The 59,313-nt window shown below is 29.4% G+C and overlaps 5 protein-coding genes across 13 annotated transcripts; 2 read left to right on the top strand and 3 right to left on the bottom strand.

Annotated features, from left to right (window-relative positions):
• Window positions 1–15,573: 15,573 nt before the first annotated feature.
• On the bottom strand, window positions 15,574–23,618 carry LOC111318145 (histidine kinase CRE1-like). Of its 4 annotated transcripts, none has more exons than XM_022920817.2 (12): window positions 23,349–23,618; window positions 22,161–22,685; window positions 21,598–21,831; window positions 21,328–21,497; window positions 20,254–20,472; window positions 19,978–20,164; window positions 19,828–19,879; window positions 19,496–19,725; window positions 19,161–19,259; window positions 18,199–18,911; window positions 17,273–17,779; window positions 15,574–16,130 (listed from the first exon to the last, which is right to left on the bottom strand). In XM_022920817.2, exons 2-12 carry the CDS (start codon window positions 22,500–22,502, stop codon window positions 15,872–15,874), a joined length of 3,012 nt encoding a protein of 1,003 aa, XP_022776552.1. In that variant the 5' UTR covers window positions 22,503–22,685; window positions 23,349–23,618; the 3' UTR covers window positions 15,574–15,871. The 4 variants fall into 4 exon arrangements, with proteins under 4 accessions (XP_022776552.1, XP_022776553.1, XP_089611001.1 ...); XM_022920818.2 differs by having other exon boundaries at window positions 22,161–22,589; XM_089754875.1 differs by having other exon boundaries at window positions 23,286–23,554.
• A 6,148-nt stretch (window positions 23,619–29,766) lies between these two features.
• Window positions 29,767–39,982, top strand: LOC111318144 (zinc finger protein 4-like). Of its 6 annotated transcripts, none has more exons than XM_089754910.1 (3): window positions 30,426–30,905; window positions 31,028–31,273; window positions 38,863–39,982. In XM_089754910.1, the coding sequence occupies exon 3, from the start codon at window positions 38,952–38,954 to the stop codon at window positions 39,702–39,704; it is 753 nt and encodes a 250-aa protein (XP_089611036.1). In that variant the 5' UTR covers window positions 30,426–30,905; window positions 31,028–31,273; window positions 38,863–38,951; the 3' UTR covers window positions 39,705–39,982. The 6 variants fall into 6 exon arrangements, 5 of the variants coding, with proteins under 5 accessions (XP_089611036.1, XP_089611030.1, XP_089611021.1 ...); XM_089754904.1 differs by having other exon boundaries at window positions 30,426–30,958; XR_016333919.1 differs by lacking the exon at window positions 38,863–39,982 and adding an exon at window positions 31,350–34,077 and having other exon boundaries at window positions 29,767–31,273.
• A 7,772-nt stretch (window positions 39,983–47,754) lies between these two features.
• Window positions 47,755–51,990, top strand: LOC111318143 (protein OBERON 3-like). Its single transcript, XM_022920812.2, has 2 exons — window positions 47,755–49,726; window positions 51,262–51,990. Exons 1-2 carry the CDS (start codon window positions 47,812–47,814, stop codon window positions 51,849–51,851), a joined length of 2,505 nt encoding a protein of 834 aa, XP_022776547.2. The 5' UTR covers window positions 47,755–47,811; the 3' UTR covers window positions 51,852–51,990.
• Window positions 51,991–53,269: 1,279 nt separating this feature from the next.
• On the bottom strand, window positions 53,270–54,613 carry LOC111317546 (putative ascorbate-specific transmembrane electron transporter 1). The gene is made up of 4 exons (XM_022919981.2): window positions 54,440–54,613; window positions 54,094–54,142; window positions 53,631–53,830; window positions 53,270–53,530 (listed from the first exon to the last, which is right to left on the bottom strand). Exons 1-4 carry the CDS (start codon window positions 54,596–54,598, stop codon window positions 53,270–53,272), a joined length of 669 nt encoding a protein of 222 aa, XP_022775716.2. The 5' UTR covers window positions 54,599–54,613.
• Window positions 54,614–55,413: 800 nt separating this feature from the next.
• LOC111317545 (putative transmembrane ascorbate ferrireductase 3) lies at window positions 55,414–56,665 on the bottom strand. The gene is made up of 4 exons (XM_022919978.2): window positions 56,314–56,665; window positions 56,158–56,206; window positions 55,883–56,082; window positions 55,414–55,699 (listed from the first exon to the last, which is right to left on the bottom strand). Exons 1-4 carry the CDS (start codon window positions 56,485–56,487, stop codon window positions 55,442–55,444), a joined length of 681 nt encoding a protein of 226 aa, XP_022775713.1. The 5' UTR covers window positions 56,488–56,665; the 3' UTR covers window positions 55,414–55,441.
• Between the last annotated feature and the right edge of the window lie 2,648 nt (window positions 56,666–59,313).

The raw sequence follows: 59,313 nt of genomic DNA, 5'->3' as shown, positions 1-59,313 counted from the left end.
ATGCAATAGTAGACTAGAGGAGGTTAAAGGTACCTAACCTATTTCTTTTCTCTTCTCTATATTTTCTTGTCTCCTTGTTTTTCTATTTGTTAAATTATACATGGAATGTGGATCTAAATTTTAATGCATGTATATGTTTGTCTTGTTGATTACAGTAAAGTGTTCAAGGTGAGGTTTTTTAATGTCAAGTTTGTAACCTTTTTTTATTCAACTCAATAAAATAAAAACTGAATTTAAAATTTAAAATTGATAGATTGATAAATTTTAATGAAAACATTAATAATTTATAGAAAATTAAAAATATGTAGTATTTATATGCAAAATTTAACCGATATTTATTAGATGGTGAAAATTTTGCATATACTTTATTTGATAAAATCTCAAAATATAATCAAATTATTTGAAATTTTATCGTATAATTTATTTAAGTAACAAAAATTTTTAATTTACCGATTAAATTTTTAAATTTAAATTTTATTTGCTCGTTTTTTAATAAATAACCTTGCAAACTTGATTTAATAGACATTACTTAAATCTTGCATTGATTTATTATATAGTATTTATATCCCTTATATGATCAAATGGTTTGGAATTGCAGAAGATGATAATGGACAAAGCAAAGCGGGAGTAACAAAAAGTCATGCAAATACAGCACCATCTTGGGTTAGCAACGATTCTCCTCCAACCTCAAATAGGGTTGCTAAAGGGCCATATGACAACCTGATCGATTGGTCAGCATTACGTAAAGGTAAACGAGATTGCCGCAGCGTGTATAATCGTCGTTGTCGTCGTTGATATTAAAGCCACCCAACAAAAGCTCAATAAAGAATCTGTAGCGGTTTTGGAAAAAAATTTCGATCCGCCACGGTATTATTATAAATCTACTTTGTTAATTACTGATGTTAATATTTGCTTGGCGAACCGGCCAAATTGTTGCCCAAAGTTTTTTAGCTGTGTGAAAATTTTTGGTATATGTCCTTTTCTTAATTTCTGAATTGTGTAGAAGAAGTGTTTCTCTTTCCATAATCAACGTGATTTGAAACATTTGAAAGTTTTGACTTTCTTTTTCTCCTAAAAATGATTGAATATTTAATTTGTATTTTGTAAGCATCGATTTTGTCCGAGGCTACTATTAAAGTTAATAATAATAATAATAATACTAATAAATATATATTATTAATTATTAAAAAAAAATAAAAAATAAAAAATAGAGTGGTTGGTGTATGGCGTTGCTATCGCCCCCGACCAGCCACCTTATAGCCCACCTCCTACCACTCCCTATAACCATTCCTACAACCACCCAAATCCCTCTATTTGAAGCTCTTAAAAACCTCATAGATTCTTCCCCTTCAAGACCTCTCTCTCGGACGGCTAGGAGCCCATTTCATTTCACCCCTTTGGCACTAAACACCAAAAATTTACTCTTCATCACTACCCAACCCCCTTCCAACAAGTTCAATACCCATACCAACACCCAAATCCGAACCTCAAACCCATACCCAAATACCCAAACGAAAACACACAAACATAAACAAAAAAGAACAAAAACAAACAGTCCTCCTCGTAGGAAAAAATCTCAACACCAAAAAGCCTTGTAAACAAGCAAAGAAATCATCAATGTCTTTAAAAAAAAAAAAAAAGAAAAAGAGAAAGGAGACTGAAAGCTTTGAGCCTCGATCTACGTTGATCGAGACTGTTTCTAGTAAAATAAACGTCAGATAAAAAAAAACGAGTTGAAGAGCGCTTCTGGGAGTATTATTGAAATTTTTCGACCACCGGCAACCCCGCCGACAATGACCCAGGCAACGACCGGACGGCGAGAGCCCGGAGCTCTCCCCAGAGCTCTCTCTCTCTTTTTTTTTTTTTGAAACAGAAAAGAATGAACAAAAAAAAAATCTTTAGCCATATATAAGAAAACAAAACTCAAAATGACATCGTTTAGGGAAAGACCCAAAACGATGGCGTTTTAGCCAAGGAGAATCCGCACGTGACCTAGATCCGACCCGAGATCCGTACAAGCCGACCCGTCAACCCACTTCAGCCAACCTTGAATCGGTCCAGACAAACCGTCAGTGAACCGATCAAACCGAACTGAACCACTGGACTGCCCGAACCGTTGATTAAACCATCAAACCGGTTAGACCGGTCCAGACCAACGTTGATCGGGCCATTGACCGGTTCGGTTCAGGTAAAAAAAATTTTTTTTTTGAATTTTTGAAATTTTTATATATTATTATTTTTGTTATTTTAAGTATTTTTTTTATATTGATGATGCATGATAAATTCTTAAATTTTTTAGAATAAAATATTTAATTATTTTAATAATAATAAAATTAAAAACAAGTAATAATTAAAAATATATATTAAAAATGCTCAAAAAATTATTATTATTATTTTTTTTTCTACCTAGATGTTGGAGGGAATAAAAAATATTTTTTAAAAAAAATAATTCCACCTAGATGTTGAAGAATTATTATTAATAAATTTTTCATACAAAGAAATATAAGAAATTTTTAATTAATTTTTAAAAATCATTAAAATCGAACTTGCTTCAAAATTTTACCTAGATGTTGGAGATTTTTAGAGATGTTCGTATTTTTTTAAAAACGAAACCTTAAACACTAATTCTTAATTTTCAAAATCCTAGGTTTCTAAAACTTCTTAAATCCAAACCCCTAAAATCCAAAATCCTAAAATCTGAAACCCTAAAATTCAAAATCTTATAAATCCAAACCCCCTAAAATCTGAAACCCCTAAAATTCAAAATGTCATAAAATCCGAAATCCCAAACCTTTAAACTCTTTAAATCCAAACTCCTAAAATCAAAACCCTTAAATCAAAACCCTAAGCCTCAAATTTTAAAATCGAAACCCTAAAATCTTCAAACTCTAAAATCAAAACCCCAAACCTTCTATACCTTAAAACCAAACCCTAAAACCCTCAAAACTTAAATCCAAACCCTTAAAATCTGAATCTTCAAAATCTTGAAACCTTCATTTTGAAAACCTCTACTCAAGCCCTTACTCAAAACATCTCAAAAATCTTAAGGACACGTGTGAAAATTTCATTTGAAACAATTTGTTTGTGAATGCTGTCTAGATGATAGGGTATTTAGGAAATTTTACTTTGTTAAATATTTTCACATGATTTCTTAATTCGCATTAATAATAAGATTAATAAATAAAAAGTATAACAGTAAATTGAGATCTTAAATATAAACAGTCACACCTAAGCTCTGCCTAGATGTTGAAAAGTCGAGGTGACCTCATTGTATCTAAGAATCCAACTTTTAAATTGCATCTCATCCTACATAACATTCATTGGCATACATACATTAGCATATTATTTTCAGTAATTATTTGCACTATTCTGTCTTTAATTTTTATTTACTACTTGGTAATAAAATATTTTATATAAAAAAAAGAATAATACTTTAAAAAAATTGTGATATTACAAAATAAAATAAAAATAACATTTCGAAAGAAATAATTCTTGGTACTCTGCCTAGATGTTGAAAAGTCACCAACAATTTTTTATAAAGCGTGTTATTTTATTTTAAGGATTGTTGTCTTAAATATTAAGCGAAAAGAATTATTTTAAATTCTATCAAATGTTAAAGAATTTTAAGATAATTTTTTAACTTAAAGATTTTCTCAATATTTTTAAATAAAAATTTTAAAAAATATATTTGTTTAAAAACGAAGGGAATTAGTATTAAATTTCAAGTCAAAACTATTTTTATCCAACACTGAAAATAACGCATAATTAAATGGTACCAATTTATGGGCGTTGTAGGAGTGCTAATCCTTCCCAACACGTAACCGACTCCCGAACTAAATTTGATTTTTTGTAGACTAAAATTTATTTTTTTTATAAACTTTAAACCCGTTTTTATAGTTTTATTAAAAAGATAAATTTTTGGGTGGCCAATCATACCCTAACAAAGATTGGTGGCGATTCCCTTTTATTTTTCTCGATTTTAAAACTTTTTTACATCTAACAGTCTCAAAATCGTTACAACACATTCAAAGGTTGTTTTTTTCAAATTATTAATTTATCATTAAATTCTCTATTCTTATATTTATTTATCTAAAAAAATGTATTACACATGTAAATTTTTATGAATTTGTAATTTTTAAGTATCAATTTTAATATCACGTCAATTTATTCAAAAATTAGTTGACTCAAACTAAATTTAATAATTTGTGTCTTTATGTCATGTTTTAGATTAGATACGATTTTAAACATGACATGAATAATCTTGACACAAACATAATATAAATATTTAAATGATACGAATAATTTAACTATACATACAACATGTTTATTATATAATACGAATAATCTTGATACGAATATAACATAAATATTTAAATGATACAAATAATTTAAATATAAATATAACATATTTATTATACGTGTTATATATAACACAACTAATATATTTAAAATTAATTTGTTTAATACAACTCAAGTAACACGACATAACACAATACGAATAAGACGATTAGACATGATTAATCTATTTATTTAAACAAAAAAAATCATTTAAAATTAGCATTTAAACAAAAAATTGTTTAAAATTTTAAAATTTAAAATTTATTGATAAACCAAAATATATGATAAATATGATTAATAATTTATTTAATAAATTAATTAAAATATTTTTTATAGTTTATATGTTATATATGCTTATATAAATATTATTATGTTTTAAGTGTGTTATTATTATTTGATATGATCATGACACAAATAATATCATATTTTAATACTGTAGGCATAATTAAGATACAAAATATAATTATATTAAACTTATATATAATTTTTTATATTATTTTTATATCATATTTAAATTTATTAGATCTAGTCCTAGCTTAAACTTTTGATTTGAGATTGGCTTAGCCTCTGAAATAGACTTTTGATTATAGAGTAAGAAGTCGAATTATTATAAATAATAAATAAAATAAATCTAACCTTACATCCTCAAATGGCGCCTACCTCGACAATAAAGGAGCATGGACAATACATAAAAACTAAGGTGATGGTGAATATTGGTCAATGAAATTATAAAAATGTAATATTTTATTAATAAATTACATGGTAATTAATTTTATTGTGAACGTTTTCGTAATGGAAAATCAATCTATATGTAAGAGAGGTATTATTTTTATGAAAATTAAGAGGTTTTTTATAATGAAAATTAAGAGTAATTTAAAGGAAAAAAATTTAGCAGATTCAGGGTCTCTTTGGTCGCATTAGTGTTATTTGAGTAGAATTGTTTTAAAAATATTGTGTGGAAGTTTTAAAAAAAACGTATTTATGAAAAAGTTAAAATAATATTTGATAAACTTTATGCAAAAGTAGTGAAAAACCTTCCTCCTTCCATCATCAACGTGATCTGGAACATTTAGAGGTTTTGACTTTCTTTTTCTCCTCAAAAGGATTGTATATTAGATTTTATAAACATCTATGGAGTATTAGAAGGAAATTTTTGTTAATTTGTTTCAATTTATTGAAATTAGGCCCTTCACAATTAACCATTGTCTGGATTTCACTAATAAAATAATGTTACCTTCTTGGTTTTTATACAAGTGTTAATTTTTTAAATCTACATAATTTGTGAGTTAATGTTATGATTTATGAATTGTCTTTGTATTATAATAAAATATTTAATATAATATTTAAATTATAAATTTATTAATTAATATAATACTTAAATAATTATTTATTTATCATGTGTTATTATTTAAAATTAATCGTGTTAAGTGTGAGTGTTATATATATTTATATTTTATGTATTAAATTAAAATTTTTTAAAATTTAATTATTATATAAAATATTTTATTATAATTTAAAGATTATTTGTCGTATTAACCCTTTAAATTACTCAATAACAAATCAAGAAAAAGATAAGCTCATAATTAAGAGAATCCATGGAGTGTAATGCTATGAAAAAAAAATTAAGGCTTTACATCAAAATTTCAAAAAAAAAATGCAATCATTTCTTCGCCAAACACTTGTTATTAAAATACTAAAGGCAACAAGTCAAAGCAACTATAAAGATGGAATTAACAACGAAAGGAAAGGCTAATCGGAAAAAGTTATTCAAGGAGCGAGAGGTCGAGGAGGTGAGTTAAAAGCTGGGCAATCGTTCAGGCATTCTTCGTGAGTGTCCCAACAATCACCCTAGCCGTCAGTCATGCAATACTAACACCGTTTTGGGTTTGATCAATTGTTATTAATTTCCTTCTAAGACCAACAATTTCTCTGCTTCCTTCGCTGCTCATTTGTAGTAAAAGAAAACAGAACAAAAGGTAACAAATTAATATGATAATAATACTCTCTAGGTCCCATAAAAATGTTTTGTTTGTATACATTTATTTGTCTCAACAAAATATATTTCGTTTGAAAATTGAAAGAAAAATTATTTTTATTTTTTTGAATTACCCTTCAACTATTGCTATATATCTAATTTTTCTCATTTTTCAAAATAAAGATAATTTGAGAAAAAAATTACTAATAAAAAAAAAACTATATATGTGACAGAGGAGTAACTGTTGGGAAAAAAACACCCACACGCAGTAACCACACATAAAATAACAAACTCAAATAAAAAATAAGAACATATAAATATATTTAGTTCGGCCCAACTCAAAATGGGCTACTCCAAACACAATCTACTAACAAATAAATCTTTACAACTGTGAGACTTTTAGAATGAAAAAAGTCTCTTAAAACTACTTACTCAAAACTTAACCCAAAACCTAATTACACCATTTAATAGCCTATTCACTTAACTATTCTCTTGGTGTCTAACTCTTTAGGATTAGACAACTAAAATCAAAACATCTTATTTATAAGGGTGAAACTCCTTATACCTTTACTAAACTCCCGATGTGGGATACAAGACAAACTCAAACTTACTTAACTTTCGATGTGAGATTCTAAAATTCAAGGTAAATCCCAACAAATCCTCCATTGACTTGAATCTCTAAACACTTTAAAGTATCTGCAAAGCTAACACGCTTACCTGTCTTCTTTTCTTTCATCATAGGCATCTCAACAACTGAGCTTCCATCAAACATGTACAAATGATTATTGATCATATTCCCTTATAAAATCACACTACTATTCTTGTACACTTTCAACCAATCATTACTACCATAATATGTGTACCCCCGAGAAGATAACTCACCCAAAGCAATCAAATTGTAGTGACAACTTGGTACATACCTTACATGATGAAGCATCCTAATAAAACCATCGTGAGATCTAAAGCGAACATTTCCAATGCATTGAATCTGCACCTTTTCTTTGTTAGCAACCACAATATCCCCATACTTTTCATTTTCATCCAACTTCACAAAGCAACTCCTATCATTGCAAATATGAACTGTAGCAGCTGAATCTAAAACACAACCTTTATCACTTTTCAAAGTCTGAGTCTCATCCACACAAGTTGTCAAAACAACATCATCATCATCAGACACGACAGCAGTAGTATCACTCTTTTCTTCATTTGATTTATTCTCATCATTCAACCTTTTGAAAGCAGCCATATACCTTCTCAGCTTCCTGCAGCGCACTTGGATGTGTCATTTCTCACCACAATAATAACATTTTACATCACTGTAATCTCTGTCTCTTGACTTAGATCTCCATCTTGATCCATCAATCCTCTTTTAAGTCCTCCCTCGATCAAAACCCTCTACAGCTAGTGTACTCCCCCAGGTGATGAGTTCTAAGCTCCCATAAACCTTTCATTCTCACATAATAAGACAGTCACATCATTCAACTTCAAAGTAGACCTATCCACCAACACAGTCTGAACTAAATGCCTATAAGACTTGGGCAAAGATGACAGCAAAATTAAAGCTTTCTCTTCATCTTTTAACTCATCAATAGAAATCGTTAGTAATTGAGAAACCAATCTATTAAACTCATTCAGGTGATTATGAAGACTCATACCTTCTTTCATCTTCAGAGAATACAGATCAATCTTCAAACATAATCTATTAGTCAATGACTTCGAAGCATAAATACTTTCAAGCTTATCCTATAAACTTTTCGGAGTACTCTCAGTCAACACATTGTACTTTACTTCTTTAGCTAACGTCAATCTAATAGTACTAACAGCCTTCTTCTAAATCTTATTCCAATTAGCATCAGACATTCCCTCAGGCTTACTACTCTCTAATACCTGATCCAACCCTTATTGTACTAATAGATCTTGAATCATACTTTGTCATAACATAAAATTACTTTTTTTATCAAATAACAAAATCTCAAACTTAGGCATAGGCATACCAGACATACCTTCTTCAGACATCTTAAAACATTGCTTCACGATCTCTTGGGCCCATGAACTTTAAACCTTGAACCTCAAACTTTGCTTTGATATCACTTGTTGGAAAAAATAACACCTACACGCAACAATCACACACAAAATAATAAACTCAAATCAAGAATAAAAACATACAAATATATTTGGTTCGGTCCAACTCAAAATAGCCTACTCCAAACACAATCCACTAACAAATAAATTTTTACAACTGTAAGACTTTTAGAATGAGAAAAATTTCCTAAAACTTCTTACTCAAAACTTAACCCAAAACCTAATTATATCATTTAATAGCCTACTCACTTAGCTATTCTCTCGGTATCTAACTTTTTGGGATTACCAAGCTAAAACTAAAACATTTTATTTATAAAGGTGAAATCCTTTATACTTTTACTAAACTTTTGATGTGAGATATAAAATAAACTCAAACTCACTTAATTTTTAATGTGAGATTTTAAGATTCAAGATAAATTCTAACAATAACATGGATCGGTTGATTAACAATAAGATCAAATTGTTTATAGCTGTACTTGCATTCATTAAGCACAACAATATAAGGAAAAGGATAGTTAAACGAGCTGCCATGAACATTGAATAGCCTTGATACTTCCCCTACTTTACTGGTACTACTTTTCCAAGTTACGATTGGCGTTTGTGTTACGGTCACAGTAGAGGTCGACACAATATTGCATTAAACACACTGCAGCAGCTGGGTTTTTTTTGTTTTTTAGTCTGGAATTGACTCGAACTTAGAAATATTAATAGGTAGGGTAGGGATAAAAATAGAGTATTTTTTATTTTTATTTTTAAATTTTTATATTGTGTTTATTTTTATATTTATATTCAATAAATATTTTAATTTTATATTTATTTTTTATCTTTGTAAGTATTTAATGAGTATAAATAATATTTATATTGATAAATTTAAAAAATAATAAAAATTAAAATTTATTTGTATAATATTCTTTAATAAAAATATATTAATTTTAATTTATTTAAAATAATAATTTATATTATTTAATAAAAATTTTATTTATTAAATATTTATAAGATACAAAAACAAAATGAGTGTTATATTACTAATTTTCATCTTCATATCTAATAAAAAATTAAAATAATTCTCATCTTTATTTTCGTATTTATAATATAATATTTATCTCTATTTTCATTAAAATAAAAAATTAAGTTCCACGAATAAGATTAAAATTCCTAGTCAAACTCTTTTTGCACTGCACCTAGAAGTATCGTTTTAGCCGTTAACCTAAGTAGGCCAATTTATAAGAAAGAAAAAAAAAACAAATTAATTCTTGTTAATTGAGTGCCTACAAAAAATAAAATAAAATCAATTAAAAATATTATTCTCAATAGTTTAAATAAATTAAAGAAGAGATATATTAATCATAAGTTTTTATATAAATATAACTTGAACTTAATGTGCACTGATTTTTTTTTTATAAAAAAAGTTGTAATTTAAAAAAAATTATAAGTATTAAAATTTTAACTTTAAATATATTAAATATAATTTTTTAAAAATAATTATATAAATTAATAGAATTAAATTATGAATTAGATTAACCTTGACAGAAAGAAACCCAAAATGCTTACACTGACCAAAAAGACTTTGAACCCAAATAATGGGTGGCAGAGAAAAGTAAATCACAGGCATAGCATTTATTAGTGGTGTGAGACAACTGTAAGTACCATGTCATCTTGATAGCCAAAAAAACTGAAATAACAGTGCTGCTTTAGGAATTAGAAGGCTCCCATCCTTTGCTCTATTAGAGGAGAAAACTATGGTAATCAAAGCTCCATTTTCTCTCATCCTTTGCTGCTTCCTCTTGGCATCAGTCCTCTTCATCCCGCATGGAATAGTCGGTCGTAGACTAGAGGAGGTTAAAGGTACCTAACCTACTTCTTTTCTCTTCTCTATATTTTATTGTCTCTTTGTTTTTCTATCTATTAAATTATACATGGAATAGGGATCTAAACTTTAATGCATGTATTTGTTTGTCTTGTTGATTTACAGTAAAGTGTTCAAGAGGTTTTTTAATGTCAAGTTTGTAAAGTTTTTTTTTTTTTCATTCAATTCGATTAAATAAAATTTGAAGTTAAAAATTAAAATTGATAGATTGATAAATTTTAATAAAAACATTTAATAATTTATAGAAAGTTAATTAAAAATATATAGCATTTCTGTGCAAAATTTGACAGATATTTATTGGATAGTGAAAAGTTTGCGTATACATTATTTAATAAAATATAAAAATAATATATCCAAATTATTTGAAATTTTGTTGTATACTTTATTTAAGTGACAAATTTTTAATTTACTGATTAAATTTTTAAATTTAATTTTTATTTGTTTATTTTTAATAAAGAACCTCATAAACTTGATTTGGGAGACATTACTTAAATCTTGCATTGATTAATTATATAGTATTTATATCCCTTATATGATCAAATGGGTTGGAATTGCAGAAGATGATAATGGACAAAGCAAAGCCGGGAGTAACAAAAAGTCATGCAAATACAGCACCATCTTGGGTTGGCAACGTTTCTCCTCCAACCTCAAATAGGAATGCTGAAGAGGCATATAGGAAAGCTGAAGAAGAGGCATATAGGAATGCTGAAGAGTCATATGCGAACATGATCGCCAGGTCAAAATTACGTAACGGTACAAAAGATTGCTCCCCCGACATTAATAATCGTCGTTGTCTCGTTGATATTAAAGCCACCCAACAAAAGCTCAATAAAGAATCTGTTGCGGTTTTGGAATCAAATTTCGATCCGCCACCGTATTATTATCAATCTACTTTTGTTAATTACTGATGTTAAGATTTGCTTGGAGAACCTAGCCAAACTGTTGCCCAAAATTTTTTTAGCTCTGTGAAAATTTTTGGTATATGTCCATTTCTTAATTTCTGAATTGTGTAGTTGAAATCCTTCTCTTTCCATAATCAACGTGATTTGAAACATTTGGAAGTTTTGACTTTATTTTTCTCCTCAAAAGAATTGAATATTTAATTATTAATTAAATTTGATTTTGTATTCAAAGGTTGCTTTTTCAAAATAATTAATTTATCATTGAATTTTCTATTCTTATATTTATTTATCTGAAGGATATATTATATGTATAAATTTTTGTAAATTTATAAGTTTTAAATATAAATTTTAATATCACATCAACTGATTTAAAAATTAATTGGCTCAAACTAGATTTGATCATTCATATCATTGTGTCATATTTTATGTCAGATATGATTTTAGACACAATACAAATAATTTTAACACAAATATGATACAAATATTTAAATGATATACATAACCTAAACACACACGTAACATGTTTATTATACAACATGAATAATCTTGATATGGATACAATACAAATATTTAAATGATATTAATAATTTAATTATTAATATGACATATTTATTATATGTATTACATACAATACAAATAATATATTTAAAATTAATTTATTTAATACAACGCAAGTAACACGACACAACACAACATGAATAACATGATTAAACTCAATTAATTTATATATTTAAACAAAAAATTATTTAAATTAGCATTTAAACATAAATTATTTAAAAATAAAATATTTATAATCTATTGATACACCAAAATATATGATAAATATGATTAATAATTTATTTTAAAAATAAATTAAAATATTTTTATAATTTATATATTATATATGCTTGTATAAATATTATTGTGTTTTAAGCGTGTTTTTACTATTTTATACGAAGACAACACGAATAATATTATATCTTAATCGTATAAACATAATTAAGACACAAAATATGATTATACTAAACCCATATATAATTTTTTTATTATTATTTTTATATCATATTTAAAATTATTAAATCTAGCTCAAACATAAACTTTTGATTTGATATAGATGTAGCCTTACAAACTGATATGGACTTTTGATTATAAAGTAAGAAGTAGGGTTGGCAACGGGTCGGGTCAAGGTAGGTTTTTATTTGTCCCGAACCTGACTCAAAATTTTTTTAATTTTTTTCATACTCAAACCCGATCCAATATTATATAAATCGTACATGATTCAATCCAACTCAACCCAAAATTAATAAAATATTATTTTTAAAATATAAATTATTATTTTTAAATATAAATATATATATAATTAAATAATTAATTAAAAATAATTTTTATATAATATCAAGTCGGATCATATTTGTCTAAAATCTGAACTCGACCCAACTTTGATTTTTTCTTAGTATTATTCAATCTGACCCTACTCAAAATTCAATTTAAAAAAAAAAATTGATCTTATGAAATTAAATCAGATCAAAATCCATAAAAAATGAGTTAAGTTACCAACCCATCCACCAGAGATGAGTTAAGTTATCAACCTAATAAGAAGTCGAATTATTGTAAATAATAAATAAAACAAACCTAACCTTACATCCTCAAATGGCGCCTATCTCGACAATAAAGGAGCATGGACAATATATAAAAACTAAGGTGATGGTGAATATTGGTCAGTGAAACTATAAAATTTTAATATTTTATTAATAAATTACATGGTAATTAATTTTATTGTGAACGTTTTCGTAATGGAAAATCAATCTATATGTAAGAGAGGTATTATTTTTTATGAAAATTAAGAGGTTTTTTATAATGAAAATTAAGAGTAATTTAAAGGAAAAAAAATTAGCAGAGTCAGGGTCTCTTTGGTCCATTAGTGTTATTTGAGTAGAATTGTTTTAAAAATATTGTATGGAAGTTTTAAAAAAAAGCATTTTATGAAAAAGTTAAAATAATATTTGATAAACTTTATGCAAAAGTAAATATAAAAAATATTTTTTAATTTTTTAATAGATGAAAAATAAATTATTTAATTTTATTAAAATAAATTATAAACTTTTAGATGAAAGGAATAAATAAAATCAAGAAATTTTTTTGTTAATTAAAAATAAAAAAAAATAAAATCAATAGAAAAGTTAGAAAAAAAAAAAGGGTAAGGTGTTATTTTTTAAAAATATTAAATATTTGTTAGTAAAAGCTAGTACTTTTTTAGAAAAAATTTGATTTATAATTTTATCTAGCTCAAATGAGCTTATCGCATAGGCTAAAAATATTAAAATTTTAAAAATCAAACGTTTGACTTTGCTCCTAGAATAAAAAATTATTTCATAAGTTGAGTCAAAATTCAAACACTCACGGATTTTTAAATAATTACAGAAATTTCTCTCTAAATAGTAGACATTTTTAATCAAAATTTAAACATGATCCTTAAATGAATGCAACATTGAATCCAAAATTAAGGCATAGCAAACGATCGATTTGATTAATTTAATTGTAAAAATAAAATAATTAGTTTAATTTAATAAAGAACTAAATCGATCGAAGAAAATAGACAAAACCAAATGTAACCGAACCGAATTGAGTAAATCGGTTGCCGTTGATTTTCTCATTTTCGTCGATCCTCTAATTTTTTTTTAGTTTTCAACATTCAACTATGTAAATCATATAAGGTAGTTATTGTAATAAGTTTGAAAATAAGAGAGAAACGTTATTAAAATTCACAAACATGTATAATTCTTTGACAGGAAACAATTAAAGGCCAACAAACTTTTATTAATTCTTCTATAATGGACTCCTCGAGATTATCTAAATTCAACATTAAATATGGGTTTAAGCACACATCATGAATCAAGTGAAGGAAAGAGGTGAAGCACACAACTAGTTTGACAAAAGGGGAAGGCAAAAACCCAAAGATGGTGACCATTGATGGGTATGCTCTGGTAGTATGGTGTGGTGGCTTCGGGCTCCAAGGGCTCCTCAGTCGTCACTAATGGAGTCTAGGTCTCAGGCATGATTGTGACAAGTGAGAGAAGATTCAAGAAACTGAGATGAGAAAGAGGTTGGTATGGTGAAAGATGGAGAGGCTAAAGAGAGTGTGAGAGTCGAGAAAGAAAGAAAGGAAAATAAAATTGGGGATTTAAAGTTTAGGGAAATGTACAAAAGGCAAAGGGTAAATGGGTAATTGGGAAAATTAAAATTAATTAAAATATAATTTTAATTATTTAATTATTAAATATCTATTATTTTGATCGTTCAATTTTTAAAATTGAACATCGAAAACCGATTGAATAAATCATAAAAATTAAATTTTAAATCGATTTAATTTATTAAATAAAAAAAAATCAAACCGATTTATTATAATTATCAATTTTTGATCGGGTATTTCGAAGTTGACCGATTGCTGCTCTGCTTATCCAAAATCAATCTTCCAATGTTTGGTTTCTTTCCTTTTTAGGAAAAGCCAAATATTAACTATATAATTAAGCATATAAATTTAACTGTTGAGCTTTTAACTGATTTACATTTATTTTGGGTCCACTTATGACATAATAAATAGTTAAGAAAAAAGAATGAGAGAGGATCTCTCCAATAATAATAGTATTATTTATTTATTGTATTTCCATTTATATCATAGTGATTATGGTATATATATTGAAAAGCTTTGGAAAAGACCTTCAATAATATTTCTTGTCAACATGGTAGCAACCGAGTTAATGGCTACTCGTTTGGCTTTCCTATTCCTAGTTTTTGCCTCTCTTTTCGTTTTTCATGAATGTGCGTGCTTCGTTCAATTTGTACCTAATACCTTTAATTGTTTTTAATTTTTCATATACCCTTTTCATCTTCACATGTATCTCATGTAGTTTTGTACATTGAAATGATTTCTTTCTTTTTTTTTTTAATGGAACCTTTAATTAGAGCTTGATTCGACCGTACCATCATGCAGCAAAATAACACTAGGACCATGCAGTCATAGACCACGCAGTGTAGCGAAATCCGAGGCCTCCCTATTACGTGATTGTTGGTGCTGCATATCAAAAAAATCACATCCGTGCTATTACGTAAAAGCCGATTGCGAAGCTAATTGCCCACTTGGACCGCCTCCTGTTCCTGCAATTCCATAACTTGCATTGCTTTGATATAGCTGCCCTCTAGTTGTTCAAATCAACCATTCACTTGTTTCCAATAATCATGAATAAGGAAAGGGCATAAGAAGATCAACTTTTTTTGCATTGCTGCTGCCTATAAAACTCAGGGAATTTCAAAATGAAAATCATGTATGAAGGGCAGACTGATCTACTTGTAGCTACCTCTTTCTGATAACAGAATTTATAAAAATCAAGGCACAAGGACCGGAACCGTTTCCAAATGAAAGTTTTGAAATCTCCAAAGAAAATGAGATTTATACCTTTCTATCCCCTTGTAAAGATCTATACAAACAGATTGGGATGGAGTTCCTGTGGTAGTATACAAGTACTGAAATTCTAATCATAAATTTAAGTTGGTTAGAAATGACTGCCAGAATATGTTTTGATGGGGTCAATTATCCTCAGGATGCCAGGCAAACCATGCAGTGGTTAAAACCAATGCACCAGCAGGATGGGAAAATTTGCTGGTAAAGTCCAACCCACATATTTCTCAGTTTTGTTTTGTCTGCTTTTCTGAAAGAGGCTGGAGCTGTCGCTATGAGTCTGAGATGGGTTTGGCTTTGAAGAACTTGGCTACAGCCTGATAGAGATTCTCTTCCTCAAAGGGCTTTGAGACATATCCATCCATCCCACATTTCAGGCACTCGTCATAAGTCGCATGAATTACATCAGCTGTCATGGCTAATATTGGCACATGCCACTCACCCTTCCTGGCAGACCCTTCATCCATGCCTCCGTTCATCTGTTCATTTGCCTGACTCTCCATCATTCGAATTCGACGAGTTGCCTCAAACCTGAAATAAAAGTTCATGATATTACTATATTCACATGCTATCTTCCCTATACAATGATTAATATTTAAATTTATTTGTCTTGGACGTAAAGGATGATAATCTGTCGGAAAACGAAAAATCACAATCACGGCAGCATTGAAGAAATACACAGTAAAGTAATGATATTATTAGGTTGTCATTGAAACAAGAAAACATTGCTAGAGACGCTGCTTAACAAAGTATCAAGCAATAAGAAAACTAATTTCAATCCCCGCTGAACACAAAAAAAGCCCATTTCACTTAAAGGACATGTCCAAACTCCAACTTTGTTACTGAAGTATAGAAGTTGGAATACAGAATGGAAGAATGAGTCCAAGGGATGGATTGGTGTATTCTGCTTTTCAAGAAGTTTCCTTTGTTTTGAACTGTCCGGTATACATACCATTGGCTAGAGACATCAATTTGAGAGAAATTTCAGATATAGTGGGGAGGAAAGCATAGGGGAAAGGAGGAATTTGATGAATAAATGAAGTGCTGCACAGTAAAGAAAAACAAGTGTTACACAGTATTGAAATAATGAAAATGCTTCACAAGGATTTTCTAGTTTCCTTTTGCCATGCCTTGATTAGCATTAAGCCCTGAGATTCAAAATTACTGCTTTATGTCATTTGTAATCTGAAGGATGTCAACAACAAGCTAATCTCAGACTTGGATACCGTGAATACCCAGTAATTTTAACCGGTTATTCCATATGTAGCGTTCAGTCCACTTTTTTTTTTTTTTCTTTTCTTTTCAGTTGGCTTCTCTCACAATATTGCACCTATTTTATGGTATATCTCTTGGTCCAAGGTAGATCTATAATGGTCATCATGTATCATAGCTATAGTACATCCATGTACGTGTCTTAGAAGAAAAAGAAACAGATAAATAGAGAAAGATGCATGGATAAGCACAATATCATAAGTGAAAATGGTTTACAGCTTTTAACCAGCTATCTAAAATAATATAACTGCCATACTATTAGAAAAAGATCATATTATGAATATCAGATAATTGCCCACAGATACAAAGCAGAATGACACAACAACAGATAAACTTTTTTCTTTAATCTTTCTTTTTGGTATTTTGATTGTTTCTCAATGAGAAAGATATGGTATACATACCCATCCATTTCTGGCATCTGAATGTCCATGAAGCAAGCATCAAAACAGTGTGGAAGCTGAAGCAATTTTAGTGCAGCTTTTCCACTTTCAGCACATTCTACAGCAGCTCCAAACTTCTTCAATGCACCAGCAGCAACTCTACGATTTACTATATTGTCATCAACTACTAATATTTTCTTTCCAAAGAGTAGACTCCGAAGGACTGAAGAGCCATTCAGCATGTCTGTTCCGGACTGCCTCTTCTTCCCTATCCCCAGCACCTGTTGAAGACATGCAGCCACCATACTTGCCCTCATAGGTTTCATAATCATAGTATCAGCAAAACCTGCTGCCTTTGCTTTCTCAAGTTCAGCATTCGTAATATTTGTTGCAAGAAGAATCATCTTCGGCAACTTAAACGCATGTCCATTCTGTTTCCAGTCCAATATTCGTAAGCTCAAGCCACCATCCTCGCCAGAAAGCCATGAATCTTTCTCAACAAGAATTATATCTGGCTGGATTTTACTTCTGCAATATTTAATTAAGTAGTTCTACAAGGTTAAATATGATAATATGGATAGAAGGTAGCATGTTTTTTTGGTCCAATGATCTATATTAGTTGGTCTTCTTATAGCAGTTTGATGGTTGGTTTAGATTTCTAAAACCATCTCTTACTTTTTTAACATTCATGAAAAGCAAAAACAAGTACTTAGCAGTGTAAAAGTAATCTGAGTCTTAGATAAGGTATCACTAGGGCATTAGAAAAGGTTCAACTTAAGACACTGATAGAAGTGTTCAAAAGGAGTAATCATTGACAAGATCTTGTCAACGTGATTAAAGCATCAAGCAAATACATCAGGCAAATTCCCAAAATGTAAAACATAAGTTAACTGAATTTACTAATTATCTCCCAAATAATAATAATTCTAAATGGGAATTCAACTTACCCGCATGAAGAACCATTTTTCCCACATGCAGAAGCTGCAATCTTGATACTACTTGCAACTTCAACCAGTATACCAAGCCTCTTCAAGTGGTATCTGGTTACAGCAGCTCTAACTGGTTTTCCATCAACTACTATTGCTTTCAATCCTCTGAAACCAGAAGGAAGATCTTCAGCATTGGATTTTTTCGTATCAGTAAATGAAGCATTTTTACACCTTCCAAAAACAGCAGTGAATGAGAATGTGCTTCCAACTTGTGGCCGGCTAATGAAGCTTATGTGACCACCCATTAACTCAACCAAGCACTTAGTAATGCTCAAGCCTATACCAGTCCCACCATAATTTCTGGACGTTGAGCTATCTGCCTGCATAAATGGCATGAAAACCCTTTCCTGGGCAATCAAAGGGATCCCAATGCCAGTATCCTCCACAGATACCATCAAAGAGACACTCCGAGAAGCCTCATCAGCAACTGTCATGTTTATTGATGCATCATATCGCAATTCTTCATCAGCAACTAAATGCTTGAAGGAATCCCAACTGTTCCGCTCATCAGCTGCTTCATAACCACTCAAAGTTTTAAACTGGCGAGCACCTGATATCAGCACATTTTCATCTGGCCTTCCATTCAAACAAGTTTCAGCTTTTGCATCTACCATAGACTTAGTGTTTTCAGCTAGATGGACTTTAACAAATATGTGTCCCCGTTCTGTGAACTATCAAACACACAATTTAAATGACTACCAACTTATTAGAAAGAAATTTTATGAGAAGAATAATCAGTTACATAGAAGAAAATAAACTCAATTAATACAAATTGATCCCAAAAAAGGTTTCTTATGGCATAAGATCAAAAACCTCCGTCAATTAAGTAGATAATAATCCAAGAAAAGGGTTAAGATGAAAATTAACATATACTACCTAAATGAGTGCCAAAAAGAGTGAAGGTTGAGCAACCAACTTACTTTAACAGAGTTCCCAACAAGATTTGTAATTATCTGTCTGAATCTTCCTGGATCCCCCATAACCATTTCTGGTACTTTATCAGAAACAAAGACTGCCAGCTTCACTTCCCGAACAATTACACCATATTTGAGTCGTTGTAATGCATCAGGAACATCACCATTTATTGATGTCAACAAACCATTGAAACCAAGTTAGTTTGATAATCATAATCCATAAGGTTTTTTCTTTCTGTCATAGGCAACCCCTATAAGCTAGCCTATATGAAATATCTAAAATAGAGAAACATATTGAAAAATGAAGCATTAGGTTTTCTATTAACTTCATCTGGACTTACCTCGACACCTTTGTTTCTAGACTTCTCAGAAAATAAAGAAAGCACATCATCTAGGATAGAACGAAGGTCAAAGGGGACAGTTTCCAGCTCCAACTTTCTGGCTTCAATTTTTGCCCGGTCAAGCACCTCATTTATCAATGTTATCAGTGCCTTTCCACACACTTGAGCAGTCTGAGCATAATCCCTTTGTGTTGAACTTAATTCTGTATCTAAAAGCAAAGCAAGCATCCCTGCAACCATTCAAAAAGTCATCAGAACATTTCCAATTAAAATCTGTTAATGTCCTTGAACATATATTTCACAGAGAAAAACTTGAGAGATCTGGAAAATACCAAGGATGCCATTCATGGGAGTCCTAATTTCATGAGAAACTGTTGCCAGAAACTGTATCAAGAACACAAGTGATACTCAAGTAGTAATTGGTTTTTAGCTTGGAAATTGGTGGTCAACAACGAGTTGATAGATATATCCTGAAAATGTACCTGTGATTTGGCAACATCAGCAGCTTCTGCCCGAACCTTCAGTTCTTCCATTTCATGGAAATCATCTTCAACTTTAACAATGTGTATTGCCGCACCATATAAGATATAACCAACTAATAAGCAGATCACAAAGAATAAGAATGCAGTGGTCAGCGCTGTCCACGATGTGGGTGCCTTCTGATGATATCTGCTCAGAATGCCAAATAGTGAGTGCTTGCATAAACAACTGCAGTCATTCCATCAACCTTGTAAATAAGTAGTCAGTGATACACTTACCTACAAATCATTTGATGCTTCCTAAAAGGATCTCCAAAATCAAGCTTGCTTTCATGCAACAGAGCCAAGTCACCATCTTGATTTTCGTGACCATACATGATCAGGTGATCTGAAGAGTTAGTAATGTCGTACACATTCACTAGAATTGCCTGATTTCCAGCAAGTTGCCCTAGTAGATTCTCCACAAGAGACTCCACATCAAAGGCTCCACCAAGGTATCTGTGTTCATTTAGAAGTTAGTTGACATATTAGAAAATCTATGATGCACAAATTAAGAAATGCACTAACGGGAGCAATTAGCCTTTTTTTTTTTTTTTGAGAAAGTGTATATGCCAGTTTTTTCAAGCCATCATAATAACTGGAAGCCTAGTTAGCCAGGAAAAAACAGTAGTATTTAAAAAATTCATCATTATGAATGTTAAACTCAAATTCATGGAGAAAATAAAAATGTCCAATGCCAGGTACAGGTGATGTAAGGGTGGTAAAGGTACTTATGCTGGCACCAAAGGAAGTGCTAGCAACAGTACCAAATCATGGAGCACCACACTGCTGGTAATGATCACAATGAAACAGCAATTGTTGTCAGCAGTGGTAGCCAAAATGGTGATGTCAGCACAACCAAGTAGCGTCCATCCTAGAAACTTGTTGAGGTCGTAATAGGAGTTGCTTTGGACAATTGTGGGGTCAATGGTCGTGCTATCCAGACTCCCATCAGAGAAAAGGTAATGAAGAGTTATGATTGTCTACTAAATGAAGAACAGTACAGCTTCTGCTAAACTTGTATACCTTCAAATAACTAACTTCATCAGCAGAAATCATATGACCAAGAGTCTAAACCTTTTAGTTTGAAACGTGCATTCTAATACAACTGCAGTTGCAATAGACTGCACACTTTCTCATCATCTACACTCTCAGACTATCTTGAGTTGCTTTTCAATTTGACCAATAAATTCAAAACTATGTCGCATATATTACTAAATATAGAAGGAACAAGCTTACAAACAAGACCAAGCACAAAAATGTTTCAAACATAAACTGGCCATTAAAAGTAGAAAGACAAGCTGTAAGACTTACCCTGCAGTTGCTTCAATGCGCTCTTCCACAGTCGGTCTCAGTGGGAGCTTGGATTTGTAGACAGGGAATGTCAATACAACTCCAAGATGATGAGAACCCAGTAGCCTGAAGGGGCTAGTTAGCACAGCTTTCCCAGTAGCCCTAGCCCTTAAGATGTTTTCTCGGTCCTCCTGCATAATGCAACATGGATATTGCCAGTCAAGTCTAACACTGAATTTAAATATCAGACTACATGTAAAACTTAAAAATTATAAATAGTAAATGGCATACCTCCCCTGACATCATGTCAAGCGATTCAATGTAAGAAACAGTTTCTTGAGAGAATATCACAGGAGCATACTCGTCTCGAATAGGAGAAGGTTCCCTCTGCATTGTCTTTATTGTCCAGCCATGCTGCCTCTCAAATTTCTCCCTCTCTGAATGTACCACTCTTTCTGCATAGGCCACCCCACTAAGCAATGGCCTCTCAAAAGCAGTTCTGGCAGTGTACTCTGCAAAGGTCTCCTGCATTTCTTGCAAAAAACCAAAGCCCAAAAGTGCACAATCAGAAAAGGCAATAATCATCTAGGATGCCACGTTTAATTTTGTAAAACTTGGACAAAAGCTGAACAAGAAAAAAAATTTCACCATCTACGATTTTTAAGAAAATATAAGATCAACCAGACTAAGTTTTACAAAGGCTATTTTTTCTAACAAAATAAAACAAATGTAAAACTAAAAATGAAAATGAAATTTTTAATCTCTCAACTCTCCACCGAAACCACACAGAACTCCACCAATACCACCGACAAGAAGAACAACAAGATCAAAATTCAGGAACAAGAAGCACAAACCTGATCAATAGCAGATGGATTCTTGTAGTAATGAAAAGTGGAGACTAGAACGGCCAGGGCATGAACATGGTTAACACTAACACTGAATTGATCCTGCAACATCCTTGCCCTCTGATCACACATGCTACTCAGTACTTCCTTCCTCCTTACTTTGTTGTCAGCATCCATGTTTTTGTAGATCCAAGTGCTCATAAAAGCCATCACCATTACCCAAAGCAACAGAAATTTTGGTAGCCAAGCCCTGTTAGCCTGAATAAATGTGTACCCTCTTTTGGTCCCCATTTGTTCACTCACTTTCACAGCCACTGAGTGGTGGTGGCTCTGTTGCAGCTTGAGACCCATCAGCAAAAGCACAAGACTATCTCAACTTGTTTCTCTATGCCTTCTTGTTTTTCTTCTTCTTTCTTTGATACCCACTTCATATCTGAGCTAGAAAAAGCTCCAAGAAAACATGCATACACAATACACCACAAATAAGACAACTTTCTCTATAGTACTGGCAATTTCAACAGCTTCCTTTTTTTGCTGAAACAGAAAGAAAAGGGTACTTGCTAAGCTAAAACTCCAAGTTTATTTATCAACATAGCATTGTTTTGCGTGATTCAATAACCAAAAGTTTTTAAACACAAACACAAGCTTAACAAAGAAATGGCCTGAAGAACTAGTTGTCACAATCCAGCGAGAGAAGAGAAGAAAGACCCAGAACTCAAAAAAGAGAAAGCTTTTCAATTCTCAGAGACAAGCATGGCTCTCAAAAGATGTAAAACAGCTCAAACTCCAAAGATATCCATCATCTCTCTCTACGAAAAAAAAAAAAAAGGTTTTCTTCTTTTTTTCTCTTGCCATATAAAATAAGTGGGATTTCACAGAGAAACAACACTAATCATGTTATCTTCCAAGCGTGAAGTGTTTTAGTCTAAGACAACAAAGACAAAGAATAGCACGTTCACTGTTTTTCTTCTATATTAAAACCAAATTCTTCAGATTGACCAATAAACACTCACAGCAAAGCACAACAAACCAAAGACCAAAAATTCGAAAGGAAAAACAGAAAAGAAAAGGAGAAAGAAAGTGAAAAATCTTTGAAGTAAGAAATGGGGTCATTTGAAAGGCAACAATGTTTACCGGCACACCAAGCATCGCTGGTATTGTACATTGAATAATAGTTTTAAAAAAATAAAAGAGTACCAAGTTTTTCCATGGTCCTCCTTTGATCTGCGTGTGTGCTTCCCCTTTTTTTTATTTTAGTATTAATTTATTCATTTTTTTTTTAATGTTTCCATCGCTCTTCATTGCTTTTTAAAGTAAAACTGAATCGAATTTTTAGGATTTTTGCAGACACGCTGTTGTCTCCCTCTGGACAAAATCGGCGTTAAACTAACACTTTCTTTCTCTTCAACTTTCACTCTTGTACTTTCTCTCTCTCTCTCTCTCTCTCTCTCTCTCTCTGTCTTCTCACCTTCTCCTTTCTTTGTTTTTTTCTTCCCTTTTAGTACAATTTTCTCCCCATACTTTGTCTCCCCCTCTCTTGTTTATTTTAATTAATTTTTTTCTTCTTTGATCATAAATGTAGATTTTAAGTTACTGGTTCATACTGCATACAACTCTTCAAAGATAATTTATAAATTATACTTTATTTGTCTTAAAATATTTGAAAGGTATTGAATTTTATGAAATTTTTTAAAAAAATTTTATTTTAAATATACTTAATATTAAAATTAAATTTTTTATAATTAAAATTTTATGATTTTTAATATTAAAAAACAAAAAATCATAAAAAATAATTTTGAAATTTTTCAAAAAATAGATAAAAAATGGAATAGAGGAAGCAGTGATTTTATTTGGTATTTCTTAACTTTAGTTGATAAGAAAAATGAAAAAATAAATTAATTTAATTGTTGAGTTTGTATCCATATTTATTATTTTATTATTGCTCAACAATTGAATTAAAATTTTTTTCTTGCTATCCACCTTACCAAGTAAATGAAGAATTTTTATATAGATTTTTTTTATTCACATTGATTTTGAATTCGATAAATCAAGACGTGAATTGTCATAAAAAATTTGATAAATTAAAAATATGATGTATAATTTCATATTACGTCACGAAATATGGATTTTTTAAAGGATTGGTAGGTGTAATTTTAATTAAAAAAATAAAGAAAGTGAATTAAATTAAAGTCAGGGCAAAAGAGAGAGTAAAAGAGGGGTTCGTATGTCAACTGTTACAAGAGGAATAAATGGTGAAGTGGGGATTGACTAAAAAGGAAGACCAAAAAGATTCATTCAACATGTGATTTGATTGTGTTTTTGATTTCTTTGAAATATGAAATTATGGGTTTGCTTTTTCCTGTCTCTCATGTGTATGTATGAGATTTCAGAGGAAATAAGTAATAATAAATTAATATTACATTTTGTAAGTTTTTACAAAATTTTTATATTATTTTTAATCATATTATTTAAAAATTTTTATTGAAATTAAATATGTATAAAAATATTATTTATAATTTATAAATTCATATTATAAATATTATGTTCAAATAAGAATTATAATAAATAATTTATTAACCCAATGTAAAGAATAAAAAACTATATTAGTAAAATTATATTGTATCTAAAAAAGTTAAAATATATATATATATATATATATATATTATAGAATTTATGTTCAAGAATAAAACGTGTATTATATTATCTTTCATTCTAAGCTAGTTGATCATAAGTTCTTTTTCTTCTTGCTTTATGCTTGATAAAACAATCTAAGACTTCATTTATTTTATAAAAAATAATTAAAAAACAATTCATATTTTTAAATATTTGTTTAATACAAAATTGATTATTCAACAAAAAATAACTTATTGATCAATAGAAAATGAGGTTATTTTTTTTTAAATTATCTTATGAATTTGAAAAAGAAAATATATTTTTTGAAAAATAACTATCTATGAATATAACTATTTATTAATAATTTTGACCATAATTTTATTTATAAATAATATTATAATATATTAATAAATAATATACTATTAATATAATATATTAATAAATAATATTAAGAAAATATTATAGTATATTAATAAAAATACAATAATATATTATTAATTTAATTAATAAATATTATAACAATATATTATTAATGAATAATATACCAATAATATAATATATTAATAAATATTATTAATAAATAATATATTAATATATATTAATAAATAATTTAAAGAATAATAAATCGTTTTTATTTTAAGTATTTTTTATATAAACATCATATTTTAATATTAACTATTATTATTATATAATTATTTTTTAATATTAATAAATTTAATAATAAATATTTTTAATATTTTTTAATAATAAATAATTTTAATATTTTAATAGTTATACTAATATTATTTTAAAAAATAGATTCTCCAAAAAACAACCAAACAACATAAAATATTTTTCATTAATTCATCAAAACAACAAAAAATCTCTTTTAATTCATAAAATATAAATATTTTTCAAAAATTATTTTTCAAAAATTTTCTACGAAACAAATGGAACTTAAGACTATAATCATATATATTTATAAAAATGTTAAACTTAAATTATATTAAATATTTAATATATTCATTCATAATTAATTGAATTCATGAATACATAAATTCATAAATGATTAAGTGTTTTATTGATTCTATTTAGGTTTGATTCATAACTAATAAATAATAAATATGAATTTAAATTCAAAATTTAAATGACACGAAAAACAAATAATATAACTTACTTACAATTAATTATATTTATGAATTTCATATATTCATAAATGATTAAGTTCATTAATAGTTAAAATACATTTATTTATAGTTAATTTGATTTATGAATATTATAAATTATAAATGATTAAATTTATGAATATTAAAATATAATAAATATGAATTTAGACTCAATTTAATAATTAAATTTTACAATTATTTTTTTTATTTTATAATTTAATCATTAGATTAATAAATTTTTATATTTAATATTTTTTTATCAAGCAATTTTTTGTCTCCTAATTTTTTTCTTTTTATAATTTCTAACACACAGGATTTCAAAAAACTGATAGAAGAAAATTAGAGAGAAATAAATCAATTAAAATATTAAATAATCTCTTATGATTTTTTATTTGATGGTTACAAGACTTGTCAATGACAAGGCATTACATTCGATCCCCTTCTTTAGCTCCATTTAGAGTTTTAAAAATAAAGTTTTAAAATTTAATTTTTTTGATTGGATTTGAAATATTATTTTTAATAAAATTTTATTTTTATTTAATTTATATTTAATAAAATATTAACATCAAAACATTTTTATTTTTTAACCCTATTTTAAATAACGTTTTTATGAATAACTCGAGTAAAACTTTAGATAAGCCCGTGTCAATCGAGCCATTACCATATTGAAACCTAGATTTTTTTTTTTATTTAAATATCATCTTATCTTTTGCATTTAAGTTAACTTCATATATTACTAAGGGCTTATTTTGTAGTGTTAATATATTTTTACCCATTCATAAAAGTAATGAAACTCTATATTTTTTTTTTCTAAATTTTCATTTCTTTCAAGTAATTGACAAACCAATAAAAATCCATGTTAGAAAACATGCTTAATTTTTTCCCATACGAATTAAATTTTGGTGGCTCTTTATTTTATATGAGATTGCATTTATAAGAAAAAAAGTTACAACTGTAATACTTCGTGAAATTTTTTCTCAACATCAACACAACTATTACATTTAATGGAATAAATCAATTAACAAACGAAATTCATACATAATAGAATTTAATTTTAATATTTAAACTTTTGTTGTTTAATTATTATAAAATATTGCTTTTTCTTGTTGGTTGTACCTAAAACCCATTTTCAAAAGAATCAAATAAATATATATTTATGCTAAGTTGGCTCTGATTTCACGTGTATCGAGCAAGATTTAAATTTTGATTATGATCATACTTATGTCAATGTTCTTAAAACTAATTAATTTAATTATGTTGTTGCATGTTGCATAGCTTTGTTTGTTATGTGTATTTTTCTTTATTTATTAAAATTTAATAGTTAATTTTTAGACATAGTATTATGCTATGTTTGATTGCTTTTTTCCTTTTTTGTTCATTATGTTGGATTGCTATAATTAAAGTTTTTAAAAAAATCAGTTTAAAATTTTTAAAATAACCTTTTCATTTAATTGATGTGTTGATACTATTTACTAAGAATATTTGCTTTTCGATTATTTCCTGAAAAGTTGTTATAAAGTAGAAGTTAAAAAAAAAAAAAAGAAGTGATTATCAAAAGTAAAGTAAAGTTTCATTTACATCATCTTTACACTATATTAAAAGTAAATTTATAAGAAATTTATTTTAATACTTTTTTAATTAATTGATTAGTAGTTGATACTTGTTTAAATTTATTATAATGTTTCTAATTTCATAATTAATCAAAATTATTATAATACTTTTCTATCATAATTATAAAAATAACTCTCCTAACATAATTACTCAAAATTAATATAATATGTTTTTTATTATAATTACGAGAATGCTTCTTTTACTATAATTAGCTAAATTACTAAAATGTTTATATTAAATTATATATTAAAATTTAATAAGATATAAAATTAATTAAATATAAAATTATTAAAATACTATTTTCATTATTTCATGAAAATTTAACATGTGGCTTTTCATGAAATTTTATTATAATATTCTTATTAAATTATATATTAAATTAATTATATAAAACTTAATTATATATTAAATTACTATAAATTTATATAATATATTGAAAGTAATTTTCAATGGAAATTATTATAAAAATATATTTATTATTTATGTTAAAATAATAAAAATATTTTTATACAAAAATAACAAATATATTAAAAATTAAATTTGATAAAACTTTATCAACCCCGACAACGCGGGTGCAAAAATATAGTGTGAATAATTATAATCCATTACATGGATTGGATAAGTTTTTCTGGTGGGAAATTTTTTTTTTAATTTAATTATCCAATAAGGTAAAACTTTGGGTTGTCCTTCAGTTTGTTATAAGTTTCTACCCAAATGAGTTGCATCAAGTCCTTTTAAATTAAGTCTGAATTATTTGAATTTGGAGTTGTGAAGGTCTTGGAGTATCAAAACCACTTGAGTTTAAGTATCAATTGAATATCATATAATTTTTCACATTATTTTGGATTTGAAACCATTTAGATTTTTCTTTCAAATTCTAGTTCTTTCAATGTTAAGAGTTTTAGGAGGCTTTTTTATTTAAATGAGATCAATGCTTAGGGGAAATGAAAAAAAAAAAAAAAATTATAAATGTTAGGATGGAACCTCGATTTAGTTAAAATTCAACTTCTAGAAAAGATGACTGAATTATTTAAATTATCTCAAAATATTTTTAAGAGTTTTTTCTTTCCTAAATTAATTTTATATCATTATTACATGTAGTAATTTATTGTTAATTTATAAAAAAAAAAAAGGGAAAAAAACACAACAAAGAAACCATGTAAAATTAATAATCTAATTTGTATAAAATTAGGAAATCATGTAGTTAATTGATAGCATATTGTTAGATAATCCACATAAAATTATTTGTGATTATGAGGTGACAAATGACAAATTGAACAATTAAAAAAAAGAATTATTGGTTAGATTTCTCCAAAGGTTGAATAAATAATCAGATTTGATAAGCCTAATTTAAATCGAGATAGATTTTAGATAAAAATTTTAAAATTTAAGTTTAGCTTGATTCAAAATATTATTTTAATTGATATAAATTATTTTTTATTTTATTTAATTTTAAATTAATAAAAATATTACTTTTAATATTTTAAAATTTTTTATAGTAAATACTTCAATTTTTTTAAATTTCAATTTTTGTTATGGTTATAATCATTGAAATTAAAGGTGTCCATGTCATAAATATTCCATGTGCAGTACAGATTAGAAAGATAGTAGATGGTTTAGAGTTTAGTTTTAAAAAGCATTCAACATTTTCCATGATGCTAATTGCTAAAAGAGAAAGCTCAGCCACTTATTGCACTATAAAGTTTACTGCTATACCATCCCCCAATCTTTAATTTTATTATGAAATTAGTTCAAACCCTTTCACTTTTTTTGGTGCTAAAAGCCTAAAACTATTGTTATAGCAATGAATTAAAACCGAAAACCAATTTTCCCCTTCAATCAAATATTCAAATGTTAGCAGCAAAATTAAAGAATATCAAAATACTATGAAATGCATTATTGCCCATTTTATACGGCTCAAAAAAAGGCAATAAAGAGTACACATGGGGAAATTGGAAAGACTTTCCTGTAAAGTTTTTCAATATTTAATTTTTTTTTCCAATCTGATTGAAGTACGAAAGTAAAGCTTTCCATGGTCAAGGTCAATTAAGGATAGTTATGAAAGTTAACGACATTTGAATTATACATTTGCATGCTTTGGATAATGATGGGATTGGCTCTAGTCAAGTAAACCAAAGTTTGCCATTACCCCTAAATTAATTAATTACATGTACTAACAATTACCTTTTTCTTAATTATCGTCTAAAACTTTGACTGCTTTTTTTCCTTTAATGCTTTATAATTAAAGTTGAAGTCTTAAGTTTGAATTCTAAAAATTTTAAATTTTATTTAGATGCGTGGTGAGTGAGATTTCCACACGTCGTGAGTGTCAAAGGGTTTAATCAATAAAACGGCACTCACGACGAAGTGAAAATGTCTCTCAGCCAGTAATGTTAATGTTTTGATTTTTTTTTTTTGGTTTTTTTACTTTTCAATTATCGTTTAAAACTTAATTAATTGTTTTATTTGATTTGCATGTGAAGAAATATATTACAGCTAAAATATAATAGTGGTATCATATTTAAACAAACGGAAAAATTGTTTCTCATCTCTAGTTGTAGGGGGTGTAGCAAATTATATTGAACCAAGTAACAATAGTGGCATGACACTATTGATTTCAACTTTTATTTTTTATACAGTTGTTTTTTTTAATCAATAACTCAAAATTTCACTAATAAAAAATTTAGGTTTCACCATCCTTAAAACTCACCCTAAAGTAATTAATACCAGAGGGCCTTCAGTAAATTATTACGTAGGGAATTTTTCCAAGATATATCATTTTTATTTCTCCAACAAAGCATTTAAAGCAACCTTCTATTCTAAAAGAACAACACCAATTCAATCGAATCTGATGCCAGTGATTCAGATTAGGTTATAAGGGAAAGCATATGATAGCTTGAGATATAAAATCCAAATGGGTTTTCCACTTTTTCTCCCAAAAATTGTCAAATTACCAGAAAAAATGAGTTTTCCCGGATTTGGAATTGGAAGATAGACCGATTCACTCCCTTCCTTTTTGATGTGTTAGTTGATGTGATTTAATGTCTGTATTTTCTAAAACTTTTAAAAATAAGGAAAAGAAAAAAAAAATAAAGGACAAAGGTGAGTTGGTATATCTTTGTAATTGAGATTCGAACGAAAGATGTTGGGTATTGTTTAAAAAGGGATATCTTTTGATGGAATAAGTGGAAGATTGCATGGGGACCATTTTTTGTACCAAGAGGCAAAGGGACTCAGAGCCAGAGGGCATGTAGCTTTGGGTTTTTTACTCATTTAGGCCTTTCGTTCAATTCAATTTGATTTTTTTTTGGGTTGGCTTTGTGTAAGGAATTTTTATTGCCCACTCAAACTGTGTGGGAGATGTGGGTGTCGGCCATGTGGACAGGTAGTGAAGCCCCACATGCATCATTTTCCCTAAAACAAAATAAAAAAAAAGGGGTAAGTTTTCTTTTCTCTGTTCAATGAATGATGATTCATGATTCATGTCCACCCTCCTCACATGGGCAGGTGCTTGCTTCGTCCAACAGTATCCCTGGGGTTTCAGCCTCAGATCTGGGCTGGCTGGGGGATTTGCATTTGCATAGACGTGCCCCCTGCAATTGCCCTGCTGCCTACCTATATGCTCTCTTGCCTCTCTACTGTGGTCCCCCGTCCCGTCCTACTTTGCTTTCATTGAGCCACGTGATGTTCTCTCATGAGGGAGGTTTTCCCCTTCCCCTCGACTGGTCCCGTAATTATCATCCATGGTTTTGGGTAATTATCTTTAATCTTTTCACTATCATATTAATTTTGCCCACTTTCGAATCTTACTCGGTTGCTTGCTCCCTAGTTTTCTCCTCACTCAAAGATGGTGATTTGGTAAGAACTGAGAGAGTGAGAATTTGGGAACTTCATGTTAATTTTAATTTGTATAAATGTGTGGTGCACGAACACATACGCATGATATATATTTATGTGTATTTTATAAAAAATTAAACAAAAAATAATTGAAATTTATAATTTAGCTTTAATTAAAAGAGTAATAAACAATTGAATCAAAATTATGTACTGATTTGAGTTTTTTTATTGTTCATGAATGAGTATCAAATTATCAATTTAATTTTTGAAAAGAAAAATAAAAATTACAAAGAAATAAGGCAAAATTTTGTGAAGTGCAAATAAACTGAATAGTAAGAAGTTTCCGTACAACAAACAAAGTCTATTTTAAATATATATATTTTAAAGTTAGGGAAAGAAGAGAAAAATCCAAAAATTTCAATAATTAAATATATATATTTATAATTAAATTAAATATTCGGATGTCAGACATAAAATTTATAAAAACTAAATACAATTAATTTTAAACTAAAAAATCATTAACAAGGTGATAAATTAACCCTGACCTAGTTTTGAAAGCAAAACTTTGAAAAAAAACAAAGGACTCGAGTGCTGAAATTGCCTTGAAATGTGAATATCATGTGATTAACGTGGCTTACAATATAGCAAGCTAAGTACGTATATATCTCTCTTCAAATTTCCAAGAGTCACTATCTAAGCACCTCCTTTTTTTCTAGTCTTAGTAATCTCGAAAAGGTCAAAACAATCTTAATCAAATCTTTGGTGTAATCTAACATATCTAGCATATATCTAACATATCTAAACGCTTGATGTAAATGTCAACTTTCCAACATGTAAGACAAAGCATGATTCCAATTTTTTTTATTTAATATTATTAAGATTTAAATTTTAATTATTAAAATAAAAAATTTAATATTCTATTCAATAAATCATACTATCATTGTCACCATTTTTATTTTTAACAAATAGTAAAACTTTTAGCCTCGTCTACTTACATGGATTCATATCACCACTTTTTAGTTCTTCTAGTTTTTATTACTACTACTTGATGCAAATCAAACCTATGTATTGTTCTTGACTAATTATTGTGAAGTGTGAAGATCACTTATTTTTAGAGTACTTAAATTAAAGAATATAAGTTTTATTTATAAAAAAAAAAAAAGAAGGAAGAAATCCAATTTGATTTTGTTAGGTGCTTACCATTATTATTGAGAGAGCTTGCAAATCTCTCAAATCCAATAGAACAAAGATACGATGCCCATTTTCTGATGAATATCTTTTTTTTTGTTTCTTGATTATCATTATTATTTGCAATCATTTCTCCAAGGGCTACAATTCATGAAGGACCTTTCTTGAAAAGGCACCCCCTCTTCGATTCTAAGCAGACAGTAATCCTTCTTTTCTCACCTTTTTGCTAAAACAAATTCTCCTTCCTTTGTTCATGTAGAAAGCATTAATCTGACCATTAAAACACAATTAACAAGTACTTGAGCCCCTAAAAAACAGACTCATTAGCTCTGGATGTAATGTTAAATTATATATAAAAAATAAATAAATAAAAAATTTCTTTGAATATTGTATACGATCAATTCAACCTCTGCAACTTCAGATATTATATGTTAAATTATATAGAGTAGTTTTTTTTTTAACACGACTGAATCCAATGAGCTTAGTCTCTTTCTCTCACAACCTTAGTTTTATCATTATCATCAAAGATATCGTTCTTGCGTTGATAGTATTAATTGTGTGGGTCAAAGTGTTTTTGACGTAAGATGAAATGAAATAGTGTAAAAAGCAAGTAGCCAAGTTAGAATAAAGTGCATTGTGTCAAAAGGGAATAGGTCCAAGCCCAAAAATGACAAGTTATGAGACAGAGATTTCCTGTCTGATTGTTGCACCATCAACTTTTTTTTTTTAAATCATCAGAAGCCCTTTTCCTTGTTTTTATGAGCTATTTTTTTCTTTCATATTTTATTGCAAGCACCATTTTATTGGTTTAAATTGATTTGGGATATTGCCCACTATATATATAATGCAAGTTGAAAGCTTGATCATGAATGGTGAGACTTAGTAGAACTTCTCTTTAACCTTTACCACTTATCAAGATTCTCTACTAATTCATAAATATCTCTATTCAATGTGTTTTTCTTTGGCATAATTCGGGAATGTCTTTTTTTTTTTTTAATGAATGTAAGTAAATTGAGTGTTAAATTGTATTAAATTATTATATTTAATAAATAATTTATTGTTAATGCTATGGAGAGGACAAATGGGACAAGGCACAAATATTGGTACCAAAGTGGCTAAAGACAATGATAAAAAATTTGAATCAACAACATCAAATCATTTACAGACATTGTACTTTAGTGGAAGAACTCGTGTAAGGTTCAAAGAGAGGTGGACAAGACAGAAGAATAGATATGTTCCTCCACAAAAGATCTTAATCTGCCAAGCATAAATTCCATGATTTTATTGAAGACACCAAGAAAAGAAAATAGGCAATTAATTTAAAAAACTGTTCAGAATTGGAATGGAAATATCGAGTCCTTGGGTTCTTAAGGTATATTATATCTGGGGGCTGTGGCTTGAAATCGTTGTGATTTTTTTAAAATGTTTAGGATAAATATTATTTTCGATTAAAATGAAAATTAGATGGTAACGTATGTATCTTTCTACTAAAAAATTAGATGGTTTTTTCCTTTAGTCTAAAATACAATAAAAAGCCCTTTTTGCAGTTTAATATTTTATTTAAAAATATATATTCGAATTTTAAAAAAAATTAAATTTTGAATCTCAATATTTATAATTTTTTATTTTTAAATTATAACTTTTTATTTTAAAAAATCATATTTAAATCTTTCTTTATCTAATATTATTAAAAGTTGAAAGTTAAGGAAACCAAAAAAAAAAAAATGCAACTGGTCCATGGGCCGTATGCTTATGGTGACACAAATTTGGGTTATTTGTTGAAGCCCATTGTAGAAATTCCAAAATAACAGAGTTGCTCATGATTTACATGACAAATTCCGTGGAGACCCCTGATGTCCATAATGAATTAACGTCATATATATAAGAAAGAGAATATGCTTTGGTACTTATATAAGCAGTAAGATATGGTATATACTTGTTTGGTTACCCTTCCAAACTTGAAAATTCCCCTAAATTTTTTGGGGGTTCTAATAAAAATATAAAGTATAAAAAGACTAATTTGAAAAAAAAGGAATGATTTAAAAAAAGAATTTGATTTTGAAAACATTCAAGGTCTTATTAGACCTCTTTTTTTAATTATATAATGTATGAAACAGTAAAATTTTTTAACTTTAAAAGCATGATTAAGATAATAATACATGTTTTATTTTTTAAAATATATATTAAAGAACATATATTATCATTTTAATCTTATTTATGAAATTAAAAAATTTATTATATATCAAATAATTTCTCATACGATTTATATAATTTAAAAGATAAATATGCAATATTATATTGTTAACATTAGAAATTATATTAAATTATCTATACTTTAAAACTTAATAAAAAACAAATTTATGAAAGTTTAAATAAAAATAACATATTTTTATTTAAGAAAAATCTAATTAATTTAAACTATAACATTTACAAATTTAAAATTCAAATGATCAAATTATCCTTGGACCTGATCTGAGTCCAGCTTGAACTGCTATGGACACTTCTATTTGTTACGTGTCAAAAGAAAATTAGAAAAATAATAAAAGACCTCATAATGAAGTCATCCTTATCCTAATGGTAAGGCTCTCTCAAACTAATAACAAAGCTTGCTTTTGATGCTAAGTAGGATTCAATTCACATTCCATCAAGTTGTTTCTTATTAGTACGTGATAAATGTAGACACATCAATCAAACTAAAAATATTAGTAATAAATAAATAAAAAAGAAAAGAGAAACTAAAGGAAAATTCCTAATACTATAATAATACAAAAAAGAAACAAAAGAGCGCACTTTCAATGGATTTGATTGGATTAGGTAAAAAGCTATAACTTTGTCTGCACCGCAACCACCCAAGACAGGAAGGGTCAGGTCGTTTTGGTGCTTTGATTTTAAGATTTTAATTAATGTCTTTAATTCAGGACGTGTCAATTCCCACTGCTGTTTGTCGGATCCTATATTTAAATTTGTCAAAGACCGTACCAACTGGCCCCAAAATTTATAGTCCAATTTAGATGCATATAATATTAATTTTAAATTAAACTCTTGATAAAGTATCAAGGAATTACTTTTAATTATTAAAATTAAAATTTATAATTTTAAATACTATTAAATTTTTTTTAAAAATCAGTTGTATTCTTTAAACTAAAACTGCATGCAGCTATATATATATTTATATTATATTTAAAACTATTTATTCATTCATGGAATTAACTAATTTGACAAGCATTTTTTTATCCTAAAATAATTAATATTTTATGTGTAAGAACAGAAACAATGCGAAGGGAAATTTTTCTAATTATATCCAAAGAGTATTTAGTGTTGAATTTAAAATTTAATTTAATTTGTTCATTTAATTATTTAAAAATGATATTTAATAATATTTTTTTCAAAATCTCAATACTTGTATTAAATAATTTTATATTATACAAATTATGTATATATTTATTTATATATATGGGGCCAAACTTGCCACTTGTTTTGCTATTGAGCTGGTTAAGGTCCCTGTCCCACAGTGCTGAATATCAACATCAATCAAGCAAATATTATCTTGTGTTGATTTAAATCTGATTAATGATAGATATTGCTGTCGCACAAACAAAGGATAACGTTCTTTACTCCCATCTCCATGCTTTTTTTTTTTTTTAATCGCACCTTTTAATTCGTTGTTCTTTTTTGTTAGTTCATTTACATAATAAATTTTATACAAATATTAAAAAATATGGATGAGTTACTATAATTTCTTTGATAAAAAAAAATAGAACTAGTGGTGAGAAAAAAAATATAAATCATACCTTTTTATTCATTAGTTAAACTACACAATAAGTAATCCAACCCTCTTTAATCATCTTCTTTACCCATGATAATTACTAATCTAAAAAATAAATAAATAATAATTTACATCTAATATACTTTCAAGTTGATATTTTATTTTCGTTAATAAATAAGATCTATTTATATTATTAAAATTTGTATCAACACCTATAATGTTATTATTTATTTGTGAAATATTAAATTATTAATTTAAGTGATCAAATTTTAATTATTAAAATATCAAATACAAAAAAAAATTTCATCAACAAAATAAAAAATTTGATAATATGGCTAATTATTGTTTGCAAATTGATGATAATCAAGTATTAATCTAATAATAATAATAAATGAAAATAAGCACTAGTTCTAAAAAGTTTTTTTTTAGTCTGGAAATGAGAATTTAAATTTTATTTTTTAAATATAAAAATTATAAATAATTATTAAACCAAAATACTAAAATTCTTTTTATATATAAATGCTTAAAAAGGGTTAGAAACCTAAAAGGCAAATGTATGGGCCAGAGTGGATGATAGGCTCATTTCCATGCAAATTCTATAAGTGAGCATGGGAGTTATCTGACAAATGTGGTTGAATAGTATTGGAAAGCAGAATCTGACCACAAATAACTTTTAAAAGTAAGAAATGCAAATACTAGAGAAAAGAAAAAGAAAGAGAAAGAGCATAGAGCAATGAAACAAACATTTTTATGGTATCCTTATCGTGGGACTTCCAGTAAGTACTCTTTGCTTTTTCCCTGTCTCTTTGTGTTCTTAGTGTTCTCTTTCTCTCTCTCCACTCATTGATTTGTAGCTGTTGAAACACCGGAACAGCCCAAAATTCAACAAACACTGGTTACTGTATAGTCTACTATCTCTCTTTCTTTTTTTTTAGATTCTGACATCTCTGACTTTCCTCCATCATCCCCATTTCTCTCTTTCTTGGCAATCTTATCTCCATTCATAACCTTTTTCAGCTTCAACAATCACTGTGCTACTTGTGGTAAAAACTAGAACCAAAAAAAAAAAAAAACCCCAAAGTCACAGGCCGCAGTTCTGTCTTTGTCTTTTGATACTTCTCATCCCATAGCTTCCATAGCTTACAAAATAGCATATCACTCAACTATTCTTTGCTGCTTCAAAAGATATACCAAGTAAGAATCTTTTTCACCAACTATCTCATAGGCGATGGATTTTCTTTTCTTTTCTTTTTCTTTGGGTTTAGCTTTTGTTTTGTGTTACTGATTTTAAGCTTTAGTGTTTGCACTGTTTATTTTCATGTTCTTGAATTAAAAAAATTTTTTTTCTCTTGTTTTTAGCTATGGATTTTAGTCTAATTCATTTTGGTAGATGTTCCTGTTGAATTTGTCTTTTTTTTTCTTTGCTTGTTACCTGAATGGTCATCTGGGCTTTTCTGTTTCCTGTTTCTTTTCATATTTTTTTAGTAATTTTGGATGCATTTTCCATGTCAATTTTAGCAGCTGATTATTATGCTTTTGGTTAAAAATTGGACAGTCTTCTATTCTGACAACAATTCATTATCAGTTGTTTTTCATTTCGAACTTCATAGTGTTTCATTTAAACTATAAAAAAGAGAGTAAAAACAAAAAGAGAAAGAAATATTTGTGAAAATGGTTCTTTCATTCCACTGTTCTGATAGAGTGAAGTTTGGAGAAGAAAAACTGAGGTGTAGAATTTGAAAGAAGAAAAAGATCTCTGGTCAGGGTAGTAACATGAAGAAAGTTGCTAAATTGAAAATTATAGCAATTGATTTCTGTTAGAAGCACTTTTTAAAGAGAATTGGAGGAAAATAAACCAGTTTTCTAAGGCAATTCTGAATACCTTTCATGCATGTCAGTTAAATTCATGAATAAAGCATAAATATATGGATAAAACAATCAAATATTCTTTTGAATTACTTCAGTGAACCTTTCTCTCACAATTTCTCACTAAATCACTTATCTCCATTTTTCCCTTGCTTTTTCAATTTCTTTTACTTCTTAAACAGTCAGAAAAGTTCTAGATTAGCTAAACTGAATCATAAGATGGATGCTACTTCTAAAATTTAAACAAAATTAATTGTACTATGGTGACTCAAATTAATGATAGTTGCATCTTTTCTGTCCTCACTATAGGGCTTGCACAATTTAAATAGGAAACTCAAGACGAATTATAAATATGTGTGCATGTTTAGCTTTATCATCTTGGCAAGAAATTACACCTATTGCGACTGGTTCATATTTTGATTTTGTATGGCTATGCAATGTGCGTGCTTGTTAAGATTTAATGAATGGTATTTGTGTTCCTGTATGTGTATGTGGAGCTTGTTGTCCATATTTCGAGGGTTGGATTTTTTTTTTCAGGTATCAAATGGAAGTTGACATGTTCATAATAAACTTGATTTATTGCATACCAGTTTGACAGGCATGAGAGACTCGAATAGACCTCCTATATCACAACTCTGACACTTTTAAGCTTTAGCAAATAATCCATTTTTGTTCATACATGCAGGTGTTTGAAGAGATAACTGATTAGTTCGGTAGCCATTCATACCGGATATCAAAAGGAACAAGCACTAGACATTGCTACTTCACCCGAGAATGACAACCCCAAACCCCAGGGTAGAATATGAAAACAATTCGGAAGAAAGCAGCCAAGTGGCTTCCAACATATCTGCACACGAAGCATCTCCTGATCCCTCAAAGAATAGCACAACCACTACTTCATGCCTCACAAATCTCGTAAAGGCTCAACCAGATTCAGGGTCTGTTTCCCTTGACCTGACTCTCCAATTCTGTGCCAGTGATGCTGAGATGAAGGGCACTGGTGAGAGTAGTAGCGAGATAGCAACCCATACTTTGTCAGCCACTGCCACAAGGGTTTTCTCTTGTAATTATTGCAGGCGCAAGTTTTATAGTTCACAGGCACTGGGTGGACACCAGAATGCTCATAAGAGGGAGAGGACAATGGCAAAGCGTGCAATGCGTATGGGGATACTGTCTGATAGGTATAAAAGTTTTGCATCTCTGCCCCTTCATGGTTCTGCATTTCGGTCCCTTGGGATCAAAGCTCATTCCGCTATGCACCATGGAATCATGCCATCCCAGAGGCCTCTAGATACAAGAGCTGGAGCAAGGTTTGATCAAGGGTATTTTGGAATGCCAATATTCATTGAAGATGATGATGTTGACTTGTATTGGCCAGGGAGTTTTAGGCAGGTGAATGGAGTTGATGCTAACCAGGCTTTGGAATTTGCTCAAAATTCAACTCAAAGTTCAAATATTGGTTTTGTAGCAAAGGCATCACCACCAAGAACAGATACATCTTTGCCTGATCTTACTTTGAAGCTCTAATTTTTTTAAGATTCCTTCTCATCTAAACATGCTACTTATTATGGTGCTCACTCTGTACAGTGAGATGCATTAGCAATGGCTGCTAGCTCCTAAGATTATTTTTGCTAGATTTCTTTAACCGTTTAATTTTCTATTATTATCCCTGCCATTGGTTTGCTGCTGATGTGCAAAGTTTGGGGTATGAAATGAAAGCTATAGCTTGCAATGATGATGGCACGATTGATTTTAGGTTACATTCCATGCACTAGATTATGAGAATTATTGAAAGCCTTTCCCTTTAGCAACATTGAGAATTCTGAGTAGCTGGAATATTTCTACAATCTGAACATTTTGCTTTGGCAGGCTATATACCTGCACCTATTCGCTCTTCCTAATTGTTAATGAGAGCTGTATGTAGCAAATATTCTGCTTTCGGAGCTTATGTGACTGAGGATGTGAAATATTCATTCATCCAACAAGAATAATGTGATAGCAAATATGCTGCTTTCTGTGCTTCTCGTTTCTTATTTGCACCAATTCATGGTATAGATGCAGGATTTAGGTAGAAATCCTTGGATAAGTTGTGCTAATTCCCTTTCTTAGTTGGGATGAGAGATTGGAACAAATCCAACCTGCCAAACTCGTACCAGATTAAAGCCCTTGGCAATGCAAGCCTAGTTAGATTAAGCATCAACTGCTTCATCTCGTACACCAAAAAGAGCCTTTAATTCAAATATACTCTTGGTTAAAGATATATTTGTATGTTCCCCACAACCAGGATACGGTTCTATCTCAGCAATCTTTGGAGATTGTGAAGATTTCATTGCTCCCACAATCAATTCTTCGTGACCAGAGCTCTTTGCATCAGCTCCCTTGTCTCCCAATCCATGTTTCTTATGATCAATATCCATCTCATGATTCTCGGCAACAGCAGCCAACTTCGGTGTAAGATTGTTCCATTCCCAATTCAAAAAGATCACCTTTTACTTCATCTAGTGCCTTCTAATTTCTATTGCTCTGCATTCCCTTTCATAGCAAATGCCGTATCAAGTAACTCATCTACCCCATTTTCATATTCAGGCAACCGTCTGTCTTGAAGCCGCATCCAGCTCTTCATCAATTGCCATGTTTCTGTATACATAAAGGCCCGTCAACTTGGCAAGTGATCTCAAGTAACCAAGCTTACATAGATATTCATTTTAAGCAAATAACAAAAACAAACACTAAAAATCTCAAAAAAAATCTAGCCCAGCCTAATTTTTCATCAAGAATTTTCTAGGCAATCCACGTTCTTTCTTTGGACCAACTATGTAGAGCATTGATTTGAGGTCCAAATACTGACATTTTCTCACCTACCAAACATCCCAAAGTAAAATCAGACTTTTTAAATCTTACTACTTGTATTTGTTTTTACTTGATTCAGCAACCAACAAATATTTCTCAAAAAAAGAAAAAAACAATATCCCTCAATAGAGGGTCCAAGTCCAACCTATACCCGACATATTATCATGGAATTTAATTAAAAACAAATATCAGGTCAATTTTGTCAGTCCAAGAAAGCACAATAAAGTATTTTATGCATAGAAACATATATGTAGGCACTCACAAACCTACGTACGAAATAGAGAAAAAGAAAGAAGACAAGAGTATAATCTGGCGACCCAAAACAACGGCATGACTTTTAAATTTTGATGATTTGAATGGTCCAAATTAGATTTTTTTTCTCTTTCTTAAGATCTATCTTAAATTCAAATGCACAAATTCAACTTAGGTATGCTAACAAATTGAATTATTTTTAAAATCAAGATGATTAGTTTGATACTTCGAAAATTTTACTTGATTGGTGTAAATTTAAAAAAAAAAAAAATAGATTCGAATATTTCAATTCCTTATATCCAAAAATTAATAATGATGATTGATGGGGTTTTAAAACTTCGATCTACCTTCAATGATATGCTTGGGGCATAGGCATGAATGGGGATTTCAAATTTCATTTGCAGAATATAAGCTCAATTTCTAATGTGATATAAATAACATTTTTTGTCAAAAAATTTATAAGTAGCTCAAACTCTCAAATTAGTGAATAAATATTGAAAATGATCTCACTTGTTAAATGTCATAAAGAGAGACCACCAATGAGGTCGAACTTAAAATTAAATCAAATCAAATTATCTTATTAATTAAGTTAATATAAAATTTAAAATTTAATTTAAATCATTCATCAATTTTTTTTAAAAAGTAAGTTCACGTAAGACTGAAGTTTAATCCTTAATATTATTCATTTTCTAAATTCTTCCAGATTGCAGTTTTTTTTTTTTTTTTTTTTTAAATTAAGTAAATATGGGATGTTGATTTGAAATAAGCATTAGGACCGAGACAAACAAATAATCCAACATATATATATATATATATATATATGTTAAATTAAATAATTAGGGATTGAAGGCAACTTGCAGCAATGCCAGGACAATACCGTGTTGATTTTCCTGGTCTTGGACAAAATTAGGCAATGTGCTCATACCGCAGTTGACCAGAACTGGCAAGACAATCAATAGGATTTAGTGAGAGTTTTTTAACCATGCAATAAGAAGAAGATAGGCCAAAAAAAAAAGAATAAACATGGGATTACTAGTTAGAAAAATTAGAAACTAACACGAGACTCAGGGGAACTAAGACCGGTCAGAGCCATGAAAAAAAAAAAAAGAACTTTTATTGAGGTGCAGTTTCATACTCAATTCGGGCTACTTCTTGAGGAAATGATCAGACAACTGGATAATTGAGGTACTACCAATCACTAATATTGTTGTTAACACAAAACGAAAACAAAAATTGGTCAAATGAAAGTTCTATTAATTTTCTTTTTTGAAAATTCATTTGATCTAGCTTAAGGGAGTTATGTTAAGCTGAGAGAAATGATTATTAATTATAATCAAATATTATATTTATAAAAAAATATTAAATTAAATTAAATAAATGAATCAATCAATAAGTTTGTATACAATTAAAAATTCTAATATAAAATTAAATTAAACTTACACAATGAAAGTTGAACATGATATGGAAAATTACAACCATTCAATTAAACAAGTTTTATTATTTTAATCCAACAATTCGATTTTATTACAAATAAGAGATTGGCTCAATCAATAATTTGTCCCTCTCAATGATAAATGGTTTTACCAGAACTATGGAAACTAGATATGTAAACTATCCACACAACATTTTTTGCCCCACATCTTACAATAATGGAGCTAAGTTTGATTCTGCAAATGAAGTATTTCTTTTTCTTTCTGGGTTTTTACGAATCTAGAGGAAAAGCAAACTTAGTACTTTACACCAAAGCACACTTTGTCATAAGATTCTCATCTAAATATAATGATTTGAATGTTTTATGCACAAATCATACCCAAAAAAAAAAAAAAAAACATTCCAAGATTCTTCAATTTATCAAGTTGTCCCTTAATTTTATTTTTTTTTGACTTTTGTTTTTGGACATTTTCTAATTTTCTTCCATTCTTTTTTTTTTTTTCAAAGCATTCTCAAATTAAAAAACTTTATCACCTTATTCTCTATATATAAGATAATTCTTCAAGACATGTAATTAGCCTTAGTTTAACTGGTTTGTTTCTAAGTTCGTGCTTGTTATTGGTTGGATTTGGGGCTGTCGAATAATTTAATAAACATACCATTTTCTTTAATCTTTAAAGTTAATGAAAGTTAAAAAATGTCACTCTCATTTATCCAATTAAATTAATAATTTAATTAAGTGCATCAAGTTAGAACTTAGAAATATCATATTTGGTCTGACTAAGTCCAATTTTTTTGGCCGGCATTGGGGTTAGGATCGAGTAGCACTCAGTCACTTCGTATCTATACGTCCTTCCGTCTCCCCCAATTGATATCCACTCCATTGTTACATTTGGTAAGAAAATTTACAGAAGATAATATAAAATTGATAAAATGATATAATTTGAAAATATATAAAAAATACGAAAATCATAAAATTAAAATTTTAAGTAAAAATTATATATGAGTTTGATAAAAATAAAAAAATATTTCGTATTTAATATATTATCATAAATTATGATAAAATAATTTTTATATTTTACATATATTTGATGCGAAACAAATAAATACGAATACACATGTTATTAAATCTAAAAAATCCCTAATGCTTCAAAATTAATGCTAATTCAACTTCTTTACCATTTTAAAACTCTTAAGTTCTTTTTTAGTTCATATAAAAATACATTGAATTTTGAATTATAAAAGGAAAGATATGACTTACTCTCATTCTAAAATCATGTATTTGAATTCTTAATTCAAACATAAGAAAATAATTATTTGTGGTAATTTTTTTTATTAAAGGTGCATGTATCTCTTTTTTTAAAGAATTGGATTAAAATATTTTTTCTCCAAATTTTTTAAACGAATTCAAAATTTTTGTTATAAAAAGTGGAATAAATGTGTACAATTTTTTCTTCTAAAAAACTCGGGGAAAGAAAAGGCTTTTAGTTTTGATAGGGAATTTCTTAAGCAATTTCATCAATTGAAAAAATTCTGATATGTAAGTTATCTTGATTTCAAAATGCCATCCTCTTTTGTTCTTAGAATCCCAACATGTTACGTCAATCTTGGTAGAGATAATGGAAACAAATCACCTCAATTGTGGAAATAAATTGAGACATGGCATTTGGTCATTTGGATAGTGTTTGGTATTTTTTGTAAGATTATTATGATAATATAATTATTAAAATGATTTTATTATTATGGTGATTTTAATACTTATGATTTTGAACTCATTTTATTTAGTTAACAATGATTAATTCGTAAAAATGAAAAATTATTGTGTTTGATATTACTAAAAATCAAATTATGCATATTATAATAATTATACAAATTAATAATTTTAAGGTTATTTAAAGATAATAATTTGTACAATATTAATAATATTTATTTATTTTATAATAAAATATAATTAAATAATAAATGTATTTATTGATAGATAAAATTGATTTTTATAATATAAATTATGTAAAAAATATTTGAATTAAAAAATAAAATCAATCTATTAAATTTATAATTAAAGATAATTAAAAAAATCATATTATAAATAAAATATTAAAAAATAAAAAATACACAAATTACGTTGAACTTACTGCGATGAGTATTAATTTGAAAATATAAAAATTTATAATATAAAATAATTATAATTTTAAGATGCAACAAATTTTTAATTTGTATATTAAATAAGTAAAATTAATTATTATTAATTTTATACGTTACTTTGCTTCAATAATACAAGTTTTTCATATTTTTATATAAAAATTAAATCTCCCTTTAAGATAATAATATAATTATTTTCGATGATCCAAAATTATCGTTATATAAGATTACTGAATATTTACCAAATATAATGATTTAACTTCATGTATAAATTATTATAATTTTTGAAGTGATTATCTTGTATCAAATATTACTTAAGATACCAAAATTTCCATAAAAATTTATCAAGCATGTTGCTTTCCACTTTTAAAATCATGAACCTGCAATGTTGACTTTTGATGCTTTTAACAAAAAAATCTCATTATAGGTGACGTAGGTGGCCCATGAATGAAATAGGACACCCTTGACATGTGACATATCCCATGAATTTGCAAGAATCAAACTCACAAATTATCAAGAGAATGTGTACTCAGGACTTTGAAATACTAAAGAACTTCACTTTAAAGTTACAATTATTTGAACCAATTTTAGTTTTTAAAATTGCTACATCATTCAAGGGTACTCAAGTTTTGATATATTTCACATTACCTAATTATTTGATTAAAAGTTCACAGTTCGAATTTCTCTCCTCGAATAATAAAAAAAAAAAACTAGTATACGCCATGTGAAGCAAAAAGAAGACCAACAACAACTTGTTGGTGAATCATTTTCTAAGTTATTGGATAAATGTGTGGAGTTCAATTTTGTTGCATTTGTATTGTTGTGTTAATGTGGGTCATACATCTAAAGTTCATAGTTGCTTTGCCCATTTGCAAACAATAAGAAACAAAGTTGGGAATAGGCAAAGCTTATTGGAGCAAGCAATTAGACAAAATAGGGTGCCCACTTCACGTGGAATAACATGTCAATCAAGTGACTTTATCCTACCCAAAAATAAATATATCTAGTCTTAAAATTTCCAATTTTTGGTTTATTTTTCCCTTTAATGCATATTCAAATTATTTTGAGCAAGTCATTCAAAATTGCCACTCGCAAATCTTAACAAGTAGTAATGTTAATTTTCTTTTTTTTTTTTTGGGGGGGGGGGGGGGGCGAGGGGTTTTTTTGGTACAATTGAGCAAAATAGGGGATTTGAGTATACCTTAATCCTTAACTTTGAACTAGAATGGTAAAATAATTGGAGTAAATTTGGGTTGAGAATCTTAATAATTAATGTGTTGATCATTGACCAAAATTGCACTCCAATCAAGAGGAAAATTGAGGTAGGTTGAAGTAAAAAAATTTTTTTGAGACACGTGAAAAAATATAAATTTAAAATTTAATTAAATTAATTTATCAATTATTTTAAAAAAATAATATTTAAGAGGTTTAGAGTGCAATCTCTTCTAATATTTTTTAAATTACTATTTTATTTGTATCCAAAAATAAAAAAACCCATCCAAATATTCCGAAAGGCATTAAAATTTCTTTCGTATTATTTACACACGTCATCTTTATTTCTCTCTCCCTCCCCTTACGGTTTCATACCAACGAGCACATCATCCAAAAAGGAACACCATTTTATTAAGATCAACTCTTGTCCATCTTCTATAAAACAAAAAACCTCTAATGAAAATGACCTAAATCGATCCCCTACCACTCGCAAGCATTAGTTGTCTTCAATATTTGTAAAAAATGGATTTAAAACTCACTAATAGACTAGTCCAAAAGAGAGAAAAAAAGGAAAGACAGTCACTAATAAATTTAATTTTAATTTTTAAAACATTTTCTATTAATTCTAATATAATTCGAACTGAAAAAAAAAAAGTCATTTTCCTTAAATTCTAGTGTTAAATAAATATATTGTTCGGTACTAAAATTCAAGGATGATATTAGAGTAGTAAAAAGTCTAATTCATGTTCTTGAATCTTGACCGGTACAAACTTTAAATAGGAAACTTCTCATCAGCCCAACTCCCAAATTAATTTTTCTTTCGACTATTATGAGAAATTTCTTTGTTGTTAGTAGCATTGACTTACATTCAACATCAACCTTTTTTTTTTTTTTTGTATGTATCATGTATAAAATAAGCCTGTAAACGTTGAATAAGCCAAAGCAACAGCTTAAAACTTTTTTTTTTTTTTTTTGGTTCCTTGCATAGGTAACATTAAGTCACCTAATTTACCCTCCATAATAGCAGCATAACTTTTTCATGTCGGAATATACATGGAATCAAATATGTAATTAATAGACTTTTATCCATCGTGTTCTTGGGCTTAATCTGACTTAGATTAAGTCTTGAATAAAAGTTTTTGAACTCAAAAATATTAATATTTTAATATATATATTTTTAAAATTTTAAATTTTTTGAATCAAACAAACAATCTTTTAAAAAATTAATCAAATTTGATAACTTGATAAGATTCATGACTCCTTAATTGAAGTTCAAGTTTTTTCCTCCATGATTTTTTTTTTTTCGAGTTGTAGAGTCAACACTGTAACAATGCAAGCCAATAGGCAAAAAATTTGGATTATTAAATAAAAGAAAATTCGAAGAAAGTAATGTATTCAATAAAAATATTTTTGAAAATAATACATTAATCGGTATTTATAAATACCTGTCAATCATAGAGTCAAAAACTTAAAAACAAAAAAAGAAGAAAAATTAACCATTTTATTTTATATTTAATGGTGTAAACGCTTTGAAATTTCCAGCCGTTGTTGCAGAGTCTTATGGTTGCTAAAGAAAAAAAATAAAATAATCAAAAGCCAAAAACAAAGCACTCTCAGATTCTTTCCAAATTTTCATTTTGACCGTCCATTTCTACTTCTCTATTTCTCTCCTTCTCTCTTGCTCTGGTACGTTGTCTGTCCCTCTTTTTATTTTTCTTTTTTGTTTCTCTCTCTGTGGGTGTGTAAGGCCATGTTTGGAGAGAAAGATCTCTCAAGTAATCTCCCTTGTACAGGAGATGAAAGCTCTCAAAGCAAGCTTTCACGTTTGTTTCAAAATAAGGAGATTTCTGGTGAAAAAATGAGTTTTTTACAAAAGGGTATTGATTTTCTTAGAGAATCAAAGGTGGGTATTGATGGAGGCTACCCTTCAGCAAGAACTTCGAGGCCTGGGAATTCTGGCTCCCAAGGCCAAGAACTCACTCTTAGCTATCTTTGTGAAAATCCAAAACTGGGTTTTTGTTCTGAGAAAGAGTTTCCTGGGAAAACCTTGTTGGAAAAAGTTACTAGTTACAAAGGGAAAGAAGTTATTGATTCTGAGAATTCAAATCACGATGAGAAATGGGTTGAAAGAGATTTCTTGAATTTGAGTGAAAGTAAAGGAATTTCTTCAAAAAGAGAGGTAGAGGAAGATTTTCAAGAAAGAGAGAATAGTAATAGGGAGAAAAGGCCAAAGCTTGAAACTTTGAATCTCTCTCTAGCTTTACCTGATGTGTCTCTCTCTTTAACTGCATCAAATGCTTTGCAAAATTGTGATCCTCCACAACATAGGTCAAGGCCTAGTAGGAGTGTACAGTCTTTGGCTCCATCAATCAATAACACACAAACCACCTGCTCTAATGATTTCACTGCTGCTTCATTGTCGTACTCTTATTCTCTTCCTTTTTCACATAATCCTAGCTGCTCGTTAACACGAAATTCCACCGAGAATTATGAATATTCTGTTGGGAAAGATGATCAAGTTTGGTGTGGTGGTGAGGGTACTAATGGATCCGTGCATAGTCGGTTTAGGCCAATTGGTGATGGAGTTGCTTTGGCCAATCATGGTGGTGCTGGTGGTGTTGGGGGGTTTTCCATGATGCAGGTTAATCGTCAAGTGAATAAGGATTCGTGCAATAGTCTTCATAGAACTACTAGTTCAGATAATCATTCCTTTTTCCCATCTGAATTGCCTGCTAAGCCACGTCTAGATAATCATTTAGGGGATTCGAGGAGGAGGGATTCAGAGAATTTGAGAGTTCTGGAGAGTGTAGATGGAGGGAGATCCCGAAAGATTTCTAGACCGGAGAGAATTCTTCGTGAGATTGTGTCGGAGTCTATTACTGCCATGGCTCTAATAATACAGGAGCTGCCTGATGAAACGCTTGAATTGACCAAAGAATACTTGGGGAATCTTATATCAACGCCGGAGAAGAAGGAAGAATTAATGGGACTTCAAAGCCGGCTTGAGAGGAGATCTGATCTTACCAAGGAGACTCTCTCAAAGTGCCAGAGGGACCAGCTAGAAATTTTAGTTGCAGTGAAGATGGGCCTTAAAAGCTTCTTGTCTGTAAAAATACGTATTCCCATGACAGAGCTGCTGGAGATTTTCTTTTTTATGAGATGTAGGAATCTGAATTGCAAGAGTTTGCTGCCTGTTGATGACTGTGATTGTAAGATATGCTCAGGAAATAAGGGGTTTTGCAGTTCTTGTATGTGTCCTATCTGCTTGAATTTTGATTGTGCTAGCAATACTTGCAGTTGGGTTGGTTGTGATGTTTGTTCCCATTGGTGCCATGCTGCCTGTGGTATGCAGAGGAATCTTATCAAGCCAGGTTCCAGTTTAAAGGGGCCATCTGGGACTAAAGAAATGCAATTTCACTGCATAGGATGTGGTCATGCTTCAGAAATGTTTGGGTTTGTTAAGGATGTGTTTTTATGCTGTGCAAAGGACTGGGGTCCAGAAACACTGACAAAGGAGCTTGATTGTGTGAGGAAGATTTTTAGGGGCAGTGATGATTCAAAAGGCAAGGATCTGCACATCAAAGCTGATGAGCTGTTAACCCAGCTCCAAAATAAAATGATGTCTGCTACAGATGCATGCAGCCTCATTATTCAGTTCTTTAACTGTAAGTATCTTATGTTCTGTCTATTTTTCTATGCAAACTTATTGTCATTATGAAGCACATCAAACAAATTTCATGAAATACAGTTACATTGCATCTTGATAAATGCTTTCCTTGTTTCTTCTCAGTGGCCTTGTTGTTGAATGCATTTGTATTTTTCTTTTGATTACTAAGGATGATTTCTGTTCTAATAAAACAGCAGTTTTTGTAACTTGCATAGATCAAATGACTTAGGATTTCAATTAAACTATTAAGTACTAGTCTTAAAACTTTCACTTATAAATATGTATGCTTTTTATAGTGTTATAATATACAGTAGAAGATATGTGCAGAGAGTCAGAGAACATAGGAATATTATTAATGGCATGTAAGATCAGTACATTAAAATGCCACATTCCTTTTTTTTCCTAATGAGAGGATAAATATCCCTAGCCTTTCATAATCTCATGATGGGTTGAAATCTCTCATTGAATTGGAAGCCTTGTTCGTACTCAGTTTCTCTATGCTTCAGAGGCCATTAGAAAAGCTGAATTATGTGCTGTATTGATGAATTGCATGTTAAAATACCATTTGAATTTGAATCTGTTTATTCAGTCTTTTTGCCACATTTCCAGCATATAAAATCTACTTACCTCTATTTTGATAGATTTAGGCCTTGGCTAATGTAGGAATAACTAAATCACATAGAAGAGGGACCACTTTTCAAAGATTTCAATGTGGTTAAGGTGTCTAATAGGATATGTTTAAGATTTAGTATCTCTAGCTCCTTATATATTCTACGGAATTAATAATTTGTTTAGTGGCTACAGCTCTTCCTTTTCCATGTATATAGTTAACCAGGTAAACTGGATATATTTCAGCTATTAAGCTAATTGTTTTCCAAAAGCTGAGGAAACACAAAAAAGTGCCTCTCATGTCACTGAGCCTCGAGTCATCCTTTGAAATTTAAGATTACTAACATGATTCTGAAACTGCAGTAACATAATTCCTGGTTAAAAAATTGTAAATTAAAAGGTTTGCCTGCTGGTTCTTCCTGATGGCTTGACTTGCCTGTGTAACCTCTGTAAATTTGTGCAACACTAGGTTACTCATGCCTTATGTTGTTTTATTATGCAGTCTAATGAGACATTGGCTCAATTTTAAGATGGAGGCAGAAAAATTAATAATTACCTTTTGCCGGTGCAAGAGTCTTTATAAAGCGAATGAGAAAGTAGTTTACTGTGATTACTAGTCAAACCTGCTAGTTAAGGGCTATTGATGATTGAGTGAACTGATTAGTGAAACAGATTGCATATGCTATTAGAAGAATGCCTAGTTTTTTTTCTTCAAATTTTTTCTTTGATTATGGCTCCCTTCAACTCAGATTGCACCACTCTGTTTTGATTAGGACCGTTCCTGGATTAGATAAATACTTATGGAGCTAGTTATATTGTTGATAATTCCTGTAATTTTATTTGCATGCATTCCTCAATTTATGATATTCTTGTCTAAGCATTTTATTTCTCTTCTTCTTTTTCCTTTTCGGCCTGGACAAATAGACACTGATGGTTTGTCAGAGTTTCCTGCATCTGGTGCATGTTCGAAAGACTTAACAACAACTCAAGTTGACCTTCGAAATGATGAATCGTCTGTCACACCAGCTACTGCTTCCCTTCCTCCAAAGCTCGTGTTTTACAGCACAAGCTCCTCAAGTGGACGTGATTTAGTTTCGAATGATGACAGTCAGAAAGATCTCAAAACTGCTCTAATGAAGGACCTAAAAAGTGAAGATGAGTACCGGTTTGGCAGGTTATCAAACAATGATCGATTTGACAGCTTAGAAAGCATGGTAAGGATTAAGGAAGCAGAAGCAATAATGTTTCAAAGCAAGGCAGATGAAGCCCGGAGGGATGCTGATCGTTACATGAGGATGATACGGGCGAAGTCTGAAAAGTTGGAAGAAGAGTATGCTGAGAAGCTATCCAGACTTTGTTTACAGGAGACTGAGGAAAGGCGAAGGAAGAAAGCAGAAGAACTAAAAGTTGTGGAACATTCACATTGTGATTATTACAAAATGAAACTAAGAATGCAAGACGAGATTGCCAGTTTGTTGGAGAGAATGGAAGCCACAAAGCAGCATTGGGTTTAACTTTTTTTTCTTTGCTTTTTTTTTTTTGGTTAACAATTAAGCTAAAAGTGTGTAGTTTCTTTAAGTTTTTAACCTTCTGGATTCTGCTTGTTCCTTAAAATCAGAAATGAATGATTTCTCAGTTGTTAAAATTTTTTAATTTTCAACCTTACGACATTTCTTAATGATAAATTTCAGTCAGTGAGATTTCTCTTGGAGTCTACAGAGTCAAAATGACACAATAATATCCAAAATGCCAATGTGATAGCTTGAATTGGCAGGTTCACTTCGGAAGTGTCGACATAAATTGGTAGGTGTAGGTATACCTGGGGATCATGTGGCTGACAAAAACAGTAGAGGCCTTGGTATTTCAGGCAGAATCCCAATCAGACAATCTGCCATGTCTCCAGGCTTTCGAGTTTCAAACCAAACGAAGTTTTGGACAGATCTTTGTTAACCTTTGTGGATAGCGATGTTGACGATGGTGGTTGTTGAAGGACATGATTGCCAAATATAATAAATTTTATGCTTGTTGCTATCATGATATAGAATTGATTAAGTTTGGTATGGCAAAAGAAATTGTTCCCCATATATGCTAGTGTATAATATTTTAGATTTTAGATATGCCGTAGTCCAAAGAGAAAAATGACAAGTGATAGGCACCGTTGAAATTGTTCTCCAGAAAATTTTTTATGGATGGATTGGAGAATAAAGGTGAATATGGTAATGCGCCACCAACGGTCATGCCCACAAAATATCCTAGGGACCATTGAAATTTTTAATTGCAAATGCCATAAGATCACGGGTTCCTTGTAGTTTGTACCTTGTACAACTGGTTTTCCAGTGTGGAGTTCCACTTTGACATTTGATGTCAAGGGCCTACAGCTACATGACATGCGATCACGTTTGTAATCCAAAGAATCCTTCATAAGCCGTAAGATTTATTCCTTCTGTTTTCAATGTTTGATTCATGACATTGTTTGTCATTCGATTGTGCAATGTGTTTGTGATACTGACTCTTTCACCTATAGAAAAAAATGATTCATTTTTATTTGGACCTATTTCAATTATGATATTCACATTAAAAAAAATTTAATAAAATCGGATGATTTATATATTCAACTTGAAAAACATCTATTAAAAAAAAACCTTTATTTATAAATTTAAGATCATATTTTCTTTTGGACATGAAATCCGTAACATTTCATATGAACATAAATGAAATCAGAAATCATAGAACCACTTATGATTTCATATTGAACAGAAAGTTCATTACAACTTTCTTCTACTATAGTCCTTGAAAATATTTTTTGGTTTCATTATTTTATAGAAAATTATCCATTAATTGAAAGTATTAAGTCTTCAATAATTTAATGATAAAAAGTGGCATCAGTTTTTCAAGAATTTTATCCATGCAGCTAAGATCTGAATTACTTACATTAATAACCTCGTGGCAGGACAACACTAAGGCCAACAGCAACAGCAAATAGAATGAGCAAAAATCCAGTAAAGTTGACAATCAGTGCTTCTTGGCCGCGAAATAGGCCTAGAAAAAGGAATTCCTCTAACAATCCCATCTCTGCTGTGCAAATTGCTAAAAAGAAAATAACTAAGCCACCAAAAATGTGCCATGGCGCATATGCTGCTCTTGAATATGATTCTACCCCAGGGAAGACAAAGGAGAAGAAACCAAGCAAAAACTGCAACCAAAATAAAAGAGAGAGAGAGAGAGAGATATTAGGACATTGTTTCAAATTTCTGATTAAATATTTGCCAAAAACAATAAGATTTAATTGGTACCTGCAAACCAAATAAGCAGATGGCAATCATGCCTAGCCAAGAATGTAAGGTAACCATATCAGGGATGTTTAACTCATCATTGAATTTGAAAATTGCAACAATTCCAAAGATCCCGCAACCAAGAGCAATGGCTTGCAATGTGAGATGAACTGCTCTTTGCACGTGTCTTCCAACAGGGATTGCCTTGTATGCCATGATTGCTGGTTTAGATGGTATTCAGTTAGAAACTTAGAATCCTATATTATTGGTGCAGATCACCCCATAGACATGCACTAAAATTTCATAACTATTTCATAAATTTCATTTCTATGTACTTCCATAAAAACCATAAAAAAAAACCCAGCTTCTCAAAATTGTGATTATGAGCTCTATGTTGATGCCAAAAACAAGAAAAAAAAAGATTTTCCCACTAGATTATGCTATTATATAAAATGCTACTAAAAGTTATTACGCTGTTACTCACCTTCTCCTGCTATTAATATGAATCCAATCACCATTAGAAATGGATGCAGCTGCAAATGGGAGGGAAACAAAGTGAAAACCAGAATCTCTTTATAGTAAGCTGAAAGAGACTAATATGTATTCATAATGCATAGAATCAAATTTAATCCTTACAAGAATATTTCTTCCATGGATCATATAAAAACGAAGATATGAACAAGTCCAATAGAAAAATGGGATATTTTAGTTTAACCTATCGGTTTTGTTCTAATATATATTGATTTCATAAATACCGTGGTGAATCTGTTGTTGAAGGTAAAGATTACAGAATTACAGAAAGAGATGGATTCTTAATAAAGGCAACTCACATTGAAAATCTTAAATTTATTAGCAGATTCAAAAGCCAGGCCTTCCCGGAACGTCAGTAGCCAAACCAGCACAAGGGTTGCCACTGCTACAAATAACAAATGCCCAAATACTGTAACTGGGGTTGCAGAAACTTTATAGCTTCCACTCCTGACAGCCATTGCATCCGTAGAATGAAAGTTGAGAGCTCAGTAGTGATCAGTTCTATTATATAACATTCTAGCAACAGACATGGCCTTGAAAATATTTGTCATTAACAAAGACAGCTTTTTGTTTTCCAAACGGAAGATACTACCAAAGTTGGTATTTGGTAAAAACCGTCCTGCCGGCTAATTCAATGGTGGCAAGTCCAATAATATTGGAGAATATTGATTTGGTCAGTAATATGGCTAATCACATTTGCCCGTGCTGCGGATTAAACTATATTTCAGACTTTGAGATTACATGGTTTCGATGAACAATCATTCGAAGAATTCAGTAAGACTTGCAAAATGATTGTTTGTTTCAGGTTTGGGCGTATTGCGGAGAATATATAAGCAGTGTTTGGTGCCATAAGAAAAGCCAAGGTTGTGCCTATCAGAAAGTTATTAATGACTTAATTCATCAATTACTTAAACTTGTATGATGAGGCAAACTCTTACTGATTTCCTGCTTTTAAATTAAAAAAAATTATATTAATTTGGGAAGCTTCAAGCTAGTGCATCAATTAAATTGTAGAACCCGGCTTGGTTTCGTTTTGTATAGTCATTTTTTGGAAATGACACTGCATAAGTATGAAATCGGAATCTTAACACTGAGCAAATTTTTTTTGTCATGAAACTACGGCTTATTTTTTATAAAAAAATTAAATTGTATAATTGAAAAGGATTTGTTTTGTAATAAATTATGATATATGAATTACAGCATCAATCCAGTGCAAATTCACACAAAAAATAACCAAAAAGAGAGAATCAAAGTGAAAACCACACACAAACAATAAAACAACAAGATGATTAATATTAAAATCAGACATATCGTGCAAGAGCAACACTGAGATCAACAAATATGCCAAATAAGAGGATAGATAGTCCCAGGAAATTGAGCAAACGAGCTTCACGGCTGTGGCTTAGTTGCATGAAGGTAGCCTTCTCCATCAAGCCAGTGAGAGCTGCAGCTATCGACATGTATAGCAATGTCCTGCCACCACAAATGTGCCAGGGAAGCAAGGTTGCCCTAGTCGTCTGTGTTTGTGTAAACATAAATGTGAACAGCCCTACAACCCACTGCAACAGCAAGTTTTAAAATCAAATTAAAACAATTTCAGCTTAATTACTGTAACCAAATAAAAAAGAAGACAAATAAAATGTAACAACATCTTATAAAAAAGTTGAAAATTAAAGGGCAGTAGCTGAATTGCATGAAAATTGTAGGAAAGTTACTGGAATTTTTTGGGTTTTTTGTTTAACCTGCAATGCAAACAAGGAAATAGTGGCGATGCCAATCCATGAATGCAAACTGTAAACATCTTCTATGCTTTGCATATCATGGAACTTGAAAACTGCACAAATCCCAACCACCCCAAGCACAAAAGCTCCAAGCTGAAGTATCATATGTGCTACCTTCTGCACAAAATGTTCTGCTTTTACTGTCTTGTACACCATCATTGCTGCATGTTTTTATGTTCAAAGGAAATTAGAAAAATGTTTCAAAAATTTGATTGATTTTCATTAATTGCCAATACCTTCACCAGACAGAAATATGAATCCACAGAACATCAGAAATGGGTGAACCTGCCAATGCAAAGAACAATATTAATTTAACATTAAAAAATGTACTAAAATAAGCTTGAAATCATAACAAAGAACATATATAACAAGCTTAAAATAAGCTTTCTTACATTAAAAACACGATAACCATCGTAAGAATCATAATCGATACCGCCACGATAATGCAGTAACCAAACCAGCATGAGGATGAAAGCCAAGATCCCAAACAAGTGAGCCAATATTGTCAGACGAGAGGCTGAACTTCGGTAAGGTCTGTGCGTGACTTCTAGGTGGGTGGATTGCATGGTGATGATGAACTGAATGAGTTGTTCGATGACAGAACAGAGGAAGTGGTTTGCACTTAAATGTGTAATAATTAAATTAAACTGATCATCAGCATAAAAACCTTTTCAAAAAGAACATACCAAAGGGAGGAATTTAGGCCTTTTGGATTGCTTGTCGGTTGGTTTTGGTACTTCTCTGTGGGAAAACTTTGAGCTTTGGCAAAGCATCATCAGTATTAATATTAGTATACCTACTAGAAGAGCTATCCAATTCTTTTGTACAAACGAAAATTACAATTAAAGGTTTTCATTGATATTAAGTAAATGTCAAAATCTCAAAATTGCTCATAGTTCATATTACTGGAATTGGATCGATCACGCCATTTACATAGAAGTGTGATAATTTGATTACTTTTAGTGAATGCCTTAGACGCAATTTTTTTTTTATTTATAAAATTGTGAAAATCTTAGGAAAACCTTCAAAGGACTTCAACATAAAAGATTTTAACGAATGCGTAGCATATGCTTACATAGTTACATTACATACGAGTATAGGACACATAGTAAACTGAAGTATGGTCTGTTAGAAGCATGCTGTTATTAGCTATGGACACATATAACCAACAAAATATTAAGCAAAAAGAGCATTTAAACAAAAATAAAATAAAATAATAGCTAACAGAATATTAATTTATAGCTAAAACAGTTGTATAATTATAAAGATATGATAGACTTCATTTGCAAAATTAATAATGTTAGAATTAAAAAAAAGAAAAGAAATGGAGTTAGGCGGGCTCTCTTATCCAAGTAAAGAAGGGAAAAATCTTAGATGAATTCTTTTAAGTGAAATTCATAAAGATTTTAATATAAACCATTTAATTAAAATTTTAATAAAAATTTTAAATCGATAAATTGATATAAAGTTCAATGAAAAATTCAATAATATATATAATAATTATTAAAATTTTTGTTTATAATTCAAATCTAATCATTATTTATTCAAAAGTAAAAATTCAGTCAAAATTTTTATTAAAAATAACTATTTAACAATATATAAAAATTTTATTAAATTTTTTCAAATTTTATATAATTGATATATGTAATAAGATCTTTCAATCTATCAACTTTAATCTTCAATTCTAATTTATCTTTAATCATTTTTAATTAAAAACTTAATGAATTTCACCCAAAAAAAAACCTTCTATCTAAATTTTTTGGTAAAGAAGATTGTAATAACCAATAACTATATGTGAACAATTTCTGACATTGAGGACTCACACTGAAGCTTGGACCAGCCCAGCTCACTCAATGCCTCATAAAGTGGCCCATACTAAAATTTCATTTATTACTCCCTAGATAATTTGTAACTTGTCCTTGCTTGTTTGTCCATACTAAATCAACTGGGGTCTGGGTTTATTTGATAAATCTATGGGTAATGTGAAGAAGAAACCCTTTCATTTTATTTTAATATAACAAGATTAGGGTTCTATCTTAACAATTGCAATTTTTTTTTTCAATTGTTTTAGGCATTAACCTCCTTTGTACCTCAAAAATGTCAATTATTTGTTTGATATAAAAAATTTTAACTTTTAAATATATATAAAAAAATAATATTCTCAATCAATATAATAAAGATATTGAATCAATTAAAAATTTTACATGCACGATAGATATAATTATATTGTTATATTTATTAAAAATATTAATTCTATATCTAAATTCCGAAAATATATAATTTGATCCATATATATAATTATATTATCAAAATTTTTATAAAAAAATGATATAATTAAATGAGAAATACATGGAAGGTTTAACATTACGTATGGGATACGTAATGTGGATATTAAGGCAAGATTATCAACAAAACAATCTTATTACTCTAATTGCATAATAGGAAAATGGAAAATTATTTATCATAATTATTAAATTTCAATTCAATAAGGTTCCATATATATAAACAAATCATATTATCAAAATCATTACAAAAATATATAACTAAATGGGAAATGAATGGAGGGTTTTACTTGACGTATGGGATGCCAACGATGAGATTGTCAACGGAACTAGTAGCTTCATCTATCATTCAAGGTCTGAGAACATGGATAAGAGCTTGGTTTAATGGAAATTGAACTCCATTCTTATTCAAATATCATGCAAATGCTTCAAACTTTTACACCTATGAATAAGATGCTAGCTTTCACATAGTTTATTTAAATTATTTATATCTTAGCCCAAAATTGACAAATATCTTATTCTTCGCAAAGTAAAAAATTTATAATTATTATAAAATTTAGTTTTAATGATAAGAAGCAAGTCGTAATAAAAAAATTTTCAACTCAAAAAGCAGGTTTGATTTTTTAAAAAAATAAATTATGAAAGGTAAATCTTAATTAGAGGTGTTTATGATCAAGCTTACTTTAAGTCTATATCAACATCTTACATATTTGCTCAAACTCGACTACAGATAGAACTTCAAATTTTATCCATTAAATTATTAAATGGAATTTTTGAGAATAATCCAAATATTTTAAAAAATTTTAGAAAGTAAAAACATGAATTTTTATTTAATCTTTAATAATTTTTGTATTAAATTTTAAAACAATGGCTAATTTTGCATATTTTTAATGTTTATATTACAATATTATATATATATTTTTTATGTAATATGTATTTTTGAATTAAAAAAATGAAAAATCTGATTCAGAGACTATTGGAATTAAGACTTGATCTATTTGGGTCTCATTTTTTCTTAAGCCCATTTAATAAATTTAATATTTTTGTTGAGCCCTTATAAATGAGCAGGCCTTCAAATTTAAATGAACAACCCGACCCACAAACGAAACT

Source organism: Durio zibethinus, chromosome 2, assembly GCF_047325235.1.
Source record: "Durio zibethinus cultivar Kanyao isolate XHJ-2024 chromosome 2, ASM4732523v1, whole genome shotgun sequence".
In the NCBI taxonomy this organism is placed as follows: Eukaryota; Viridiplantae; Streptophyta; class Magnoliopsida; order Malvales; family Malvaceae; genus Durio; species Durio zibethinus.
The sequence above is the reverse complement of the archived record's forward strand: the minus strand, read 5'-3'. Positions and strand labels throughout refer to the sequence as shown.

Bases quoted from the DNA above. Each gene is read 5' to 3' on its own strand.
- LOC111318145 (XM_022920817.2), bottom strand. From the start codon at position 22,502: ATGGGTCTCAAGCTGCAACAGAGCCACCACCACTCAGTGGCTGTGAAA. The intron at 20,165-20,253 runs GTAAGTGTATCA...CATTCTGAGCAG, and splicing joins AAGCATCAAATGATTTGTAG to ATATCATCAGAAGGCACCCA. The intron at 19,260-19,495 runs GTAAGTCCAGAT...CGGGAAGTGAAG, and splicing joins CTAGAAACAAAGGTGTCGAG to CTGGCAGTCTTTGTTTCTGA.
- LOC111318144 (XM_089754910.1), top strand. From the start codon at position 38,952: ATGACAACCCCAAACCCCAGGGTAGAATATGAAAACAATTCGGAAGAA.
- LOC111318143 (XM_022920812.2), top strand. From the start codon at position 47,812: ATGTTTGGAGAGAAAGATCTCTCAAGTAATCTCCCTTGTACAGGAGAT. The intron at 49,727-51,261 runs GTAAGTATCTTA...CTGGACAAATAG, and splicing joins CATTATTCAGTTCTTTAACT to ACACTGATGGTTTGTCAGAG.
- LOC111317546 (XM_022919981.2), bottom strand. From the start codon at position 54,598: ATGGCTGTCAGGAGTGGAAGCTATAAAGTTTCTGCAACCCCAGTTACA. The intron at 54,143-54,439 runs GTGAGTTGCCTT...TCCCATTTGCAG, and splicing joins ATAAATTTAAGATTTTCAAT to CTGCATCCATTTCTAATGGT. The intron at 53,531-53,630 runs GTACCAATTAAA...TTTTGGTTGCAG, and splicing joins TCTGCTTATTTGGTTTGCAG to TTTTTGCTTGGTTTCTTCTC.
- LOC111317545 (XM_022919978.2), bottom strand. From the start codon at position 56,487: ATGCAATCCACCCACCTAGAAGTCACGCACAGACCTTACCGAAGTTCA. The intron at 56,207-56,313 runs GTAAGAAAGCTT...TTGCATTGGCAG, and splicing joins ATGGTTATCGTGTTTTTAAT to GTTCACCCATTTCTGATGTT. The intron at 55,700-55,882 runs GTTAAACAAAAA...TTGCTGTTGCAG, and splicing joins TTTCCTTGTTTGCATTGCAG to TGGGTTGTAGGGCTGTTCAC.